The sequence below is a fragment of the Cibotium barometz genome, chromosome 64 (genome assembly GCF_041138505.1).
Source record: "Cibotium barometz isolate CiBa-2024 chromosome 64, ASM4113850v1, whole genome shotgun sequence".
Classification (NCBI taxonomy): Eukaryota; Viridiplantae; Streptophyta; class Polypodiopsida; order Cyatheales; family Cibotiaceae; genus Cibotium; species Cibotium barometz.
The window spans coordinates 9,613,597-9,685,685 of NC_141109.1; the positions used below are offsets into that span (position 1 = coordinate 9,613,597).

Sequence of the window (72,089 nt, forward strand, 5' to 3'; positions counted from 1 at the left end):
TTCCATATTTCTACAAGACCTAGCAAGAAAATTAGAAGATTGGGATAAAGTCCATTAGTGAATGAAAAAGCAACCCAAACCATTAAGCGACTTAGATCAAACCTACCAGGAAAACCATTAGGAGACTTAGATAAGACCTACCAAGAAAATTAGGAAAACCATTAGGAGACTTAGATAAGACCTACCAAGAAAATTAGGAAAACCATTAAGCGACTTAGATCAAACCTACCAGGAAAACCATTAGGAGACTTAGATAAGACCTACCAAGAAAATTAGGAAAACCCATAGAAGATGTATAAAGACATGCCTGCTGTTAACATATAGTGGGTAAGTATTTCAAAGGTGATAAATCCCTTTTGGGAGAAGAAAGAGGACCGTGAAGTTTTAGTACTTTTGTATAATAGTTTGTCAGTCAGATTTTCATTTCGGGGACCGTTCATGCGGTTTTTAGTTTTCTGACATCTTTGGGGTCTGGATTTTCATTTGTTCTTTATCAAATTTTGGAGTAGTTTTTTAGATCGAATACAAACAGTGTCAGTCAGATTTTCATTTCGGGGACCGTTCACACGGTTTTTAGTTTTCTGACATCTTTGGGGTCCGGATTTTCATTTGTTCTTTATCAAATTTTGGAGTAGTTTTTTTAGATCGAATACAAACAGTGTGTAGATACACGAGAAAGCATCTTCAAGCTTCACTTCAGTAGCATTGATCTCTACATCTTATGAGTAAAATTTCTACTCACTATACTCTGCATTTCTTTCATATACCTTGTAGGTCTACATTGTATGACCTTATTAGCAGCCACCTTGGTTACATCAAAGAGCACTCAGCACTTTGCAGGTTGCATGATTACTGGGTCGAGCTCTTCCTCATCGAGTTGGGGATTAACATTCCTACCACGACGACCTTGATCCATGATCCTATCAATACGAAAATTCTTGTTAAGTCCCTTTTTCCCAAATTAACCAAGACACTCAGGTGAAAAGATCACTTTATTTATAATTCAATTCCGATTTTAGATCCAACTGAATTATGGGATTTCTTATAGTCTGGTCAACCCACACAGAATCCTGGGATAAAGATCCCTTCTACAAGAAGAACACACAGAACTCATTATCAGAGATCATTTCATTCAGAACATATCATTCATATCCTTAACACAATAATGGTCCATCATATCGAAAATTTCATCTGAACATTTCTCCACGAGAATTTGAGTTATGCAGATTCTCAATTTGTCATCCCTTAATTAGATTCACTAGGTCAAAGGTTAACACAGCAATCTGTCAGCACAATCCACTAATCTCATAGTGTTTGCTGAAGTCATAATCATCATCCCAATTACTAACATCATCACTGGGATTCGTCCTCATTGTGGCTTTGTTCAACTTATCTTCCTCATTCAATTAGAATCCAAAACAACTCATCAATTCTCAACCAGAATTCTAAAATCATATCAACCAGCATTCGAATTCATCCTCTGGATAGCATTTTTGCTTATAACTTCAAGGTCTTAGATTTACTCGTATATATTGTCAGTTAAAGAGTTGCAGATATACCCACGGTATATGCGGGTAGTCACGGTCCTTGGAGTTATAAGGTAAATACCATCATATCTAGGCCTCAAGCAAGTCAGGGATTCCATAAAATTGCGGTACTTCCATCTGAAGACCCAATTTCCAATTTATGAATCTTCATTCTGAATATCAATTTGTATGAATTTCATCAAACAATTATAATCTTTTACTGTTACTTCATAAATTTTTGACATTTCTGGCTTCTCGGTTGTTCCACTTTAGCCAATTCGCTCTGATACCAGCTAAAAGATCCCTGCTCCCTCTGCGCAACGAAATCCGGGGTGCTAGCACCGGAAGTAGCACTTCTTGCACAAGGCAAAGCCTCTCACTCGTCGGGGCCTCGCCCACCACGGATATCCGGACAAGAGACTAATCCCTCAGTTCTTCCAAAAGCGAACCTGGAAAAACCTCCCGCGCCCAAAAAGCACGGGCGATTCCTCTAGGATATTTTTATTCTAACTTGGTTAAGAGCCTTAACTAACCAAACTGATCTGACCGAACCTGTAAGTCACATGATCAGATCAAGGAAAAGACTTGCACTTGGATCATAGAGACCAACACTTTTTTCCTCATCTCGAGAGGCACAGCCGTTGATTCTTTTCCATAGAACAAAGACTATCCGAGATTTACTTCATCTATCATAAACAGAATTGAGTCTCGTTTTAGGGATCCATCAGTCCAGCCAGTCCCATGGGTTAGTGTTAGATCACCGTAGCACCACTACAGGTGCTACCACAAGAGAGGACAGCGGCCTCTGTCTCACCACCCAACCATAGAGGAAGAATGAGGATTGCCTCTCATCCCCCAGGCTATATAGTGTGTGGCCTGTCGTCCACACTAGCCTAGCCGCCCATGACTCCGCATGGACATCCTCTCCCACTGAACCCCGAATGGCCACGTCCTCGACCATCCCCGAATGGCCACGTCCTCGACCATCCCCAAATGGCCACGTCCTCGACCATCCCCGGTCTGCTGCCGCCGTCGGTCACATGCATTACAGCCTACGTGACATTACCCCCCCACTTAAGAAGAGTTTTCGTCCTCGAAAACAAACTGGGGAAACCTCTTGGAAATTGCATTACGGCATTCCCAAGTAGCTGACTCCTCATCCCTGTCTGTCCATTTAACAAGTACTTCCTGGTACACTTTATATCGGGTTTGTTTGTCACGATACCCTAGAATCTTTTCAGGTTCATGTGGTATCTTTGGTGGCTCTATCAAGTCCACCAAAATCTCTGGAGAAACTGCGTTCTCTAACCCGTGAACTGATTTCTTCAGTTTACTAACATGGAAGACATGATGGACTTAAGAACTCTCCGATAACTCAAGTTTATATGCTACGTTCCCAATCTTCTTAAGGATTTTGAAAGGACCACAATATCTCGGAGAAAGTTTATCACACTTTCCCGTTTTCATGGTTTCTGACCTCGCAGAACCTTGAGGAATACAAAGTCACCTTCTGCAAAGGTCACCTTTCTACATCCTTTATCCGCATAAGTTTTAGCGCGATCCTGAGCGCTACGAATGCTCTCACGTGCGACTCTGAGCATATCATTCATATCTTCAAGGAAATCCTTGACAAATTGAATCTTCTCCTTTTCTAGGCCTACAGCCATCGGAGATCTCGGCTGGAATCCATACATTAACATGAATGGTGTAAATCCAATCTCGCTGAGTGTTTGGAGCTGTTATACACAAACTCCAATAAAGGCGAGTACTCTTCCCAATTAGATTGCTTCTTACTAACATAAGAACGCAACATATCCTCTAGAATTTGGTTAACTCTTTCAGGTTGACCATCAGACTCCGAATGATCTGCCGTACTCATCCTCAGAGTAGTATCCAACTTTTTGAAGACTTTCCTCCAAAAATGACTGTTGAACTTTCTACCTCTATCTCGACACACTCTCTGCGGGCAGGCCATATAGCTTGTAGAGATGTTCAATAAAGAGCTTTGCCAACTCTGGCGTCTTAACAGTTTTCTTCGTGGCGATAAACTTTGCCATTTTAGTTAACCTATCCACTACCACCCACACCGAGTCATTCCCTTGACTCATCTTGGGTAATGAAATCCATATAAATGCTTTCCCATTTCCCCTGAGGAATCTCCAACGAATGGAGTAGTCCTCCAACCTTAAGACGTTTGTGTTTATTGACCTAGCACTTATTGCATTTCAGCACATAAGTCTGGACATCCTTAAACAACAAACTAGGCCAATAAAACTGTCTTTTTACTAGTGCATAGGTCTTCTGAATCCCGGGATGACCCGCACTTGGACTATCATGACTTTCTTTAAGAATTTGGGCCTGAAAGTCACCAATAGTTGGTACACATACTCTGCCCTTGTAGATTAAGTACCCACCATCGTCAATGGAGTAATTGGCATATTTCTCCCCCCGACAAAGTTTATCACCCCCTTTGAAGTCATGGCAGTCAAAGGTGATGAAGGGCCTACGTCAGAGCTCTTCGGCTCCAAACTATACCCAGAAGACACGGCTAGTCTCTCCGGACTAACTCTCGCTTCCCTTTCCATTGCACCTTCAGCCAGTCTCTCCGGACTAACTCTCGCTTCCCTTTCCATTGCACCTTCAGCCAGTCTCTCCGAACTAGTAATCCATGCCAACGAGGGAGGTGGTCGCATCTATGAAGAAGTGCGTATGTGTACAGCGCCCCAGACCTCTGTAAAAGATGGATCGTGCTCACATAAACCACGTAGTGACTCCAAGAAATCAATCTTGAAGACTGTGAAACTAAGTTCATTAATCTATGGCATGTGACTAAGTGCATCTGCCACCACGTTATACTTACCTTTCTGGTAACGTATCTAAAGGTCAAACTCCTATAGAATCTCCGCCCACCAAACTTTTCTACCCTTCAGTTCACTTTGACTTGAAAGCCATTTCAGACTTTCATGGTCCGTCCGGACCTCAAACGAAGCACCATATAAATAGTGTCTCCACTTTTTCAGTGCATGAACTATCGCTAGTAACTCTCGCTCGTAAGCCGAGTAGTTACACTGCGCACGATCTAACTTTTTACTCTCAAATGCAATTGGGCATCCCCTTTGCATAAGTACGGCCCCAACGGCCTCATTACTAGCGTCTTTTTCTAAGACAAACTGCTTATTTGGATCGACAATAGTCAAAACAGGTGCAGCTGCTACGGTCACCTTGAGCTTATTAAATATCTCCCTATAATCTAAGATGTGTACTGAGTCAGAGATTTATTCTCCATCGAGCACTTGTCCCATAACTCCCAGCTTCTCTCCACCTCATTAACAAGCAAAAACTCTTTTCGAAACATCGTTTCAAACTCTGTCCAAGTGGCAAGACGAGTTGTCAAACTCATCCACCACTTGTACGCTTTGCCGGTTAATGAGAGGCTAGCCTCTACGGGCTGCACCCGGTTAGGCTGCTGTCGCAGTGCATGCAAGTCTGACCACTTCACTAGAAACTACGCCTAGTAGACATATTTTAATTCTTGCATAAATAAAAATGCGAGAACTCGGAAATTACAAAAAACGCTAATGAAATGAGCATGGAGAGAGAATAGTCACCCCTCTTACGGTCGCCTGCGACTATCGTCGACTGCCGATTTGTGTTGCGCTGTGAGTCTCTACAAGCGTCGCTACTCCGGGATGCTTCGATCCGAGAGTAAGGTGCCTGCAACTCATAAAAAATTATTCCCCGCGGGAACCTGTGCCTGAACCACCCTGGATTATCCCTCCACTGCCGAGATTATCCCTCCGGGAGAGAGGTGTTCGTTTGTTTTTTTAAATAAAATTAAAAATTAAAAAAATAAAAATAAAAATTCCTAGCGCCTGTGGCACTAGTTTGGCTGGCCCATCGGCTGCGCTTGTGGGCTGGCCGCCGGCGCTGGCCTGTGGGCTGGCCGCCGGCGGCTGCGCTGGCTTGGCTTGCCGCCTGTGGGCTACTGGCCGCCGTCGACAGCACCAGGCAGGCCACCCGTTGGGCAACTGGCTGCGAGATGTGGTTGCACGAGCGAGAACAGGCTCAGGAAAAACGCTTGCATACCTACTTCCTTTGCTTCAGAAGTGTATAAGTAGCTAGAGAGCTCCCCCTGGCTAGTCGTATTCCCCCCCACACACAGTGGGCTTACCCAGTCGACCAGCACGAGAGTATGATGTTGCTGCTGCCAACGCAAGAGAGCTGTGCTTAGTTTTCCTCTCCTCGCCTGTGCACCCGTCTGTTGTGGTTGGTGTTTACTGCAGCCGTCGAGAGAGAGAGAGAGAGAGAGAGAGAGAGAGAGAGAGAGAGAGAGAGAGAGAGAGAGAGAGAGAGAGAGAGAGAGAGAGAGAGAGAGAGCAAGAGAGCCAAAACTTGCTATGCCTGCAAAATTTTCTCTGCTCAGCTATGGCCGCCTCCCTCCACACAGTCAATTGTGTCCTGTAGAGAGATAAGGATAAGATTTTTTATTGAATGGTTGAAAACCATTGAGTGGGCTCCGGTCTTGGGTCACGCACAGACCCTGACCAAATGGAACTGACGCTTTGATACCAATGTTAGATCACCGTAGCACCACTACGGGCGCTACCACAGGAGGGGACGGCCTCTGGCTCACCACCCAGCCACATAGGAAGAATGAGGATTGCCCCTCATCCCCAAGGCTATATAGTGTGTGGCCTGCCATCCACACTAGCCTGGCTGCCCATGACTCCGCATGGGCGTCCTCTCCCACTGAACCCCGGATGGCCACATCCTTGGCCATCCGGTCTTCCGCCGTCGGTCACAGGCGTTATAGCCTACGTGACAACCATTGTAGTGATAGGATCCATTTAGGAATTTGGTTATGTTTTGCCCCGGGTACCAGGGAAAAGAGTTCCCAGGCCCCCTAGTCGGCGCTTCATGCAAACTTCAATATAGTCCCACCATTTACACACCCAATATGAAATTGCCTATTTCACAGATTCAGCTGTGAAATTGCCTATTTCACAGATTCAGCTATCTTTAAAACAATCCTTTAATGAAACCATAGTATCACTGATCATAATCCTCCAAAATATCCGGTTGAATTCTAATTTCCAACAATCATTCTTTCATCGGTGTACCTATGGCATCATTGGCAACCAGAACACTCACCACCTGTTCACTCAAGGGCCTTTTTCAATAGTACCTAGTAGCTCATATTACCTGGAAATATATTCACTTATAAAAATCCATATGGACTCTCCATTGAAGATCAGCAAGATCAACCAACAGATCCATATAAAAGAGCCATGGACTCATCCGTTGAGGACCAGCAAGGCCAATCAACCAGATCCATTCCCAAGTTCAGAAAACAACTCTAACTCCTTGTTCCATTTTCTTCCTTGATGCACGTGTGGGTATATCTTCAGCGACCCAGAGCCCGAGCACCGTATGGTTAGCACCCTCTAGGCTCTTCGCAGGTCACCTAGCACTTCACTCACTCATAGGCCGCTTCCTTAGTCCCTCATCCATCGTACCAGAAGCTCACCATTTAAATCGAACCAAGGCTAGTCAAGACCTCTGTGCCATCCTTGCTACTACACGATACGTCCTGCATTGACTCTCCGTCAGGTGTTGCAACTTTATCACGTAGGTCTCCCCACGACCTCATTCACAAGATGGTCAAAATGCTTTCCCAGCATTCTTAACATAAAACAATCATTAAAAATAGGTCATAAATATAGTTTCTAACGAACTCTCATCTTTCCTCATTGTTCCACATCATTTCTCGTTATTCCACATTCTTCTACATGAATTCACATTGCTTAATCCACATCCAATCATATGTATTCCCATCGTCCTTCATCCATTCTCATCTAGTCACATTATATTACATCTCATTACATCTATCCTCATCACAACTCATCCATTCACATCTACCCATATCCATTCACATCTACCCATATCCATATCACATCGATTCACATTGCATCTCATCCATTCACATCTATCCCGATTCACATCACATCTCATCCATTCACATCTATCCCGATTCACATCACATCTCATTCATTCACATCTATCCCGATTCACATCACATCCATTTCACATCACATCACATCCATTCACATCTATTTACATATCATCACATTCACATCCATTCATATCTATCCCAATTCACATCACATCCATTTCACATCACATCCCATCCTTTCACATCACATCTCATCCATTCACATCTATCCATATCTATATCACATCACATCCATTCACATTGCATCTCATCCATTCACATTGCATCTCATCCATTCACATTTATCCCAATTCACATCACATCTATTTCACATCACATCACATCCATTCACATCACATCTCATCCACATCTCTTTACATCCACATTCACATCTCTTCACATCCACATCCACATACATTTACATCGCATCACATCCTATCCACATCTCATCACATCCACATCCATTTACATCATATCATATCCCATTCACATCTTATCACATCCACTCACATCTTATCACATCCATTCACATCCTATCACATTCACTGACATCCTATCACATATTATTCACATCGTAATCACATTTAGTACCTTTTTCTACTTCGATACTAATGATGGGACTTTTCCTAAATTTCTGCCAATTGCTTGGCCTAGTTAAAGGTACTTTTTCTCGATGGATATTTTCATATTCTTTCTCAAATTTCTCAAGTGAATATATATTCAATATTCTTCTTTTGAGTAAAAGATTCTTGGGATTTACAAAAATGAGTTCTACCCATATTTCCCAATAAAATTAATAATGCTCAAAATACCACTTTTAATAAATACTCATAATTTGAATTATGCCAAAAATTCCTCTTTTTTCATTTAATTTATTGGATCTAAAATATCATGGGAATTCCTCTTTTTGCATTTAATTGATTGAATTCCAAATGTCATGGGAATTCCTCTTTTATCATAAAAAAAATTTATCTAAAATTCCTATTTTCTTTAATAAAAATATCCATTATTTCAAATATGTCAAGAATTCCACTTTTACCATTTAAATGATTGAATTCCAAATGTCATGGGAATTTCTCTTTATCATTTAAAAATTTCTCATGCATCAAATAAATTTATCTAAAATTCCTCTTTAAATTCAAATAAAAATATCCATTAATTCAAATATGTCAAGAATTCCACTTTTACCATTTAAATGATTGAATTCCAAATGTCATGGGAATTCCTCTTTTATCATTTAAAAATTTCTCATGCATAAAATAAATTTATCTAAAATTCCTCTTTAAATTCAAATAAAAATATCCATTAATTCAAATATGCCAAGAATTCCACTTTTACCATTTAAATGATTGAATTTCAAATGTCATGGGAATTCCTCTTTTATCATTTAAAAATTTCTCATGCATAAAATAAATTTATCTAAAATTCCTCTTTAAATTCAAATAAAAATATCCATTAATTCAAATATGCCAAGATTTCCAATTTTACCATTTAAATGATTGAATTTCAAATGTCATGGGAATTCTTCTTTTATCATTTAAACTTTCTCATACATAAAATAAATTTATCTAAAGTTTCTCTTTTCTTTAATTAATTGTTTATGCATAAACACTAAAAATTAGTTTCCCATGAATTTGATGAAAATCATTATTTTAGCATAGGATGTCCAATCCTAGAATATGGTAGGAAGTCCTCTTTTAGCATTATGCATAAAAATGAGTTATGTATTAATTTCTAAAAATTTTACCATAGCTTCGCTCTACTATTATTGATAATTTTTAATATTTCTAGAAAGAATAAGACTTTGTAATACAATTATGATAGAATAACTATCCTTAGACTTAAATCCAATTTATGGAATTAAATCATAAGTTTACCATAATTTTATTATCATAAAAGCATAAAAAGCTATTTTCTTAACCTCTAGCTTAACAAGCTTATAGATTGATTTTGAATTAAGAATTTATCAATGAGTAGCATTTATTTGCTAAAGAATTAGTCATAGGAATGACTATTCTTTTGGGAGAGAGAGAGAGAGATACATAAAAAGCATTCTAATTAAGCATAAAGATTAACTTTTTTGTGATTAATCATTAGAATTCTTATACAAAGCTTGATTTGCATTCAAAACAATTAATTTGAAACTTCTCAAGCTTGAGAGGGGTTGAGAAGTGAAATCTTTTGAGAATATTAATGAAAACCATGAAATTACTTCTTACCTCTTGATTTGGCTTGCTTCTTTATCTTAGAAGCTCCACTCTCTCCAAAAGTAGAGGATTTTTTAGGGATAATAGAAAATATCATTATTTTAATGTAATACTGGCATGGTATAGTTCACAGATGAGAATACAAAATAATGAGGGTCTATTTATAGGTGAGGGAGGTCACTAACTGAGTCCAACGAAGTTCTAAAATTTTCCAGCTTCAGTTTGGTTGAATTTGGACAAGATTTAGACCAGTTTAGCTCTCATTTTGATCCAGTTTGAGGAGAGATAAAAATATCTCAATATTTTTGAATTAAAAACCCTCCCATACATGTGAAGGAGGCGCCTACCTAAAAGGTCTCCCCTTCCTTACCAAGCTGTCAAAAATTCATCATTTCTCTAAAATATCTCATTTTTTTAGTAATATCTCTTAATTTTTATCTAATAAACCTTGTACTCAGTCAACTCTTCATCTTATGTGAGCATTTACTCATTTTTTGGGTATTTTCTTTTATTCTTTAAATTTATCTCATCCCAACACTTAGATTAATCCTATTGGCCCATAAGAACCTTAATTGGACCATAATCTAGAAAATTCTAAAAATCTAGACCCTTAGGCTAAGGTCCCTTATATCATTTTTAATTGATTCCTAATGCACATTGGAAAGTTCATTTTGAACTTCTGTTTCAGGGGAAACTATTTTAGACAGTAGGAGGATTTTTATATCCAAAGATATCTCAATTTTGAATTACCTCTCTCTAGACATTTTTTCTCTCTAAGCCAAAATAGGGTAAAACAAAAGCTTTCCCCTAATTCAGAGAGGGGAATAATTACAAGAACAGAACGGGAGGTTCTTACACTTTACACCTCAAAAGTTGGAGGGAGAAATCTTACAATATGGGTGTCATGACAATAAAAAGGGAACTCGTTGGTGCTGACCATACCTTTATTCATCATCTCAGATAAAGAGTCAATGACCATAGCCACTGATAAGGCCACCCATAGCTTAAGAAAGAAACGTGAGCCTTGAGAGCAACACTCTTTGTCCCTGTGACCATCACTATTGTGGAGTACTAAAAGGAACTCGTTGGTGCTGACCATACCTTTATTCATCATCTCTCAGATAAAGAGTCAATGACCATAGCCACTGATAATGCCACCCATAGCTTGCATATCTGTGCAAACAGTTGGAGTATGAGCACATGAATGAGGGAGACTCAATGGACAACTTCTTGACCAAGATCGAAGATTTTAAGGAGCAGCTTGCTAGTATGGATGAGATATATCCTGATAGTACATTGGTGCCCACAGTTCACAATGCATTGCCGGATTCTTATCAGAGTTTTGCCTCTACCTTTAAACTCATGAGATGAAGGGAAATCCAAATGCCCTTACATTTGATGAGCTGGTTTCAGTACTCTTGCAAGAAGAGCAGTCTAGGAAAAACAGATCTGTTATACGAGTTGGTGACCCAGCTTTTGTTGCCAATCAGAAAGGCAAAGGTAAAGCTTCTTCGCATGGTGGCTATAAGCCAAAATCAGAATCCTCAGGTAAGGATGCAGAGAAAGAAGGTGATAAGCCTAAAAAGAAGGGCAAGTGTCACTATTGTAGGAAACCAGGGCACTACATAGATGAGTGCAAGAAAAGGCTAGAGAAGGAGAAAAAGAAAGAATTGGGCATGGCTGTGGTGTGGCTGATGCATCTGCATCAAGTGCAGAGAAGAAAGAATCTGTAAGTTTTGCTCAAGATGATTGGGCATGGACTGTACATTGCAGTTATGACCCTTCTGTTCATGATGTATGTATGTTAGTAGCAGAATCCGATGCTTGGTACTTTGACAGTGGTACTGGTAAGCACATTACTTCACAAGAAAATTTGTTATCATCTCTGGAATCTGTCCCAAGTGTAAGAACCGTCACATGTGTAAATGGTTTCTCATATCCTGTCAAAGGAGTTGGTAGAGTTGTGCTCACTATTGCAAATGGGGGCGTATTTACTAAAGTTTTATATGTGCCAGGCATTAAGAAGAACTTGCTGTCAATTTCAGCCTCAACCTTGTCAGGCTTGATGGTGAAATTTGTGGATGACAGATGTATAGTTCAGGATATAAATGATGGTTATTCTATCATTGTCTCAGGTACCTTGTTTCATGGCCTATACAAGATGGATGTATTTGAGAAGTTACAGCAACATGATGCTATAGAATTATGGCATGCACGATTTGGCCATCTGAATTATGGCAGTTTGTTACGCCTTCAAAGGTATGATACGGTGTCTGAGTTGCCAACTCTTAAGAACCCTACTAGACATGTATGTGGGGTGTATTCTTGGTAAAATGCATCAGGCATCATTTTCCAAAGGATGGATCTGTGAGAGATGTTAAGAAATTACAGCTTATACATAGTGATGTATGTGGTCCTATGAGGACACCATCTATTGGGGGATATCTCTACTTCATCACTTTTATTGATGATTACTCCAGATATAGCTAGGTGTATCCATTAAAGCTGGATATGTGCTTTAAGCACTTTGTATCCATGGCTGAAAATGCATGTGAATGTAAAGTTAGCACCCTTCGTTCAGATCGAGGGGGGAGTATATGTCCAAGGAATTTCATACATATATGGCTGGAAAAGGCATAAGGCATCAATGTATAGTGCCATACACACCTCAGCAAAATGGTGTGGCTGAGAGGAAGAATGGGTCTCTGATGGAGATGGCATGATGCATGGTGAAAGCCCAAGATTTACCTCATGGTTTTTGGTTATAGGCAACTATGTGTGCAAACTATGTGTGGAACAAATGCCCTACTAAGGCCTTGCAGTCTAAAACTCCTTATGAAGCTTGGCATGGCAGGAAGCCTTATGTGGCTCATTTGTGTGTTTTTGGTTGTCTTCCTTATGCTCTTGTGCTTGAGCAACAATGCAATAAGCTTGATGATAAGGAAGTTAAATGCATATTTGTGGGATATAGTTCAACCCATGCTTTCATGCAAAAAACAACAGAATGTATGCTCACAGGACATGTTTGATTCACTCCTACCTTTGTTTAATGGAGGACAACCATATGTAGAGCAATTCAACCTTTGTAGGTGCAAAATCAACCTGTATATCAGCCTTTTGATGAGGCAATTATTGAGGATGTAGTGGATGAGGAGAGAGCCGCCATAGAAGAATCTAGGCGTATGCCAAAATGGCTTATGCAGACATTGAGGGATAGCAAGTTGGCAGCTCCTTTACCTAGCAGAACTCGTGCAGGTTCTCATCATGCAGATTATTCTCATGTGGATCATGTTCTCATTTCTACTTTATGTAATGAGGAGGAACCTGTTTTCTTTGAGGAAGCACATGATGATGATCATTGGATGCATGCTATGCAGGATGAGTATAACTCTATACTCAAGAATAACACCTAGTATTTGACAGATCTACCTCATGACAAGAAGGCCATTGGTACTAAGTGGGTTTACAAGTTAAAACACAAAGTAGATGGTAGCATTGATCACTACAAGGCCAGACTTGTTGCAAAGGGTTACGCCCATCAAAAGGGCATTAATTAGGATGAGACCTTTGCACCCACATCTCGTATGACTACCATTAGGTGTCTCATTGCTTTAGCAGCACATCATGGTGGAATGTACATCAGTTGGACATTAAGACTGCATTCTTGAATGGTGATTTACATGAGGAGGTGTATGTATGGCAGTCTCCTGGTTTTGATGTGAAAGGAGAAGACTCTAAAGTATGCAGGTTGAAAAAGGCTCTTTATGGCCATGGTATGAAAATATTCATGCATACTTGGTTGCAAATGATTTTTGCAACAGTCCAATAGAGAGTACCCTCTATGTGAAGAGGAGTAAGGACACATTTTTGGTCATCGTTCTATACGTTGATGACATGCTGCTCATCACGGGACCCGATATAGATCAGATTTCAGCCTTCAAGGCTGATTTGCAGTCATCATTTGAGATGTCAGATTTGGGACCCCTGCATTGCTATTTGGGGATTCAGTTTATGCAGCGTAATGATGGCATTGTTATGCTACTGCCTAAATATATACATAAGCTATTAATGAGGTTTAATCTTGAAGAGTGTAAACCTGTGGCTACACGTATGGAGACAGGTACTCGACTTAGTCTTTAAGATGCATGAGACTCTTTTGATGCAGGCTATTGGATCCCTTCTTTATGTATGCAACACGAGGCCAGATATACAGTATGCGGTCTAGTGATTCAGATTGGGCTGGATGTTATGACACACGAGTGTCCACTAGTGGGTTTTGCTTTTGCCTTGGTGATTCATGTATATCATGGCTCAGCAACAACAAGTAGCCTACAGTGGCCACTCCTAGCTGTGAATCTGAGTACATGGCAACTTTTACAGCTACAGTTGAGTGTGTGTGGCTCAGACGTCTTATGGGGCTGATTTGGGCATTGGACAGTCATCTAGCACTACGATTTTCACTGACAGCCAGAGCGCATTAGCCGTTGCTAGGAACCCAGTGTTTCATGCTCACACTAAGCACATTGAGGTGCATTACAACTATGTCAGGGAAAGACTCTCTGCAGTAGAGATCAGCTTGGTCTATGTGCCTACACATGACAACATGGCATATTTATTCACGAAGGCTCTTCCTCATGAAAAGTTCAAAGCTTTTCGTAAAGCTTTGGGCTTATTGCCTTTTCAAGATTGATCGGGCATACCCTATACATGTTCACATCATCACTCCAAGGCGGATTTGTAGCATTATATAGTAGTGATGTGTGTGAACACACTTAGGACTGCCGAGGTACTTTTTCCCTCACTCTAGGAGGTTTTTTCCCCCGTGTGTATGTACACCCTCTTATCTACTCATTTTGGGCTGTGTACTTATCTTTTGTATCTAGCACACATTTGTTCATTTCTAATCTAGTGAGTTTGTGTGCTCTCAAGCTTCTCTATCTTGTGTGTGTGCATTGTTGCAAACCTAACCCTACTTCCAAGGAAGTGGCTTAGAGAACAGTTAGAAGTGTGTAATTCTTTAGTTGGACCTAGAGAAAGCTTATGAGACAAGGTTCACTTGTCCTTTGTAGCGAGGGTCAAATACAACCATCTTATGTTCAAAAAGAAGAAGAAAGAATCACTCTATATAATCAATGTATAGATAGATAGATATAATCACATTAAGAATTAATATATATTTAAAATTGTTACAAACACATTTATTTTTTATTCTTATAACGATTCCTTTAATATTTTGTGAAGATGACTGCTGTCATTTGTAACCTTGATGGGATCAAATGGCTCTTATTGGTGTTCTAGCAGTTTGTTTGTGTACAACAACTGTTGTTCGGTGAGCCCTTTTAAAGGCACACATCCGCCCCAGTGTTCACAGAAAACTCACAAACACAATGAACCTGTTGTGGTTTCACTTGTGAATATTCAAATCGCCTGTCTTTTCTATAATATCTTAGCAACTACTATCTTGACTGGATAATAATGCAATTACTTTGTAGTTTGTAGTGTGATAGTAGTCGGCTCACTCTCTCTCTAGGCTTCTCGACACATAGTGACTGTGAGACAGTAGCCAGTTCGCTCCCTCTCTAGGCTTCTCGACATAGAGTGATTGTGACAGTAGTCGGTTCACTCTCTCTCTAGGCTTCCTAGTTTGTAGTGTGGATAATAATGCAATTGCTTTGTAGTTTGTAGTGTGATAGTAGCTGGCTCACTCTCTCTTTAGGATGATAGTAGTCGGTTCACTCTCTCTCTAGAGTTTGGGCTTCTACAGGCAATATCTCTCTAGGCTAAGGTCTAGACAAACTCTCTCTCTAGGCTTCTCGCGTATTCACTATTGCTCAGCGTTGAACAGACTCTAGTGTGTGTGTATGACAGTATCTGGCTTCCTAGTTTGTAGTGTGGATAATAATGCAATTGCTTTGTAGTTTGTAGTGTGATAGTAGCCGGCTCACTCTCTCTTTAGGATGATAGTAGTCGGTTCACTCTCTCTCTAGAGTTTGGGCTTCTCACAGTTAATCGCTCTACAGGCAATATCTCTATAGGCTAAGGTCTAGACAAACTCTCTCTCTAGGCTTCTTGCTATTCACTGTTGCTCAACGTTGACAGACTCCAGTGTGTGTGTGTATGACAGTATCTAGTTATCGTTTTCTCAGCACACACTCTCTCATCAGGTGAAATTGTGTTTGCGGTGTGCGAGGAAGTGAGGGTTTGAGTTTCGCAAGCTCTTGGGAGGCTGCCACGTGGCCAAGCCAGTGTGATGACTGCCACGTGGCAACCTTTCCCTTAAGATATTATAGATTATAATTTCTTATAGATCCTTTTTTAATAGTGCAAATGCCGGCAGCACCCATGCCTCCCAAGAAGGATTTACGTCTACTTTCTTTCAATAGCCAGTGATGACTGCCACGTGGCAACCTTTCCCTTCTTACTATATAAAAGGAGAAGCTATGTTGACTTTTCTTATTGCCACATGGCGAGTTTTTTAGGCATCTACTAGCAAGACATCTACTAGCTAATAGCAAGAACTTTGTTTCACTTTTCTTGGTTCCGAGTGCAAATGATAAGGAGGGGGAGAAGAAAGGTCATCTTTATATAGAGAGAGAGTTTAAAATTCAAATTAAAGTGCATATGGAGGGGCAAGTCCAAAAGACTAATTCAATTGTTAATGGGTGGAAGTCTCTCTTTCATCACTCCCTCCCTTTCTCTCACACACACACCGATCATCTCTCTCTCATACATTTCTTGCCTGCAACTCCCATAGCCTTTTGCCATATCTCTTTCCTTCTCTCTCCCTCCCCCACACAAGGTAAGTCTCTCTCTCTCTCTCTCTCTCTCTCTCTCTCTCTCTCTCTCTCTCTCTCTCTATTATAGACTTAGTATTTTGTGTGTAGGTGCTTGCGTAGAGCTTATTTTTGGCAAACTGTGGGCATGGAGCTCTATCAGATAGGTATTATCTCTCTCTCTCTCTCTCTCTCTCTCTCTCATGGGCTTATTATTTTGTGTGTTGGTGCTTGCGTAGAGCTTATTTTTTGGTCAAACTGTGCGCATGGAGCTCTCTCTCTCTCTCTCTCTCTCTCTCTCTCATGGGCTTTGTTTGCTTGCAATTTAAAACCACACATAGGGTGCTTCTTCCCTCTCACACAGCTATATTCTTTCTCTCACACAGCTATATTCTTTCTCTCACACAGGATTTATTAACTTGCCTGAAGGTTGAAACGTAGAGGTAGCTTCTTCTCTCATTAGCTCGCTGATGGGGGGTGCTTGAGAGAGAGAGAGAGAGAGAGAGAGAGAGAGAGAGAGAGAGAGAGAGAGAGAGAGAGAGAGAGAGAGAGAGAGAGAGAGAGAGAGAGAGAGTCTATATGTGTGTTTGTTCCGAGTGAGAATGTGACAATGCTGAAGGGGAGAGAGAAAGAGAGAGGGGGGGAGGACTGTAGCACACACACATAGAAAGAGAGAGAGAAAGAGGACTGCATGCCAAAATGCCTTCTTTGTACAGTTGTCTTTTGCATGGTGTACTGTGTGCCGAGCTCCTACCGATTGAAAACGGGCCATTACACTAGTAAGATATTATAGATTATAATTTCTTATAGATCATTTTTTACTAGTGCAAATGCCGGCAGCAGCCATGCCTGCCAAGTAGGATTTGAGTCTACTTTCTTTTAGTAGCCACTTTCACATTAAAAACAAGGCAGAGGCTCGGTTTAGTGAAGGGCACACTTTAAGGTGTGTTCACAGCCACTCACACACAAAATAAAAATTTAAAAAAGAAAAAGAAAAAGGGCAGATGCCGTGAAGGGCACACATTAATGTGTTGTGAAACCTACAAACTTTTGACGAAAGCACAGAAGTCTTGATTACACAGGAAGATGGCGATGAAGGAAGAGCAAGGGGTGTCTCTGCCCTTCAACCCTACCCACCCTCACGACACGCTCCGCGATGGCCTCGCAGCCTTTAAGCAAGACGCTCTCCCCCTGCATTCCGTCCAGATCGTCCAATCCAATGTGAGTCCCTCTGAATCCTATGTTTTTCAAAGAAGAAAGTGCTGCAGAGAAAGTTTGTTTTCTACAACAGAGATCATCTAGGGCTACATGAAACGCTTATATTATAGATTGGGTTAGATTAGGTTTACTAATTAAGCCTAACCCTAATCCTAATATTTGATATTATGAGCACCTTCACAAAGTCGGGTTCTAACAGGCATAAGCTCCATGAACGACATCTCCACTTACGTTGTACATGGAATATCCTAGATATGGGTTATCCGGACTGTGGATAGCAGAGGAGCTCTGGATGTAAGAACACCAAATAGGAGATTGTGGATGAGGTTTGCTTCACGTCAGCCTGCCTCGTGTAGCATAAGATTGCTGAGCAAGAGCTGTGAAGTCCTATGTATATGGTGTGAGGCTTTAAAAGTCGGTAAGAGCCTCCACACACTTTGGAAAGGTGTAGATCTTAGAGCTAGTTGGGTATGGCGACTGTTATGTTAATAGCACATGGCATGTCACAACCCCCTACAAAGAGGAGTCTTAAGCACTAACATAACATGTGGTATCTTGTGGGTTTTAGGGTCCATTTACAAACGCTACTGGCATAGAGTATGAATTGAAATTTGCAAATAGTTCTCTTAGAACACATGAATTGCACATGGGGCGAAACTCTTATGGTTCTATAAAAACCATGGGTAGGCGATTTTTTTACAAATGATGATGACCTTTTGAGGAAGGAAGAATGATCATGCTGCGTTATGTTTTATTTTCTTTCAGTTGAAGGTTGGTATTGGTAGTAGGTCTAGGTAGGGAGCTCCATAGATTTATACCGAGACTTAGGAGCATAGCAGCCAGAAACGCATGAAACGCCTAAGAAATGTTTCTAAAATTTGGGCCAAAATAAGAAATGCATATTTTCATATAGAATTTTAGCTTCAGATCGAAGCATTTTAGCAACACTAAAGTAGTAAGAAGCTAAAACTTGTCATTGTCACTTAGTGGATGGAGTTGCTCAAAACTGCGGCAATTTTGAGAAACGGTTAAAGATTGGGCCTAATTCCATAATTGGGGGAAATTAGGGTTTGCAAATTGGGAGAAATTGGAGATTTCAATTTTCAGCTGAGAATGATATGGGGATGAAGAGGAAGAATAGAAGAGGAGGAGAAGAAGATGAAGAAAGAAAGGAGAAGAAGAAGAAGGAGAAGAGGAAGAGGAAGAAGAAGAGGGAAGAAGAAGAAGAAGAGGGAGGGAAGAAAAAGAAGAAGGAAGAAGAAGAAGAAGAAGAAGAAGGAGAAGAAGAAGAAGGAGCGTGAGAGAGAGAGAGAGAGAGAGAGAGAGAGAGGGAGGGAGGGAGGGAGGGAGGGATCTCATAGAATGCGAGAGAGAGAGAGAGAGAGAGAGAGAGAGAGAGAGGGAGGTAGAACGCGAGAGAGAGAGAGAGAGAGAGCGAGCAGGGGATTGAAAATGTCAAAACCTTTGCTAAGGCTAAAGTCAATAAAAAAAAAAATCCCTTACCTCACGTTTTTTTATGAAAGAAATGTTTCTTATTGTAAGAAACGTCCTATACATTTCTTTTCGAAAGAAACGCGTTTCTTTGCTCCTATGTTTAGGAGTCATGCCATTGTGAGTATGGAAGGTGGTCAGTTCCTTATCCGGAATGGATTGTTGTTCTGGAATGAAGGTTTGTGTACTAGATAACGTTGAGATTATAAAAAGGATCCTATGTGAATGTCATGCTGCTCCTACATCGGGTCATCTAGGGATACAATGGACCTATGGTTTGGTATTCGATGTTTTATTGGCCTAAGATAAAGGTGTATGTTCAAGACTATGTGGTAAAGTGTTGTCAATGTCAAGCGAATAAGGTTGAACGTCTTAGGGTTGAAGGTATGTTACATTCTCTTCCATGGACTTCATTATAGGTTTGCCACTGAGCAGCAGAGAGCATAATGCTAAAAATAGCGCAATAGTTTCTTGAGCAGCTTTTCAGGTTGTATGAACTACCTTTTGATATAGTCATTGATAAAATTTCAAAAGTTTTCTAGACACTTTTGGTAGCTAGTTTTCTAGAGATTGGAGACTACGTTGAGTATGAGTTCCTCCTACGTTGGATGGGCAAATAGAGAGGGTAAACTAGGTTTTGGAGGATTTGTATCTTGCATGTCAGTAAAAAGAGACCATCAGATTGGGAGACGTACATCTTGATGGTTGAATTTGTTGTGTTTGGCTTAACCCTAATGTGCAGGAAAATGAGGACAGAAAACACGGGAGAGAGAGAGAGCTAGTAAGAAAATGTCACACTACAACAACATGCAGCACTACCCGATAGAATGCACAGCGGAAGAAGGAAAGTGGAAACACAGGAGAGAGAGTGAGAGAGAGAGATGGAAAGGAAACATAGGTATAGACCTGCTCTCAATATCACATAGTGGTTGAGTACTTTAGGTGCGGTGCGGTACGGTACGGTATGCATACGAGTACGCAAAGTACGCATCGGGATGAGTACTTTAAGTACGTTCCCTTTAAAAAAAATGTGTAGATAAAAAAAAAACACATTATAAATCATTCATAATTTAGCAACATTGGTAAACAAAGATGTACAAAAAACAATTGAAATGCAAACATGTATGCTATATAAATGTCAAATGAGCTATCAAATGAGTTGCACTGCATACAACATGAAGGATTGTCCTGCCGAAGCTGAAATCCTAGTACATACTACATACTACACAGGAGATTCCCATCAGAATCATATAGTGGCTTCCGCTTCCCCACATCACTAGGTATCTCCTCAACAGTGGTAGAGGTCCCAGGTATCTCCTCTGGAAGAGTCTACATCTGGTGCTCTGGACCACCTCTATTGATCGCTCTGGCGGCTCTCCCTCTAGCATGTGCACCATGAGCATACACCCTGGTGCCTCTAGAGGTGGAAGGACGACTCTGCTGAGCTGAAGAAGTAAGGGAGCTGGTAGTGAGAGCTCGAGACCGAGCTCGAGTGACTCGTCTATCAATAGTCTCGAGCTTTGTGAAGTTGTCTATATATCTTCTCCTGCTCATCACGTATTCTGTCGCTCTTCTTGGCATGTTGCTGGTTGCGGTGCTGGAACTCCTCAACATCAACCTATGGAGCATGTATTCACTAGTAGTTATTAGTGACTAATCACTCTAAGCTTACTATGAACTTTGAAGTGCATCAGTATGTCGTAAATCATGTATCTGTTTTGGTCTATCCATCTTTCGAAGATTCCGAATTAGTCGAAGGTAAAAACTCCAGTTCCTCTCACAGGCTCCAGAGGAACAATCCTTAAATCCACGAAGATTCGAGTCTTAGTTATAACAAATCTTAAAGCCTGGGTCCTTAAAGATTCCAAAGCCGAATAATTTATCAATAATCAATATGTATTTACTATTTTGTATTATTACTTGGGATAATAGCCGAAGTGCAAGGGCTTTAAGTTGAGGCTGATGGTATCCATGTGTCTCCCACCAATCAAGAGACGTCTTACACACCTCTGGTAGCATAGAAACACCGCGACTATAGAATTCTCCAAGGTTATTGGAGTATCCTATCATCTCTTGATCAATGTGTACCTGCTGCTTATCGGTCAGTACATGACTCATTTATTGATCTCTCATGGATAGAAGCGCTGTGTCCATGAAAAGATCTACACTCTTGTAGAGAGGATAACAACCATAAGTATATACTACTATCAGAATGTGCAGTGGAAATGATGACCAAATCTGGGAACACGAGCAAACGCAATGTTGAAAAAAAACAGCACAAGAGAGAGAGAGAGAGAGATAGAGGCGTGTAACTCTACTCTATATACACAAAGAAGATCCCAAATGTGATACAAAGTGGCAAGGGGTTGTGGGGCCATTTTATATGGCCCCCAAACAGCAGTCGGCTTGCTGTAGGGCAGTCGTCAGGGCCTGAACCTCCACGACCAGCCATGATCACCAGTCGGCCAGCAGCCCTCTGTCGGCCAGTACAGATCTGAGGTCGTAGACGTGAAGGTACAGTCGGCCAGCTCATAGGTCCTCCTGCCAACACAGAACTGCCTCCCAAGCCACAGTAAAAATAGGAAAAATATGGGGAGTGAGGAAAAATGAGAAAACACCTACAAGGGCGGGGACACCCACAATAAAGGCCCTGGTGTCAACATAAAAACAAGAGATGACTTCTAACACCCCCTCTCAGCTCCTGGCTGTGAAACCAACCACAGGGAGCTGGCGTGCCGCCTGAGCAAATCTTGAGATAGCGACTTCGTGAAGAGGTCCACCGTACTGTCCTCCGTCGAACAGAATTCTAGCAAGATGTCATCAGCAACGAACTGTTCACGAACAAAGTGCCTCTGGATGACCATGGGTTCTTCTAGTGGAAGCCCAATCCTGCAATGCAACCTCTGCAAGTTACTCTGCCTCTGTCGACGACAAGGCAAAAGATGACTGCCTCTTACTGCTCCTGGGCTTGAAGTAGATCTCCTCGTGTCCGGATCTCCTCCCCAAACTGAGTCACTCCAGCCGTGGAGTCGGACTCCATCAATCAATCCCCCTCTTGTGTAAAAGAGTCCATGATCCTTCGCATGCCGCAGAAACCACAGGATACGCAATCCTGCCTCCCAAAGAGTCATCTGCAACCATGAGCTCAGCTGCCTCATTAGGAAGCTCCCGTCCAATGTGGTGTCCATCAACCAAATCAATGAACCGTTCTGCTTCTGAATCAAAGAGACATCACACTGCTTCACAAGGATCAACTCCTGTTACGGTGGAAAGCCAAGTCCTGGAAACCTGCTGAAGACCACGCAAGGTCTTATGAAACCTGTCAACCACCCACAAGATGATCCGAGATGATCCTCCATCGAGCGCTCACCTCCCGGTCGCTCTCCTGCTTGTTGCCTTGGAATTCTGGGTCCACCACATAAGCTGCTGCATGCAATGGAGAGTAGTAGGAATTCCACCTTCCTAGACACAAGGCATGGATCTCCTCGTATTTGTCTTCGTTAGGCATGAAGTCTTTCAACTTCTCTATCATGCGATCCATGGCCTCTTAGACCTTGCCTATGCATGGTTGCATAGTGTCTACAATCCTCAATAGGTGGAAGGCTCCCGCCGCCCTATTGGAAGGCTCCCCATCTGCAACAAAGCCCACTACATGCTTACAGCCAACGATCTCCATGTTGGTAGCCCACTCCGCCACAAGCACATCCATGCTCTTCCCGGTGCCGGATGCATCATGAGATGAGATGAAGTACATCTCTCCGCGGGAATATGCAACCATGCCGTGAATACTCCTCTTGTGGGTGTCACTCCATCCATCCACAATGAGGGAGACTCCGTTCCTTTCCCATTGCCGCTGTGTGTTGTCGGCCGCTTGCTTTACAATGTGCTTCTCCTTCTCGAGCAATGTAGTGCGCAAGCTCTCGGATGAGGGGGGCGTATAGGTTGAGCCATACTCCCCAATCTTCTTAACCATGACCTTGAAGTATTCTGACCTATTCAAGAAAGTAATTTACTAATGAGAAGGGGACTAGGATGATGAAAACATGAATGATGAATTGGCAATGATCGATTGCACTTACCTAGCTGCTTGAAAGGCAATGTGGTTGTGGAAGAAGAAGCGGCCCACCGCCATATCCACCTCAACTTGGGGTTCCAATTCTCCCCAAGTGTAGATTGTCGTCGTGGGCCATGTAATGGTTGAGAGGCCGTGGAGATGGAGGGTGCCGGCGTTGTGGATGGAGTAATATTCCGACTTGATGGTGAAGGTGATGGTGTGCATGATCCGATCCACCACGACTCCATTGTAGAGGCTTGAGTTCCTCTCCCCATCGTCGCGGGATCCATGGCCACTCGTGGTGTCCTAGCCGCTTCGATCGCCTTGTAGACGCTAAGCTTGTCAAGAAGTTCCTGTCTCTTCTCGGGCGTGACATTCGTGCAAAACCTCACCTCATGCCCCACTCACATGCAAGAGGTGGGCTCGCTGTGACATGTGAGAGGTTAAGACCGTAGTAATCACAACCTTAGTCTAACTAAACTGCACTTAATGATGTTTAAGAGATAGACAAATATGTGTCAATGCAATGCAGCTATATTAGATGAATGAATGCGGTTACAATGAGATCCAAATGGATCTATACTGCTGAATATGCTGCCTATATGCTGAATATACTGAATATGCGGGATGAACTGCTGTCCACTATCTTTCCCTTGTCTCCTGGGAAGGAAACGCTGAAGGGAGGCTTTGGAACAGATGCTGAATGCTGACCTGATGATGAAACGCAGATGCGTTTCAGATCTGAGGGCTGATGATGATGCGTTTGCTGAAAATGATGCTGATGATGATGCGTTTGCTGATTCTGCTGCTCCCAATGCTTCCTGGAGGAGATGCGTTGGAGAACACACTTCTGAATGCTGCTATGATGAGCCTGGAATGCTGAATGATGGACTTGCTATGCTGAATGGAGAGGTGCCTGAATATATATGCAAGCATGCTGCTGGTCGGCCAGCATAAGGGCTGTCGGCCAGATGTCATGTCGACAAATGCTGTCGGCTGCCCCATAAATGCCTGTAAAAATGCCTATAAAATTGCATAAATGCGAGTAAAATACCTAATGACTACTGATGATGCTAACGATGCCATAAAATGATGCCATGTCACTGTACACCTGAATGGTGTGCACGTGACACTCGCACTTTGTCGGCGCCACCCGTTTGCCGGTACGGGCAAAGCTTGCATGCCCATGGCTGAGAACCGCCTCCATGAGTGGATGGGGTGTAGATAACCTCCTCCCACCATGTCCATCCCGTTGTCCTTCTACGGGAAGCCCCGACACGTGAGGAGGATGCCATGGTTGAAGATGGCTTGACTCTTGAGCCTTGAGGAATGAGAGAGAGAGAGAGAGAGAGAGAGAGAGAGAAAGATATATTAAGCGTCTACTAAAGACCCAATGGGCCTATGAGACCAAAGTGGTACAATAATGTCCATGGCATATCTCATCATGGAATTGAAAATAAAAGAGAATGAAAACATAAATATAGCTATCTCACTGGGGTGATACAAAACTGTCCATGGAAACTCATAATGGAAAACTAAACATAAAAACATGGGAGCAACATCAGCTCGGAGTAGATGGTATACCACTCTCCAAAATGTCAAGCATAGGGTTGACGAGTATGGCCGAGAGGTCTCCCTCAGCTATGTCACGTGGAAAAGTAGCTCGATGGCGGTGGAGCATGTCTTGGATCTGGAGCTGATGAGGTGATCGTGGCCGCGGGGGGGGGGGGGGGGGTCGAGGGCGTCGGGCACGTTGGAGTGCAGAGGCTCGGTCCGAGGTAACTCCTCTCGGGCAAGGTAGGCCCTGAGCAGCTTGTGGAGGGTCCACAAGATCCACTATGTCGGTTTCCTCCACCTCCTGGGTCCGGAGAGAGAGAGAGAGAGAGAGAGAGAGAGAGAGAGAGAGAGAGAGTAGGGTGGCGGGCCTTGTGTGAGAGGCTTGGAACTTGGAAGTTGGAAGCTAGAAGAAGCTTGAAAGCTTGAAAGTTGTGTGTGCTTGTAGGCTTGTAGAGGCTTGTTCTTATATAGATAGGCAAGAGAGAGAGAGGCAAGCCTCAAGGGCAAGAGAGAGAGAGAGGGCCAAGCCATCCCCAAACGACCAAGCCAACAACCATAAACGGCTAGAAACGGTGAACGAAACGGCTAGAAACGGGCAGAAAATCGCGCAATGGCTCCTTGCCGTCCCCCCACAGAGCCGTCCCCCACCGGCGTCCCCGTTCCTGAAGGCGTCCCCATCCCCATCCCCGTCCCCTACGAGCGACGAGATTCCTAGAGGACGTCCGTCCATCCCCTGCCGTCCCCGTCGCCGGTCCGTCTCGTTTCGGTGTCCCTCCGTTCCAAGCCCTCGTCCCTTCCGTCCCTTGTGACTATGAGGGGAGGGGCATCCTCATAAGCTTCACAAAGAGAGGCAGAGGTAGACTCCTCACAATGAGGAAGGGAAGCAGGAATATAAGTTGCAATGGGAACAAGGTAGATAGGGCAAATTCTGGAAAAGCAGAAGAGATATGGTACCACCAAGCCTCAGAGCAGCAAACAGAACCAGCAAACCTGAAGGAGAAAAAAAACGCAGCAAAGATGCCGTTGCTGTCCTGCACAGAATAGGCGGCTCACACTACGACGGGGGGGAGATGCTGAAAACTGCTGCAAATCGCTGTAGAAAACCACTTGTAGAAAAATGCAGCACTCTAGGCGCTGCAGCCCTGAAAACAGAGCAGAAAACATGTGCGGGGGAAGTCCCAGGAGGTCAAACCGATTATGGATGACCACGGATTGCAGAGAAAAAACGCGTGGAAGAGGCAGCGACCAGCAGCAACTCTTAGAAAAAAAAAATGTAGGAGGGAGCATCCAACACTGTTCTTCACCGGCGCTCTGATACCATGATAGAATGCACAACGGAAGAAGGGAAAGTGGAAACACAGGAGAGAGAGTGAGAGAGAGAGATGGAGAGGAAACACAGGTATAGACCTGCTCTCAATATCATCAACCAAGAATACATGTGCCGAGCAAGAAGGGAAGAAGACCTCGTATGTGAGGGACTGCAGCAAACAATGCTAATATATATGCCCAGAAGTAGGCAGCTGACCAGCTCATGACTAAAGAAAAAAGTGCCTAAGACTCCATAAAATGGGGATAAAATATGGGTAAAATAAGTGAGGGGTGACCAACCCCTCTAGCTAACATGGTCAGCCCTAGAGGCTAAAATAGGACACCAAACGGAAAGCTAGCAACAAGGAGATGATGTCTAATGCTACTACTACGAGTTTTCTTACAAATCCTCCTTATAGTGATGAATATGTCCAAGGTAGTAGATCACTCTCCAAATGGGAGTAAGCCCAAAGCTTCATGGAAGCTTCAAACCTCCCTCTAGTCGATGCCTTAGTAAACAGATCTACAATGTTCTCATGTGTAGGACAATAAACCAAACTGATCTTCCTTGCATGTAGCCTCTCTCACATAGTGATAATGTATCTCTATTTGCTTGGTGCGAGCATGAAAGAGTGGATTCTGTACTACAGCCATAGCATTCTGATTGTCAGTGAGAATGGGAGTGGGTGTCCACTGTCCGCCGCTGACTCCCACCACAAAGATCTGCCATCAATCTCCTCAACCACACACTCAATTGTAGTAGTGAAAGTTGCCTTGTACCCAGCTTCACATGAAGATGTAGCTGTAGTAGGTTGCTTGTTGCTCAACCATGATATGCACGAGTTCCCAAGGAAAAAGCCAAGTCCCACTTGTAGACTGCCTTGTGTCATAATCACCAGCCCAATCCGAATCACTGTAAGCATGGAGTTGAAAATCACTTCCTTTGGCATAGAACAAACCAAGAGATTGGGTGCCCTAAACGTACCGCTTAACAGCTTGCCAATGCTTTGTACTTGGGCTATGCATAAATTTGCTCAACTAGGACACTCCAAACTGTATGTCCAGCCTTGTGTTACACAAGTATATGAGGCAACCAATAGTTGGCTGTAAAGAGTGGTGTCACAAGGCTCTCCTGCATCATACATACTCAGCATAAGCTTGGGCTCTGCTTGAGTAGAAACAGTCTTTCAATCCTGAAATTTGAACCTTTTTAGTAGCCCCTTTATGTACTTGGATTGCAGCAAAACAATGCCCTATTGTAATTGTATAAACAATTTGTCCAAATAATAGTGTAACAACTCGAGATCTGACATCTTAAACGAGGATTCAAGATGAACCTTGAATGCTACAAGTTTATCTTCATCGGTTCGTGTTAGCAACATATCATCCACATATAGGATGATGACAATTAAATCTGTCACTAGCTCGGACATTTCCCAGTATGAAAAGGGTTAGGTGGATTTTGGGACGTCTAAATATTTGGAAAGCATAAGCTTTGGGAATGGGGGATTATCCAGTACAAAAGATCTAGTCCTTGAAGCTTGGTTCCTAGACACAAAAAGGGGCATTGGGGTTCAAGTGTCAAGTGGAAAGCATGTATGGCGAGCTCCCGAGGAATTGAGAGAGATCTAGTATTGAAACGTGGTTCTACATGGTGCTCACATACATTTCTAATAAGGTGGAATGCAAAGGAACACACTCCTAAAATCTATGAGGATTACTATTTTTGGACAACTCCTAATGGAAATTCTGTTTGCATCATTACGTCCGTAAGCTAAGCAAATGGGGCGGCTTGTTGAAGCACCTTTGACAGAATGTCTACGAGTTGAGATATTTTTAGAAATAAAGTTTATGGGAGGGACCATCTCTTAAATTGGGACATGTCACAGGACTGTGGATCTTTATCTCCACATCATCGCTTACTTCACTCATTTTACCTCATCCCTTACCTTGAAAGAATGGGTACTATGCAATGATACCCACAAAGATGTTGCAAAAATTGAATGGACAGCAAGCATAAGAAGAGAAAAGAAGATCACTGCTGAATATCACCAGAAAAGGTTGTACATGACGTGGAGCAGCACGAGGGAGGTCCCGTAGCTGCTGCCTATCACTGCAGAAGCTGAAAGAAGATCTGGTTAAGCCTAGCCACCTTTATATAGGTGGGAGAGGAGCTGGTCGGCCAGTAGAAAATCAGAGGATTGGCCGAGAATGCATGAAAATGTTGAAATGATGCCTAAAAATAGGCAAAAAATATGTAGTGCCTAGATGCATATGTAGGGCTTCATATGGAGTCAGATACAAGCATGAATGTGCATGGGAAAGTCCATCTGGGGATGAAATAATTTCCAACACTTCAGCTTCAACGCCAGATGGGTGGACCAACTTCGGCACTATGCAAAAAATCCTCCAAAGAGTTTGAAGGAACACCCACCTCATAAAAAGCACAAAGCTCACAAAGAGGTCCCGATACTTGTTTCATATGCAAAGGAGGTACCACATTTTTCGGAGCCATCTATGGTTCCATCTCCTGAGGGCTTCTCTCTCCAAATTGATCCAGGTGTCGATATCTTCTCGTGGCTTCTTCCGGAGACCTTCTCGGTATTCAGATGTACCATAGAAGTAGAATCCTCCTCCTCTGAAGAAGGAAATGAAACAACCACTGGAACAAAAGGATCATCAGTGATAGGGCCGAATTTGCCAGGGTCGAAGTAGGAACAAGCTCCAAGATAGTCGAAGATGCCTCTTGAATATGTGAGGATATTGTCGGAATATGCAACAGATATTAGACAAACTGCTTAGAGCACAACGTAGAAAGACACCAACATGAAGATGAGCAAACATAAGAGGACCAGCAGCTTGAAAAACGCTGAACTGTGTGTGGAAGAGCAAATGCAGAAGAGAGAGAGTGAAGCTGTACGAACTCTGCACTATATACAAGATCCGGTAGAATTCCCAATATAATGAGCTGTGGGGGGAAGCCCCTCTATAGGATTGCTGGTCGGCCAGCCCAAAACAGGTCGATAGTAGTCCCAACTGCTCACTACCAGAAAACAGGAGTCGGCTAGATAAAATCCAAGTCGGCCAGGTCATCACAGTTGGCAAGACCAAAAAAATAGGCGGCCAGCATATACTGATTGAAAACAGGGAAAAAAACATGAAAAGTGGGGAAAAATGGAGGAACATTGAGCAATGCTCCTGGGCGGGCACACCCACAACAAAGGCCCTCTGTGAGATAACGTACAGATAGGAGATGACTGCTAACACCCCCTCAGTTCCTGGATGTGGAACCAACCCCAGTGAGCTGGAGTGCTATCGGAGCATCGCCTGAGGTAGAGCCTTCGTGAAGAGGTCTGTCGCATTGTCCTCCGTCGAACAAAACTCTAGAAAGATGTCATCAGCAAAAAACTTCTCATGAACAAAGTGACTCTTGATGACCATGGGTTCCTCCTGTGGAAACCTAATCTCGCCAAGTAGCCTCGCCAACCGCCTGCAGCACCTCGCAAGCAATAGCACAAGCAGCTCGGTACTCTGCCTCTGTAGATGACAAGGCAATAGTTGGTTGTGTCTTGCTGCTCCATGAAACAGCTCCTGAGCTGAGGGTAAAACAATAGCTTGATGTAAATCTCCTCGTGTTTGGATCTCCTCCCCAATCTGAGTCACTCCAACCATGGAGTCTGACTCCATCCATCGTTCCCCCGCTAGTATCATAGCAGACTCCAAGATCCTTCACACGTTGCAGAAACCGTAGGATCTGCAATCCTACGTCCCAATGAGTCTTCAAAGGCGTCTGCAGAAATGAGCCCAACAGCCCCACCGGAAAGCTCAAGTCCAATCTGGCGTTCAGCAACCAAATCTATGAACCAAACCGCTTCCAAAACAAAGAGGCATCAACCTGCTCACAAGGATCATCAACTGTAACTTTGGTATGCCAAGTCCTGGGAACCTGTTGAAGACCATACAAGGTATGTGTTTAATTCCATAAAGAAACATCGCTTCATTTGTGCATCATTGAGATTCTCCCAATCCTCACATTAGTTGGGTTCCTACTTGGAAAACTTCTCCTGTGAAGACTTCCCTTTGCCCTTATTGTTGGCCAGTCAAGGCCTCAGAACCTCTGCCCTGTGGAGGGTTTGAAAAACGCTCTTCTTGGTCTAAGGCCATAGGCACAAGCTCCTCCCATGTGATGGTGTTGAGCCTGCCATTGGTAATCAAAGAGGAGTAGAAAGTTGAGTACTGAGAGGTCAGATGAGACAGCAAAGTGATGGGCATGTCCTTTGAAGATATCTCCTTCCGAGCCTGAAGAACCTCTTGCTGAAGAGCCTGCAACTTGTTGATGTGCTCCTGCATCGTCGAAGACTTTGCAGGATCCATCACCCGCATCTACACTTCCAAGGTGGGTGATACTGTCATGACCTTGTGAATTTCTGTAGCATAAGTGTGAGCATGGTGGTCGGTGAGCAAGATATATGTTTAAGGTTCATACTTGGGGACAAAAGGGAACTAAGGTTTATAACCCCATGTGTGGACAACCCCATGTGTGGAGGGGACAAAAGGGAACTAAGGTTTATAATCCCATGTGTGGACAACCCCATGTGTGGAGGGGACAAGGGTTTATAACCTTTATAAACCTTCCTTTTTTTTTTGGGGAGCATCGTGGCCCCTAGGCTATTTTGGGGGCCTACGTGTAACATGCAGAAGCTTCGGGGGAGATCGGTAACTGCAATGCTCAGAAAAACAGCACACTTGTTGCGACGAAATTAACGCACAAAACTGAATATAGATGTGCAAAAAATAGAGAGAGAGAGAGAGAAGAGGACATAATATTGGGTCCTGAATACCCTGTGTAGGGCCCCCACCACGAATGGTGTATTTGCTTTTATTAGAATGATGCAAAACTGAAATAAAAGACTGAACTTGAACCTTCTTGGCTGAGATAGATCTTTGCCCTTGACCTTCAATCCTTCACCCCTTCTGCGTTAGCTTGTTCTTGGCTGTCCTAGCCCTTGGTTCAGCTTCAGCACTTGGTGAATGATGAGATAAATGAACTGATTTGTGTCTTGGGTATTTATGCCCTCAACAGTATGCAGTCGGCTGCCTGAAAATAGCTCCATGATTGGAATATTCAGCATTAAATGCTGTAAAAATCTGTGCATGACTTAAATAAGGGCTGGCCATCAGGCACCTCAGATCTGGCTGCTGGGTAGCTTGTGTGGGCTGCCCCACACCTGGTCTACAGTCCCCTAGGGGTTGTGCAACCAGTCGGCCACTTGTCCAAGAGCCCTAGGGCTGTCTACAGCCTCTCCATGGCCATCCCATGGCTGGTGGGTACAGCCAAGGCCTTCCTGGCCCCTATGGGGGTGGTTCTACACCTTCCCCGTGCCCACATCTGTCCTTGGGGTAGCCCTATGGGCTGGCCCCTTTCCTATATGCAAACCTAACTATCTATACAGTGATCTGGCATCCAGTATCATACTAGATACCAAGAACCATTGACATCATTCCAAAGAGAGACTCACAGTGGAGACTGGCACTGTTTCATGTGCAGGACAACGCACACCTGACCTTGGACGCATGTGGAGGACAATGCACACCTGACCTTGGACGACTGGAATGGAACCCTGGATGACTCGTCCCGGACTGGGCTCACATGGGACCAGTTTTCCATGCCAGGTCCTGCACCTTCTGTAGAGATATGTCTATGTGGCACGTGACATCCCTTCTGCTTAACTTGCGCATAGCCTCCAAATAATCCGTCAATAACGCCAGATAGTTGTCGAAAAACTCAGTGCAAAAGGATTTGTTTTGGAACCATAACTTCAGCCTCATCAATAATATTTGGTTTCTGTCAGACTACGTAGCGGAGATGATGACCAGATCTGGGAACACGAGCAAAAAATGCATGCAGAAAAACAGTACAAGAGAGAGAGAGATGTAGGCGTGTAACTCTGCTCTGATATACACAAGAAGATCCCGAATATGATACAATGAGTGGTATGGGGGTGGGGGCCTATTTATATGCCCCTACATGTGCAGTCGGCCTGTTGAAAAAGGCTCCACGATTGCATCTACAGTCAACCAGCAGCATGCAGTCAGTCGGCCAGCTCGAGTACACACATCTGGTGTAGTCGGCCAGCAAATGGATCCTCCTGCCAACTTAGGGCTGCCTCCCAAGCCACAAAAAAATGGAAAAAATAGGGGAAAAATGCGGGGAGTGAGGAAAAATGATAAAACACCTGATAAGGGCGGGCACACCCACAACAAAGGCCCTGGTGTCACCAGCCTGGACATTTCCCTGTATGAAAGGGGTCTGGTGGACTCCGGAATGCCTAAATATTTGGAAAGTACAAGCTTCGGGAATGGGGGATTATCCTAGAATACAAGGACCACACTCCTAAAATTTAGGAGAGTTGCTATTTTTGGCCCGACTCCGATGGAAATTCTGTTCGCGTCATTACATCTGGAATTGAGCAGATACCAAGAGTTGGCAAAGTGCCTATGACAGAATGTCTACCAGTTGGGATATTTTTAGAGGTAAAGATTATGGAAGGACCCATCTCTTAGATTGGGACATGTGGCAAGGAGATGGACCAAAGTGAGACAAGTGGCCTGACACTTGTTAGAAAGTGGATCAAAGTGAGACAAGTGGCCTCACACTTGTCACTTCAGCTATTGTGTGGCTCTCCACTTGTCATTGTAGCCTTCTCTTGCCATTTTAGCTCATGGGAGGCCCAAATCTATAAATTGGAGCCCTCTCTCTTCATTAATGGAGGCTCTCTTGCTGCACACTAGCCTCTACCACCGTTACAGGCTGCCCTAATGATGGCTACTCTCTTTCTCTCTCTTGAAGGCTGCCCATGAAGAATACCGGCTGTTTTGGAGGCTTCCATCGCGAAGAAATACTGAAGGCAAGGGTATTTAATCATTTATTATGATTTCTAGCCATTGTACTTGTTGCACCAGCATTTGTACTTGCTGTACCTGCTGTACCAGCCATCGTACCGACTGTACCAGCCACCGTACCAGCTGTACCAGCCATTGTACTTGCTGTACTAGTCATTGTACTTGTTGTACCTACATTTGTACCAGCTGTACCAGCCACTATACCGGCTGTACCAGCCATTGTACCTGTTGTACCGGCTGAATGAAGAGTTGTACTTGCTGTACCAGCTCTATTGCATGAAGACCCGTGGTTTTTGGGGAAGAATCAGTACCCACACGGAGGTATATGGATTATATTGTTGGCTCAGCATTTCTACAGCCTATGTTCCGGCTTGGTTGCCTTGTGTTAGGCTGTGTTATGGCGTTTGTATAGGGATAATCCGGCATCTCCCGTGGGGAGAGTAAGGCCCTCAAAGCTTGTACGATATTATTCTCCTTGGGTAATAAAATACTCCAAGGGGGGGGTCGGCCCATTCCGGCCTCTATGCGGTCACACGTGCAAGTTCCATTTTCAGCATTTGTGGATGTTTTGTCCAGCTTTATGTTTTATGCAAAGTGATGATGGATATGTGTTAAGGCTGTGGCCATGTTTAAGTGTTTTAACATGCATTGATGGTATCAACAAGTGTGTAAAAGGCCCTAGTCCCCCGGGCACCCGCCGCGAGTTACATTGGTATCAGAGCATAGGCTTTCTTGGAAGCGGAGGCTTCCTTCTATCAATAAGGAAGAGAAAAGATCTGGAGTGGGGACCACACTTACCATCATTGCTATTAAGCATGGCCAGCCACTTCAGAGCATGAGCAGTAGACAGCTTGTTGATCTAAGGATTTATGAATTCACAGAATTTTATCGTGGAAGTGTGAAGTTGGCTTTATGTGCACACGTTTAGCACTCTTTCCATATGGATATTGTGGATTATATTATCAAGCTTACAGGCAAGCTATATGGAGATATATCTCAGGATATCTTAAGGATATGGTGACCAGATATTTCTTTTGGCTTCATGACCAACCTGGCAAAGAAAAGCTAAGTATACTTTGAGTTTGCAAAGTTAGTGCTTTTGCTATGAAGTATTTTTTATGTTCACTAACCCTTGTATAGCTATGCAAGGAGAAAGGTGTTGTTGTTTGCCTTGAGATGGTTTCACGGAAACATTGTTTATGGCTCCCTTTAATGGGATGAATTCTTTTCATGGCTCCCTTTATTGGGATAGATTATATCTATGGCTCCCTTTATTGGGATAGATTATATCTATGGAGATTTCTTTCTTGGACGAGATTTATATAGATATTGGGCTTCACAAGCAATTTCTATGGACGAATCTGTCCGAGTTTATAGAGAAGCAATCTTTGGATATCTCATGGATATGATGCTTTTATGGATAAAGTCCACCTCTACTCCAAGGTGTGTGGTTTGCACGGAGTATGTGGTAAGAGTTATGGTATACAAGGATTATGGTATACAGGTGTATGGATTCTTGGACTTCTTTTCTAGGAATTTGGATCCATCCTCAGGTTTATGGATTATGTTTATGGCTCCCTTTTAGTTGGATGGATTATTCTTTTTGGCTCCCTTTATTTGGGATGCATTGGACTTATGGAACTCATGGTTCACTTACCTTGTGTAGTGTTCTCTTGTCCTACGTGCTCTCTTGAAGATTGTTTCTACCATGTGAGGGTGGAACAATAGAGAGCAGATGGAAGGGAACATGGGCACTTCAAAGGGTAGTGTCGAGCACAACATACCCTGTGTAGTGTTCTCTTGTCCTACGTGCTCTCTTGAAGATTGTTTCTACCATGTGTGGGTGGAACAATAGAGAGCAGATGGAAGGGAACATGGGCACTTGAGAGGGTAGTGTGAGTTGGTGGCCGAAATGCCTATAAACTATGTGTAGCAGAAATGCGTATGGAACACCAAGTTATCTATGCCTGCGAGTGATTGTTTTCAGGACTCCTTGTTTAGCCGCCCTGTGTAGTATTTCTCTTGTCCTAAGTGCTCTTCAAGATGTTGCTACCTTGCTTGGTAGAACATAGAGCCAATGGTAGAGAATATGGGCACTGAAGTCGGGCCGGGCATCAAGGCAGCTCCTTGGTGATCTACATCGACATACCATTGTTTTCTAAATGCTGAATTTCATATGCATTGGCATGGAGGATTTGGCAATGGATGCCCGTGAAGCTATGCATTGAATTTCTCCAATAGTAATACAATTTACTCAAGGGAGGGGTCGGCCGTTCCGGCTCATTGTGTGTCTCTTGTAAGCCCACCTCTCATCCAAGGTGTGTGGTCAGAGTACCAACACGGAGTGCAAGTGGCAAAGTGGACATGATACTTGGTTGGCACGGGACTTATGTCTATGCCAAGGGTCATGTGGACCGATGCCTTATTGGCAGGATACTTATTTTGTCTCGCCCATTTACTTGGGACATGGATTATGATAGACTTATGGGACTGTTTTGTCTCGCCCATTTACTTGGGACATGGATTATGATATCTGGACTTATGGGACTGATTTGTCTCGCCCATTTATCTTGGGACATGATTATGATATCTGGACTTATGGGACTGTTTTTGTCTCGCCCATTTATTTTGGAACATGATTTTGATATTGGTATTATGGAAACTTATTTAGTCTCATTCATTTCTTTGGGACATGGATTCTTCAGTTATATTGGATTTTTGAGACTGTCTTGTCTCGCCCACTCGATGGGACATGATTATATCTTGAATATATGGCTTGAAGCTTAAAGTTGCGGACAACTTTTAAGAAGTTGGGGAGGATGTCACCAGCCTGGACATTTTCCTGAATGAAAGGGGTCTGGTGGACTCCGGAATGCCTAAATATTTGGAAAGTACAAGCTTTGGGAATGGGGGATTATCCTAGAATACAAGGACCACTCTCCTAAAATTTAGGAGAGTTGCTATTTTTGGCCCGACTCCGATGGAAATTCTGTTCGCGTCATTACATCTGGAATTGAGCAGATACCAAGAGTTGGCAAAGTGCCTATGACAGAATGTCTACCAGTTGGGATATTTTTAGAGGTAAAGATTATGGAAGGACCCATCTCTTAGATTGGGACATGTGGCAAGGAGATGGACCAAAGTGAGACAAGTGGCCTGACACTTGTTAGAAAGTGGATCAAAGTGAGACAAGTGGCCTCACACTTGTCACTTCAGCTATTGTGTGGCTCTCCACTTGTCATTGTAGCCTTCTCTTGCCATTTTAGCTCATGGGAGGCCCAAATCTATAAATTGGAGCCCTCTCTCTTCATTAATGGAGGCTCTCTTGCTGCACACTAGCCTCTACCACCGTTACAGGCTGCCCTAATGATGGCTACTCTCTTTCTCTCTCTTGAAGGCTGCCCATGAAGAATACCGGCTGTTTTGGAGGCTTCCATCGCGAAGAAATACTGAAGGCAAGGGTATTTAATCATTTATTATGATTTCTAGCCATTGTACTTGTTGCACCAGCATTTGTACTTGCTGTACCAGCCATCGTACCGACTGTACCAGCCACCGTACCGGCTGTACCAACCATTGTACCTATTGTACTAGTCATTGTACTTGCTGTACTTGCATTTGTACTTGCTGTACCAGCCATTGTACCGGCTGTACCAGCCAATGTACCGGCTGTACCAGCCACTATACTTGTTGTACCAGCCATTGTACCTGCTGTACCGGCTGAATGAAGAGTTGTACTTGCTGTACCAGCTCTATTGCATGAAGACCCGTGGTTTTTGGGGAAGAATCAGTACCCACACGGAGGTATATGGATTATATTGTTGGCTCAGCATTTCTACAGCCTATGTTCCGGCTTGGTTGCCTTGTGTTAGGCTGTGTTATGGCATTTGTATAGGGATAATCCGGCATCTCCCGTGGGGAGAGTAAGGCCCTCAAAGCTTGTACGATATTATTCTCCTTGGGTAATAAAATACTCCAAGGGGGGGGTCGGCCCATTCCGGCCTCTATGCGGTCACACGTGCAAGCTCCATTTTCAGCATTTGTGGATGTTTTGTCCAGCTTTATGTTTTATGCAAAGTGATGATGGATATGTGTTAAGGCTGTGGCCATGTTTAAGTGTTTTAACATGCATTGATGGTATCAACAAGTGTGTAAAAGGCCCTAGTCCCTCGGGCACCCGCCGCGAGTTACACCTGGTGTATAAATCTAGACAGGAGATAACTTCTAACACCCCCTCTCAGCTCCTGGCTGTGAAACCAACAACAGGGAGCTGGGGTGCGGGAAACGCAATCCTGCCTCCAAAAGAGTCATCCGCAACCATGACCTCAACTGCCTCATCAGGAAGCTCTCGTCCAATCTGGTGTCCATCAACAAGATCAATGAACCATACAGCTTCTGAGTCAAAAAGGCATCACACTGCTCACAAGGATCAACACCTGTTACGGTGCAAAAACAAGTCCTGGAAACCTGCTGAAGACCACGCAAGGCCTTCTGACATCTGTCAAGCACCCCCTCTGAATCCGGAACCACAAAGCCTGAAGAAACCACCTCCTGCTGCAAGTAAGCACCTGCCACCTGCCTGGCTTTCCGAAAGGTCTCCGTGGAAAGAACATCCTCATCTACTGGAGGTTCTTTGTCCCGAATACTACGAGACATCAGAGCATAAGTTACTTGTTCAGTTTCCTCTGACTGATGAACACAAGAACTACCAACATCAGTACTGGAAAGTTCCTGCCAACTGCTGCCATCTACTGGCAAGCTATCCACCATCTGGTCCTGGAAAGCCTACACCTGCAGCGTATCCACACTTAAGTGGCCATTACCAGACTGCCACTCATCACAAACCTGAGGACCTGGGAGAGAGAGTGCTGAAAGCCTGTAAACTCCATTCTCCACTCCGCCTTCCCAAACCACTTGGCCTGTTGCTTTGTCCCAGAGAGCAACAAAATGCTCATCAAACTCCACCCGTACGCCAGTCTTGCAAACGTGATGCACTGACAACAGATGAAAACCAAGTGCCGGAACATACAACACCTGGGAGGAATGCTTCCCCCCTCTGCCATCAGGAACTATCTCCATCCTGCCCTCACTGTGAACTGGGATAGTGGATGTATCACCAGTAAGAATATGACTAGAAAGCCTACAGAGATCTTGTAAACCGGAACGGGAAGGAGTCATGTGCCTGGAAGCACCACTATCGAGAATCCACTCCCGGGTATCCGTTGCGGAGAGTCCTCCAATCTCCTCCCTGCCTGAAGAAAATGAAGCATCGGTGTCCATCACCTCCAGGTGCACAAAAGTCGGAGTCTTCATGATTGCTGCTGAGGAATCTTCACCCTTCTCGGTCTTCCGCTTGGGACACTGCCTCCAGTAGTGGCCTTTCTCGCCACAATCATTACAGGTCCTCTCTGCCTTCAGTTTCTCGCGGTCACTAATGGACATCTTCTCGGAAGACTTCTCCGACGAAGCCTTCCCTTTGCCCGTGTTACGGCCTTTCGACCGTTGGCCAGTTAAGGCCTCCGAACCTCCACCCTGAGGAGGGTTCGTGAATCGTTCCTCCTGGTCCAGGACCATGGGCACAAGCTCCTCCCACGTGATGGTGCTGAGCTTCCCACTGGTAATCAACGACGAGTAAAATGCTGAGTACGAAGAGGGCAAGTGTGACAGCAACGTGATGGCCATGTCCTCTGACGATATCTCCTTCCCAGCCTGAAGAACTTCCTGCTGAAGAGCCTGCAGCTTGTTAATATGCTCCCGCATCGTCGACGACTTTGCAGGGTTCATAACCCGCATCTGTACTTCCAAGGAAATCCTCTTCATGGGCGATACCCTATTGTAAAGTGAGGCCAAATGCTGCCACATACCTTTGGCCAGCGTCATATGCTTTACATGATTGATTACCTATGGTGTGCAATTGAGAAAGATAAACAAACGGACCCTGGCGTTGACACGATCCCACGTGTGTGTCTGAGCCTCCCGGTCCTTTCGGGTTGACGGTAACTCCCCTTCCTCAACTTCCAGCCGTGGAACCCCAACAATGACGAAATCAGCGAGGACGAAGGACTCCAGAACAGATTCCATCATAACCTTCCATATGCCGTAGTTGCTCCCGTCCAACTGACGGTCCACCGGGAACGTGGGGAGTGTCGGGATCTTCACATGTCTCTCGGCCATCTCAAACAGATCTGCCATTGTAGGGATGTACTCTGAAAAGGGTGGGCGGGTGGGAACAAAGAAGAACTAAAACCTGCAAGTGGCTGTCCAGCAAATCAGCCCGCCTTCCTCTTGCTTCTCCTCTTCCCGAACAGTCCAAAACAGTCCACCAATCAGCCACAAAACAGTCCCCCTCTTGCTCACACAAATCCCAAGAACTATCTAGAGCCTAGGCTCTGATACCATGTCAGAATACGCAGCGGAGATGATGACCAGATCTGGGAACACAAGAGCAAAAAACGCATGCAGAAAAACAGCACAAGAGAGAGAGAGATGTAGGCGTGTAACTCTGCTCTGATATACACAAGAAGATCCCGAATATGATACAATGAGTGGTATGGGGGTGGGGCCCTATTTATATGCCCCCACATGTGCAGTCGGCCTGCTGAAAAAGGCTCCACGACTGCATCTACAGGCGGCCAGCAGCATGCAGCCAGTCGGCCAGCTCTGAGGGTCCACGACTGCATCAAGTACAGTCGGCCAGCTCCAGTACACACATCTGATGTAGTCGGCCAGCAAATGGATCCTTCTGCCAATTCACGGCTGCCTCCCAAGCCACAAAAAAATGGGAAAAATAGGGGAAAAATGCGGGGCGTGAGGAAAAATGATAAAACACCTGATAAGGACGGGTGCACCCACAACAAAGGCCCTGGTGTATAAATCTAGACAGGAGATGACTTCTAACAGTTTCACCTCATCTATAACTTCTGAAGGGATCGGACGTGCATATGGCTTTAACCAACTGACGTGGAACAGATCGTGCATAGTCCAACTCGGAGGTAGCTTCAACTTCATTGAAACCTCATTATTCTTTCTCTGGATGGGAAAAGGTCTGAAGCTCCTGAAAGACAACTTTGGGCATCGCTTGTCCACTTACTTCAACCTTTGCTTCATAATCCGAAGATAAACCCAATCCCCTTCTGAAAACTTTATATCCCTTTGGTCTTTATTCGCCTGTTGAGTGTAGGCCTCTTGCGCTTTAGCCAACCTGTCTTTTACTGACTCTAAAATCTCATGGTAAGACTCCGTCACTCTGTTCGCTTCAGGTACTGAAGACGAGGTCTTGGTCAATAGTGACTGGAATGGTCTTCCAAACGCTGCCTCATATGGAGTCCTGCCAATAGCTGAAGAAAAAGAATCATTCAAAACAGCTTGAACTAAAGGAAAATATGATTCCCACTTACCTTGCTGATCGTGGACATAACACTTCAGCACATCAAAGGCCAACTGGTTGTAGATCTCTGGCCGTCCATTTGTGGGCGAAATGCACTGGAAAAATTCAATTTAGTACCAAAGTTATCAAACAATGTCCTCCAAAAATGTCTGGTAAACTTGGCATCTCGGTCTGACACTATGGTCCTAGGAATCCCGCCAATTAGGTACCAATGCCGAATGAACAACTGGGCAACATCCTCGGTGGTCACATTGGCCCTGCATGGAATAAGCATAACAAATTTGCTAAATCTATCAACTATAGTTAAGCACTGAGTATTATGCTTACTCAGACTGGGAGGCAGATTCGTGACAAAGTCCATCGAAATATCTTGGAAAGGTCCCTCAAGAATTGGGAAGGGCTGTAACAACCCTATCTTCTTCTCACGAGGAGCTTTCACCTTTTGACAAATATCACAATGTTGACAAACATATGAAAACAAATCTCGCCTCATCTTTGGCCACCATTCCAACTTCTTGAAAGTCGAATTGATGCCCCTATGACCACCAGTAATGGCGTCATGGGCGTCATGGAGAAGAGGTGCCTTCATGACACACAGTCGGCCTTTGTAGAAAAGCCAACCATCGCGTATCAAAAAGTGGCATGTGGTTGATATCTAACTGTATTGGGCAGCCTTCGTTATCAGCGTGGTTCAGAGGTTGTGCTTTGGATGTCTTGTTGTATCACCACAATGCAATCGAGGAGGCTTGCCATTTTTCAAGATGGGGGTATGTCATGACCCTGTGAATTTGTGCAGCATAAGTGTGAGCATGGTGGTCGGGGAGCAAGATATATGTTTAAGGTTCATACTTGGGGACAAAAGGGAACTAAGGTTTATAACCCCATGTGTGGAGGGGACAAAAGGGAACTAAGGTTTATAATCCCATGTGTGGACAACCCCATGTGTGGAGGGGACAAGGGTTTATAACCTTGATAAACCTTCCTTTTTTTTTTGGAGCATCGTGGCTCCTAGGCTATTTTGGGGGCCTATGTTTTTTTTTTGGAGAGAGTCGGGTCAACACTCTTTCTCTTGCTCACTCTCACTCTTGCTTTTTGGGGAGGAAAGGTTGGCTGGCGGGCTGCGCTACAGTACACAGGCGCCGTCTGAATCTCTCTCTCTCTCTCTCTCGCTTGCTTTTGGAGGGCTGGCGTTGTTGTACATACAGGTGTGCAGACCGAATATCTCTCTCTCTCGCTTTTGGTAGTGGCTGGTTGTCGGGCTACGTTGCTGTACATGCAGGCAGAGCTGGACACAGAGACGTGGACTGCAGGAGGGAGTGCAGGGTTGGACAGCAGGTTCACCCACGAGTTTCTCTTTCTCTCTCTCATGTTGAATCAGGTGCTGGACTGCAGGCGGCTGCAAGACAAGAGGGCAGGACAGAACAGAGCTTTTCTCACGCCTTCTCTCTCGTGAAAAGCGACACAAGGACTGTAAGTTTCTCTCTTTGTGAGCAGGTGGGACTGCAGGAAGTGTCAAACTGAGTCTCTCTTTTCATTGGCTCATGATTGTTTCGGAGTTATTTTCTTTGGCCCTTTGTGAGAGGAAGGGTTTGGCAGTTTGGAGGGTGGAAACAGGGCAAGTTTTTGGACTGATTTGGAAGAGTTTGTGGACTGTTTCATGGCTGAGTTTGTGGTTATGTGCATGGGCCAGCTAGATGCATATTCAAGGCCTCATGGATGCACTGTCTTGGCTGATTAGAGGAGATAACAGTGTGGTGTTTTTGGGACACAAGGCTGTGTATAACCTCTTTGCTAAGAGGTCTAGAGGATTGGCAGATTGGACATGCAAACATACAAGCCATGAATGGCCATGATGCACTCATTTAAACTTTTCCATTGAATTTGAATAAAGAAATACCGAAAGGGGCGCCAAGCTTTGGGGCTAATATTTGTCGTTCTTCTTTTCGTGTTGGAGCACTCTAGCTTCCATATATTTGTTTTATTTGTTGGACTACAATTGGTTTGGGTGACTGCCAGTCTACCGCACTTTGGTTTCTACTAGAGGTTGGTTTCAGATACCCTATTATATAGAGAAGCCAAATGTTGCCAAATCCTTCTGGCCAGCGTCATATGCTTTATATGATTAATCACTTGTGGTGTGCAATTAAGGAAGATGAATGAACGCACACGGGCATTGACACGATTCCACAACTGTGCCTGAGCCTCCCGTTCTTTCCGAGTAGAGGGTAACAACTCCCCATTCTCCAACTCCGGCTGTGGAGCACCAATCACAATGAAATCAGCCAAGTCATAAGACTCCAATACAGACTCCATCATTACCTTCCATATGCGGTAGTTGGTCCCGTCCAATTGTTGATCCACGGGGAACGTGGGGAGAGTAGGGATATCACCTAAAAATTCCATGTGTAGGACATATGAAATTAGGGGTCCCCAATTAACCACAGAAGGATGGACGGACAAACCGTGACATCGATTCCATGTGTAGCACATAAGTAATAAATCCATACTTAGTTCCAGCTATCCCTAATTTCATGTCCTACACATGGAATATTTGGAATCACCCAAGTGCCATGCTTTGAACATAGTGGTAATTAGGCGTTCCCAATTAACCACAGAAGGATGGACGGACAAACCGTGACATGGCACGGTTTGTCCGTCCATCCTTCTGTGGTTACATGTCACGGTTTGTCCGTCCATCCTTCTGTGGTTAATTGGGGACGCCTAATTATCACTATGTTCAAAGCATGGCACTTGGGTGATTCCAAATATTCCATGTGTAGGACATATGAAATTAGGGATAGCTGGAACTAAGTATGGATTTATTACTTATGTACTACACATGGAATATTTGGAATCACCCAAGTGTTGGGGTAAAGGCGTTATGCCCACCCTTATAGTGTGTACAAGCCCATAAGTTATAGTACATAGTACACTTAGTACTTTTAATGTACTAAGTGCACTATGTGTACTAGTGCAATATACATGTGTGATAGGGGAGTCACACACTCATGCTTTTCATGAGTTGACTTATCCCCACAACTCTCTCTCTCTCTCTCTCTCTCCCTTGCTTCTCTGTGTATGTCTCACACACATGAACTCTTACTTTAACCCTAATTCTGGTTTTCTCCCCATCAACTGGTATCAGAGCAGGTGTCCTTCGAATCTCTGACGCATGGCAGGCAGCAGCTTGACTCTCCATTAGCCTGTGTGTGTGAAGAGGCGTTAGACAAGTAAGCAAAGACTACTAGACAGCAATCAGGTGGGCGGAAGGGTGGCGGGCAGCCACTTCTGCATCTGAGCGTGGAGCGAAGGAGCATAGGATAGCTGGCCCTTCAGCGTAAGAGGCGAGGCGTGAACGAAAGCAACGAAGCCAGACGGAGCCAAGTGCCGGAGATTCTTGGCCGCATGCGGTCGCTTCCAGGTTCGAGAGGCACATTTAACACGGAAGTCAAAATCGTCACAGAATCGGGCGTCGGAAAACTCCGGCGGCAGCAGCGAGACGTCCATCTTGAGAGAGGCCCCCAGCGTGGTGGCGGTCACGTGGAGGTAGCAGGTGGCTCCGCCGTTCTCCATACACTCCAGGGAGCTTGCCGACACGGGTTCCACCAGAAAGACGTCATAGAGCTTGACGCCTGCAACCGACAGTGTTTTTCCCCTCTTGCCCAGCTTGCTTCCCAGGGCGCAGTTCCTCTGCAGAGACGAGATAGAAGACAGAAATGGAGACTTCACGAGAGACGATCCGCCTTGTGATGATGCAGGCGAGCGCCTCCAGCTAACGGCCAAAGGCCTCCTGCTCAGCTGCAGGAGCATCAGCATCTCTGCTCCACTATCTTGATTGGAGCAGCCATCAAAGCTCTCCAAGGATCACCTCCAAGAATCAGACTGCACAGCAGCATCAGCACGACCCCCTCCTCTTTCCTGCAAATCAGAAATTACAAGGTATTTGCCTTCAATTTTTTTGCGAATTTCTTATCAATTCAAGCAATTGAGCAGGTACAGGTGCCCAATTGCTCAATTTTTGAGCAAAATTGGCAAAATTGGGTGACATTGGTCACAATCAGGATCAATTTGCAGGAAATTGGTCAAATCAGGATCAATTTGCAGGAAATTGGTCAAATCAGGATCAATTTGCAGGAAATTGGATGTCGAAATTTGGGGCTTTTGATGTAATTGTGCAATTAAGCACTCATACATGCTGTATGACGTGAGAAATCGCACATTTGGGCAAAATTGCAGCAAATTGCAGTGCAAATCAAGGGGCTTTTGTGCCGATTGAGTTGATTTGCATGCAGGCAATCGCATTTGATGCTGTCGATAATGTGTTGATGCCTTACAAGCACTCAAAGGGGCTTTCATGTATTGGATGTATATGTGGCCAGGGGGAAGCATCGTGAACACTCTGGATGCCTTTATGTGCGTCAATGTACCATGTATGATCAGAAATTGATCTCAAATCAAGGGGCTTTTCAAGTTTGTATGCTTGTTGAGCTTGGCAAAGCAGCAGGCAAGACATTTATGCCTTGAATCCTCAAAAATCAGCTTGCAGTCAAGGGGCTTTTGCCCAATTTCTGTTCGGGACTGTTGCATGCAGTGTTCGAGACTGTAAAAGTCTGATTTTCACTCATTTGGACAGCCAGGAGAGCATTTATTGCTATTGTACCTGCTGGTACAGATTTGGCACAGCGTTGTGCATGTTTTAGCATGGCTGTACACTGTTTTGAGTGACCAAAAGATTCAATTTCAGCTGCTGAAATTGCCGGTACAGGTTTGGTACATCATTTGTAAGCACTTGGTACTGTTGTACAGTACTTCGGAAGGGCAAAAGAGCACATTTAAGGTGCTGTCCAAAATCTGCAGCAACCAGATTTTGGTGTTTTCATCACAAAAAGTGGGAGAAAAGTTGCATTCTTGCTTCCGCAGTGGGAGATAAAGCTTGGGAGAACATTTGTGAGCACTTTGTGTGCTTAGGGTGCAGTGTTTGCACATCTTTTGGTGCAGTGTTTGCACATTTGCAGGGAGTCAGGCATTACAGGTTGCATATTGCTATGGCAACCACAGGTGAGAGCTCTTCATTGCTTCACATCAAGAAGCTTGAAGGCTCGCATAACTATGATATTTGGCAAACCCAGTGCTACAATGTGTTGCTCCAGAAAAAGCAGCACAAGCCTATCAAAGAAAGGGGTGTGATGCCCGCTTCTCTTACTGCTGAAGAGTGGGAAGATATGGATGAGCTGGCAAGATCTACTATCATGTTGTCTGTGTCAGACTCATTACTTTTCAGCATTCGTGAAGAGAAGACAGCTTGGGGAATGTGGCAGAGATTGCAGGACTTGTATGCCCAACAAAGTGCCTCAAGCAAAGTGTATTGGTTGAAGAAACTCATAGGTCTTCAGATGAAGGAAGGGGCATCTATGACAGCCCATCTAAATGAGTTTAATGGTATTGTCAGCCAGGTTATTAATCAAAAGTTGGCAATGGACGATGAGTTCAAAGCCACTTTTTTGTTATGCACTTTGCCAGAGAGTTGGGACACATTCAGGACAGCCACTAGCAATTCGAATGCTATGCTGTCATATGCAGATGTTGAGGGTGCTCTTCTTCAAGAAGAGATGAACAGGAAAAACAACTCTGTTGGCAAGTCCAATGCAATGAATGCACGTGGGAGATCCCAGCAAAGGGGGAAAAGCCAAGAAAGGGGAAGGAGCAAGTCTCGCTCCAAAAAGGATTTGGAATGCCATTATTGTGGCAAAAAGGGACACATCAAAAAGCAATGCTACAAATGGAAAAATGATCAAAAGGAAAAGGGAAAAGGCAAAGACAAAGAGAAAGACGAAGCCAAAGATGTAAAGCCGAAGGGCAAAAGTGGAGTCAAGATTGAAGAAATCAATGTGTCACATGCAGGTGGCAGTGAGGATGAGGTCCTCTTTACGTCTTCACTTGATGCCCATTCACTTCTTACAGGTGGTCATGGTATGCACTCATGGATCATTGATTCAGGTGCCTCCTTTCATGTCACAGGTTGCAGAGACTTGTTTGTCAGGTATACTGCTGGCAATGAAGGAGTGGTTTATTTGGGTGATAACCATGCATGCAAAATTCTTGGCAGAGGTGATGTGAGGCTTGTATTTTCAGATGGCTCACAGCTTATGCTCCATGATGTCAGGCATGTGCCTGAGATCAAGAAGAACCTGCTTTCTACTGGACAGCTTGATGATGCTGATTATGTTACCACATTTGGTAGTGGAAAGTGGAAAATTAGTAAGGGCTCACTGGTTGTTGCCAGAGGCTCTAAGGTGGACACTCTTTATTTTATGCATGCAGGTGTTTGTCACCATGCTAATGTAAATGCAACCGAGCTGCCGGAAATCATGTGGCATAGCCGGTTGGGACACATGAGTGTCAAAGGAATGGAGCAATTGTCTCGTTTGGGTTACTTGCCTTCTCTAAAGTTTTCAAGTTTTCAATTTTGTGAGCATTGTATATATGGTAGGCAACTACAGTGCCCCCACAAGAAAGCTCTTGGACAGAAAGATGCTCAGTTAGAGCTTGTGCATACAGATGTATGTGAGATGCCTCAGCTTTCTTTGGGAGGGGCAAAATATTTTGTGTCTTTTATAGATGATGCCACACGCAAGGTGTGGGTTTATCCTCTTCGTTTGAAGAGTGATACATTCTCAGTGTTTCAGAAGTTTGTTGCTCATGTTGAGAATCAAACTGGCAAAACACTGAAGGCTTTGCGTTCCGACAATGGTGGAGAGTATACGTCCAAACAGTTTCAGGACTTTTGTGATGCTAAAGGCATCAAGAGGGAGCTCTCTACTCCTTATGATCCTCCACAAAACGGGACAGCAGAGAGGATGAACAGGACCATACAGGAGAAGGTCCGTTCTATGTTGTCGCATGCTGCATTACCTCATGGTTTTTGGGCTGAAGCTGTTATGACAGCCGTTCACCTTATAAACAGGTCACCTAACACGAGGCTTGGTGGGAAAGTGCCAGAAGAAGTATGGACTGGGAAGCCTCCGTCATACAAGCACTTGAGAGTGTTTGGTTGCGTTGCGTACGTGCACATACGCAGGGAAATGCGCACCAAACTTGATCCTAAGTCTCATAAATGCATATTCCTAGGATATGGTGACAGAGGTGAAATGGGGTATAGACTTTGGGATCCCATAAATAGAAAGATCATACGCAGCAATGATGTCATTTTTGATGAAACATGCATGTATAAGGAGCCTGCAAGGCAACAGGAGCCTGGCAGAGTCATCTTTGATGATGATGGACATCATGGACAACAACAAAGGGCTGTAAATCAGCCATTACAGCAGGAAAACCAGCCCTTAAATGGTGCTGAAAATGGTCCAAATGGACAGCCAGAGATGGCAGAAGATATCCCTATGGATATACCACAGTTGGAGGAGATACCGGGCATGATATTTCAGCCTTATGGCATGGAACAGGAGCCACCAATGGGTGATATGCAGGCTGGACAGCAACCTGCAAATGATGGTCATTGGGTACGGAGGTCCACTAGACCCTCCAGAGCCCCTGACAGGTTTGTTCCAGGGGTTGACTATTTGATGCTTACTGACTGTGGGGAGCCCTCATGTTATAAAGAGGCTTTACAGAGGGCAGACAAAGCTCTATGGGAGCGTGCCATGAAGTCAGAGATGGATTCTCTGCATAAAAATGGAACTTGGAAGTTGGTGCCTTTGCCTGCAGGCAAGAAGGTTTTGCCATGCAAATGGGTATACAGGCTCAAAGTTGCACCAGATGCAAAGCCAAGATACAAAGCCAGGTTAGTGGCTAAGGGCTTCAAGCAGGAATATGGTGTGGACTTTGAGGAGATCTTCTCTCCAGTGGTCAAAATGACCACACTTAGAGTTGTGTTAGCTTTGGTTGCACATGATGATCTGGACTTGATTCAGATGGATGTGAAGACTGCTTTTCTTCACGGTGATCTCCATGAGGAGATATATATGCAGCAGCCAGAGGGTTATGCAGTAAGTGGAAAGGAGAAGCTTGTATGCAAGCTGAAAAAGAGTCTTTATGGGCTCAAACAGGCACCAAGAGAATGGTATCATAAATTTGATACATTCATGAAATCACAGAAATTCAGGAGAAGTGACATAGATCACTGCTTGTACACCAAGAAAGCTTTGGATGGCAGTCTCTTGATTCTCATTTTGTATGTTGATGATATGTTGATTGCCGGGAAATCTCGTAAAGAGATGGATGCCTTGAAGCAGAGGCTGCATGAAACCTTTGATATGAAGGATTTGGGTGATGCAAATCACATCTTGGGTATGCGGATACTTCGGGACAGAAATCAGCATGTGTTGTATTTGTCTCAGAAGGAATACATTGGCAAAGTTTTGCAGAGGTTCAATATGGACGGGGGGAAGAAAGCTAGTACTCCTTTGCCTCCATATGTGAAACTCAGTGCTATGGACAGCCCACAGTCAGATACAGACAGGGCTGATATGGCCAAGATTCCGTATGCTTCAGCTTGTGGCAGTCTCATGTATGCCATGGTTGCTACTAGGCCGGACATTGCATTTGCAGTGGGAGTGGTTTCTAGATACATGGCCAACCCTGGCAAGAAGCATTGGGAAGCAGTGAAAGGTGTCATGAGATACCTGAAGGGCACACAGGATTTGTGCATTTGCTTTGGCAAACAGGATGCATTAGTGCATGGTTACACGGATTCGGATTATGCCGGTCATCCAGATAACCGGAAGTCTACTACCGGTTATGTATTTACATTCACAGGAGGTGCTGTGTCATGGATATCCAGGATGCAGAAGTGCACAGCCTTATCTACTACAGAGGCCGAGTATATTGCAGCCACAGAGGCTTGCAAGGAGGCATTATGGCTATCTCGGTTAGTGGTTGATTTGGGCTATACAGGGGATATTCCATTGTTGCATTGTGACAGTCAGAGTGCCATCCAGTTGGCAAAGAACCCTGTCTTTCATGCAAAGACGAAGCATGTGGATGTGAAGTATCACTTCATCAGAGAGGTGATAGAGAACAAGCAAATTCAGCTTGTTAAGATTCACACGGATGACAACCCGGCTGATCTGTTGACAAAGAGTTTGCCTCCGGAGCGGTTTGCTCATTGCAGACACTTGATGGGCATTGGATGAGGCCATTTTCAGCCTTGATATGGCCTTGTATATTATCATGTACATGCTGATTTTTTCTTTTCCTTTACTTAAGGGCACTTTGCCTTTAAGTGGGAGGTTGTTGGGGTAAAGGCGTTATGCCCACCCTTATAGTGTGTACAAGCCCATAAGTTATAGTACATAGTACACTTAGTACTTTTAATGTACTAAGTGCACTATGTGTACTAGTGCAATATACATGTGTGATAGGGGAGTCACACACTCATGCTTTTCATGAGTTGACTTATCCCCACAACTCTCTCTCTCTCTCTCTCTCTCCCTTGCTTCTCTGTGTATGTCTCACACACATGAACTCTTACTTTAACCCTAATTCTGGTTTTCTCCCCATCACCAAGTGCCATGCTTTGAACATAGTGGTAATTAGGCGTCCCCAATTAACCATAGAAGGATGGACGGACAAACCATGACATTTCATGTGCTTCTCAGCCATCTCAAGCAAGTCTGCCATCTCGGGGGGGTTACTTTGGTCTTGTGAAGGGAGGGTGGGTGGGGAAAAAAAATGAAGAAAAGGCTGCAACTAATATGCAAGGTGGCCGTCCAACGGTGATAGTTGCCTTCTACCCAATCTCCAAGTCCCAAACAGCCTAAGAGATCTCCAATCAGCACCAAAAAAACTAGCAATCCCGCAAGCTCTTCAAATCTCCCGTAAGCTCCAAGGTCTTCAAGAAAGAGTCCCACAAGCTCTCCAAAGTCTCCAACCTTCAAGCCACCTAGGGCTCTGATACCATGTCGGAATACGCAGCGGATATGAGACAAGCAGTTGAGAGCACACCGTAGCAAGACACCAACATGAAGATGAGTAAACACGAGAACCACCAGCTTGAAAAACGTTGAACTGTGTGTTTAAGAGCAAACGCAGAAGAGAGAGAGTGAAGCTGTATGAACTCTGCACTATATACAAGATCCGGTAGAATACCCAATACAATGAGGTGTGGGGGGCAGCCCCTCTATATATATGGTCTAGGACTGCTGGTCGACCAGCCCAAAACAGGCCGACAGGAGTTCCAATTGTTTACGATCAGAAAATAGGAGTCGGCCAGATAAAATCCAGGTCGGCCAGGTCATCACAGTCAGCTAGACCAGAAAAATAGGCGGCCAGCATCTACTGCCCCACGACCACTGAAAACAGGGGAAAAAACACGGAACATGGGGGAAAATGGAGGAACACTGAGCAATGCTCTTGGGCGGGCACACCCACAACAAAGGCCCTCTGTGAGATAATGTACAGACAGGAGATGACTGCTAACAGATATGTCATCCACCTGCTTTGTAGAAGAACCACTATCCTTCTTTGAAAGAGAGGAGAGAAAATTTGCAATAATAGCATGACCATGTAACAACACAAGAGAAGGAATATACTCATCCAAAGAGGACACCTATGTACTGTGAGTAGGGGAAGGGAAGAGAATCCCTGAGAGGGGAGAATGGTGATCTTTAGAAGCCATCACCTCCCAAGAGCCCAAACCTCCTTTAGAAAGACTAGAAGAGAGGGTGAGTGGGAGGGAACCAGAAAGAGAAGAGAATAGAATGACTCTCCAGTGGTAAAGGCTGTAAAGCAGTTTTGTAGGAAGAAAAACGCAGCACTTGAGGCAGTCCCGAGTGAAAACGCAGCTCCACAGGAAAAAAACGCAAGTTACTGATGAAAAACACATTAAGTGAACAGCTCCTATATGCTGTAAACAGTCAACAGCAGCATGGGAAAAAGAATGCAGGTCCTTGCAGATGTTTCCCGCTCTGATACCATGTAAGAATGGGTACTATGCAATGATACCCACAAAGAGCTGATGCAAAAACTGAAACATTGTGTATGGACAGCAAGCATAAGAAGAGAAAAAAGGTCACTGCTGAATATCACTAGAAAAGGTTGTACATGACGTGGAGCAGCATGAGGGAGGTCCCGTAGGTGCTGCCTATCACTGCAGAAGTTGAAACAAGATCTAAGAATGAGGCTAAGCCTAGCCACCTTTATATAGGTGGGAGAGGAGCTGGTCGGTCAATAGAAAATCAGAGGACTGGTCGACAATGCATAAAAATGCTGAAATGATGCCTAAAAATAGGCAAAAAAATATGTAGTGCCTAGATGCATATGCAGGGGTTCATATGGAGCGAGCTGCCAGATACAAGCATGAATGTGCATGAGAAAGTCCATCTGGGGATGAAATAATTTCCAACATACCTCGCTCAATTCTAGTCACACTCTATCCTATCGTAGTAGTCACCAACCCAATGAAACTTTTCCTACCTCACACAATCTCAAATTTTTCAAACTCGTACACACTCTCTTGGTGCACAAACACACGCTCCTATTGAGCTTTTTCAACATCTTCCTCATCTCAATTTATTTGAGTCTTTTTGCTTCAAAGAACCGCACTTTTGCACACTTCACCTTGTTAGATTTTTTGGGTTTGTGGTAACTCATGAATACACACGCAAATGATTGTTGAGGGTGAAGACTCAAAGCTGTCAAGACCATAGGAAAAAATGGGCCATGAGAATTTGGGTGGTATGAACCTGAGAGCACAAGAGCTAGCAAGCCGTCAAGGGAAAGCAGATCCACTAGGATTCTTTCTAAGATTGTAAGCATTATTCAATTGAGAACATACAAGAGATTCATTTGACAGAATCATCAAGTCTTTTTGTCATGACTCTTTCTCTCTCTTCCTCATCTCATTGCATTTTAAACTTTTTGAACTCTTGTTTAAAGAACCACGCTTTTGCACATTTCACCTTGTCAAGGTGAGTAGGAGATAATTTTTTGGATTTGTGTTAATACAATTATTATGGCCAATGTTTTCCGTCTCTGTACTCATAAATCTGTGTTGATGTCAAAGTTTGAGAGGCACCAAAATCAAACAAAGCGATCCTTGCTTGAAAAGGCTTATGGTTCAGCTGTTCCTTTACGAATGGATATTGACAGGCAGATTCTTTCAAGGTATGATAATCTGTTGTTTTTGTCTTAACTGTTGGATATTGACAGGCAGATTCTTTCAAGGTATGATAATCTATTGTTTTTGTCTTAACCGTTGTAACTAGAAAGTTTGCTTTTTGTTTGACATTGACCTAAGAAGATCTCGATACTTACAAAGACAGAATTTATCCCTAGCTGACACAGTGTGGGTCGGCAGACAACAGATCTCACTGCCCAAATGGCATGGCTTGTCAGCATCAACGTTTAGTTCCTGCTGCAAGAAGCTGACGTATTAACAATTCCGTCCTCTCCTGTCTGTGTGAGGTCCAGAAAGTTGATTTGTTTGTCCTCCTGTGTCACTGTAAGGGTGAGAAAGCTTGCCCCCCACAGATGTGACATCAAAGAAAGGAGAGGCGGATAACATTTTGGGCTGGAAAGTTGCTCGCGGCTAGCCCATAGTGTTCTCCTCCTGTCTAACACGTCTTTGGGATTTGGGGTTTGGAATGTTCAATGTTCTAGACAATGTGGGGAACTTGAAAGTCTGCATTCTTTTTGATCTTAGGGTCTTGTGGGTTTTTTAAATCCTACTCTAATCATAGTATTAGGAAATGACCGTTTTTTAGTAGCAAAGAATGCGAGTCCCTGTTTCTGTTTCCATTTCTGTTCTCTTAAGAATTCCGGGAAAAATTCCCTTTCTGCATTTCGATTTTTCTCAAATTTTCTCGCCATTACAATCCACTCTATGTTTCTCCTCTATTCCTTTCAACTTTTCCCTCATTTCTATTTAATTTTATAACTTTTTACCTTTCAGTTTCCCTTTCAGTTTCCCTTTCAGTCTTTCCCTCCAGTCAAGGGCTCTGGTTGGAAGTGCCTACAGGAACTTTCATGTATACTATAGATTGTTAAAGAATTGCTGTTTCCTAGCCATTTCCGTTTTCTAGTTTTGGGCCATTTCCATTGCAGAGTCATAAGCTGTTTCCATTTCCGTTTTGGTTTCTGCTTCCACTTCATGCAACTATGACTTTAATACACCTATGCATGCATGTGATGCATGTTTACAGAGAGTCTTGTTTTGTTTTTGTCCAATCTTGGTAGGACCATGTGCTCAGTCCAGTTTTCCTTCGTCAACTAGGAGATCCTTTAAAATTAGGCCTGATGTTTTGCATCAATGCAAAGGTTTTTTGGGGAACTTCGAAGTTTGAAACTTGAGACTGATTTAGTAAGCTGCCTTCTTCTTAATGGGCTGCAGGTGTGCACATGGCCATTCCCACTTATGCTTATTCTTGTGGGCATCATCTATGTTTCAATGTATATGTTATGTGCATCATTGATGCCGCACAAGCAACTTCACCTGGAAATTGGAAAGGGAGAACTTCTCCCTACACTACAGTGTTGCGTGCTCTTAGTTGTGCTACCTCACAGTGATACTTAAGATAGCTCTTAACTTGATGCTCGAGTTATATCAGTGGTTGTTGAGAGATTTGCTGGAGTAAGCTAACTCAAGCAATGCTTGAGTAAGCTACATGAAGCAATGCTCAAGGTAGCTAATTCAAGCATTGCTTGAGTTTTTGCTATGCTAGCTATACGGAGCTTTGTTCGTCTAAACTACTTCAAGAAACCCTAGTTATCTCTCAAGGGATTTCTGAAGCTCAAGTAGCTTTACTCAATTAAGATAACCTAAGCAATGCTAGCTTTTTTAGAGTCCCTTACACAAGCAAGGCTTGAGTTAGTGAAGTCAGATGCATATATATACCTAGTGACAGTTTATTAGAGCTCACATAGCTGAGCTGGAAGGAGGACAAGCTATGCCACATTGAGCGCTCTCCTAAGGCAGGCTTCTAGTGATTTTGTCAATTGTTTCATTAGGATACTTGTTCTTGTTGTTGTTAAGGTCCCAAACCGAAAATGTGTTTCATAGGCAACTTATTCCTGAAATGGCGCGTTTGGGTCATTTTGTTGTTTTTCCTCTCTGGGATTTAGGCTGTTTCCCCAACAAAAACTGGTGTTTTCACTCTGCACTCCCCTTTTCAGGTCATGTTTACGTCAAATGATTTACATTTTCCAGTATCTCTTCTCACCTGCTTTCTTTCTTCTCTTTTCCCATCCTTCCCTCTTCCATTTCCTCTAGAATTCCACCCTTTCCCCTTTCTCTCCTCTCCTCCTTTCTTCTCCCCTTGTTTTGTGTTGCCGTCATCAAATACACCATGACCTCCTCACGGTCCTGTGATGACATGTGCAGCATGTGTCAGTGATGTCCAGCTCCTGTAGTCTGATAGGGTCCTCCAGATCGAGTAGTGGGACCTAAATCTAGTTGCTGTTAACGTTGCCAACACGGTTCTAACTTCTGCTTTGTTGCCGACACAAGTGATTTTGTTTTTTTGTTTGATTGATCGAAAGCCTGTTCTTGCTGTGAAAATCAAGGTTTGATGCTATGTGTCCAGTTAGTAGGTAACCCTGCCCATCAGCTCACCAGGTGAAGGTATTATGTTTACTAACTTAAGTGTCTTTAGGGCAAGCAAATGTCTAGCATGGATTGAGAGGCAAGTTGAAATTTGAAGACTTTCTCTTGGCTCTTCTTCATTGAAAGAGAGGCTCATGTGTCTTGATTTGCATCTGGGTCTGCCAAGTCTGTTACAGTGTGTCAGTCGGGGCTTACATTGCTCTACACCCCAAAATTCCAGGTGTATTTTTCTCTATTTCAGTGGCTATGTGGTTCTTTTATGGAATGTATCCTCACACGTGAACTCGGTGTGCTCTGTTCACATGCTTAGCTGTAGGTTTGAGGATGATTGAGAGCAGTCTAGTTTACGGCTTTGTGTCCATCTTAACTCTAGGTTTTATTTGGTTTTATTGTGCCATGTAAACCTTGCTAATGTTTAAGCTGAGAATGAAAGCATGCTTGCAAAGCAGCTCTGTTTTTGGTGAACTTAAAATGAGAGGTCTTTTCTGTGCACCTGCAGGTTCCAGCGTCCTCCGGGTCTGTTGCCTTCCTCTATGCTGGGTTTGGAGTCTTTGACAGGAGAACTAGACGAATTTGGTTTTGAAGATTTTCTCAGTGGTATGGTGTCATTTAGCACAATACACTCTTGCTCAAAAAAAAAACTGCATACTTCAGGGTTACGATTAGGGTTAGGGCTTGGTACTTTTTTTTTTTTTGGGGGGGGGGGCCGGGGGGGGGGGAAGGCTTATGTTAGCTAAGTATCGTCTGTTCTGCCTTTTGATATGTCAGATCCCCAAGCATCGGAGTCCATGGTTCCTGTGGATATGCATCTTGGTATGGAAGTGCGGCTTGGTCTGTCAAATGGGCCAGCTGCACGAACTTTTCTGTAGATTGTCACCGAGATTCTAAAGACTGTTTTACCACATGCATACAGACAATGATATCTAAACACTTTGTGGATGTTTTTTAGTACATTTTGAGGTCTGCTTTAACCTCACTAAAGTTGATTCTACATACCAGCTGATACAAGTGGTCCTTCAGGGGACTTTTCTGTGTGGCGATAATGGCTTGCAAATCTTGGCTTTAATTCCTGCTGTTTGTTTACATCAACAGGCGATCGTGGGGTCAAGTTTTAATATTTGTGAGGTCATTTATGTTCTTGTCTTGCTCTTGAATTTTGCATGCTGTTTGTGATTTAACATGCATGAATCTATATGGAGATATGGATGAAGTATGATCATAGCTCTCACCATTATGTCAAATAGTACATTCTTTGAGAGCCTAGAGGTGGCTTTTAAGAACATGTTGTGTCCTAATCCATGTGTCATGCGGTATATGCTATGTTTATGTGACACGTGCACAAAGAGAAAACAGACGTGGGTGAGAGACGACGTGCTTTCTCTATGAAATCAGTGATTGCTTTTTGCAAGCAATGACCATTAGTTGCATATTATGCTGTTTGCATATTGTTTTTCACAACCATATCATCCTCATGAGTTATATGTTGTTTGTGCAGTTAGTCACTCTGTTGACTCATACCTTTGATTCGTCTGAGTCACGTGTTCGTATCATTCTTTTGAGTCGTTCGTTCACCATAAACTGGCCAGCTTTGAGTCATATGCCACTATTTTTCTTAGTGTCATTTGTTCCGCTCCACAGGCCAGCCAGCTTTGAAAAGCTTATGAAAGCAGAACCGTCTCTGACATCTTGCAAGGTCATGCGGATGCATCCATGGATCTCTTTCTCTTGGCTGTGCATTTGCAGAGTGATCTGGGCAAACCAGTATGCAGCTTGGGGTCTTTGTGGTATCATCATTTGTACATAGTTTCTGATTCTGAAGAAACACTCTTCTCGAGTATGCAGCATGGGGTCTTTGTGGTATACATAGTTTCTGATTCTGAAGAAACCCAGACATCACCTCACCGTATACCCACACTTTTCTAGTATGGTTATCAATTAAGGAAACATAGCAATGACATCCATTTATGGACGCAACCTTTGTTGGCCCCCCAAACATCCATATATACGACCACCAATTGTCTCTTGCTAATCTTTCAATGCTTAGGAATGCTTAGGAAACAGGAGCCTTGCTTAATTGTGATGCCGCACATACATTATTTAGACCATCGATGTTAAACTTTGGCAAAACCCTTCTGGCCACATCATTTTCAGCCTTGGTATGTTCACATGTCCAATCCTCTTATGCTATTGTCAATGTCTAGAATGTCACATGTACCGATAGAAAACACGGCTGCCTTTATCTCAGGCATGCTTACAGCCAATGTGAAAAGTTTGCTATTTATCTTCACTTTGCTAATTGACATGCAACTATTGTTGAGATCCTTCAATGTGCTTCATAATTTGTGCATGGTTGAAAGATAAATTTGAGCAGCGAAGATTAATTATTTTGATAATTCAATGCTGTTCATCAGTCACATGGAGCTTTCTCCCTTTCATTTGGCTCTTTCGCAAAATCTGAGAGCTATTGCTTGCTGCATACTATACTTTTAAATTTATAGCGTTGCAGTTAATATCTGGCAATTTTATAATACGGAAAAGAAGCAGATAATAAGGGGGACTCTTATGTTATAGGTAAGTATAAGCATAAAGTGAAGCATCTTGAGAAACCATGATAGGCATATGCACACTGGCACTACCTTGCATGCAAGAGTCAATATTGATGGGTATGGCCAAGGTGTCTAAATCATTCTTGCGGCAGCTCCACTTGGGTTGTAGAAATTCCAACTCCAATACTTAGCATTGTAGAGATGTTGTCAATGTTAACATGTGATTAGTGGTCCAAAAATAGACTAATGTAAGCATCATATGGCTAAGGAGAGATGACAAACAATGAGATCCATCGGCCCTTGTTGAGAAACCCTTCTAACATGTAATCAACTTTAGATGTGGGTTGTTAGTCACCATGCTTTAGTTGGGGTTGCTCCTCAAGCATTCCAACCTTTGCTTTTTTGAAAAAGATATCGCTGATGGGTGGAGTGCAAATCTCACAAACTGTAGAGCCTAATTATGCTCTTTTCAGGTTGACTAACTTGTAATGGTGGCCTTTTCATTATTGACTAGAATATTGCTAGGCTTCTCTTTATTCTTTCACTATTTTTTGCATTAAGGGTGGAACTTCCAAAGGTCTACATAAGAAATTGTTTAAAGGGCTTAAATAAGTGATGAGGGGAAGTGCTCCTTAAAAAAAGGGATCCATGGGATGAGTCTTCTTGGTGTTCAAGTTTCTTTTCAAGGACTGGATACCTTTGATTATGTAAATGTGATTGGTTTCCCAATGGTGAATCAGCCTTGCATCTCTCGTGTAAGGCCTTCCGAGAATCATAGTGTATAACCCTCTTCTTTGAAAATCCATTACCATGAATGTGTGGTGGAAGCTTAGCCCTAAAGTCTTAATCTTTGCATCCTAAAGGATTTCCAAAGGTTTTGTTCCCATCGGCAAGCTTGACGAGTGGCAGGATTCCCTAGGTCTCCTAGTAAGCCTTAGTGATTATGTTGACACCAACACCACTATCCGAGATTGTAGAGACCGTCATGTCTTTATAAACGATAAGTAACACGACATTTATTTCATCACTATTGAAATAGTGTCCCAGCTTGTTAATGGGCACTTTTGGCTATCCTTTTGTCTTGGGTATGGAAGAAGATCACTCAATGTAGCACTCCTCTTCAAGGTCAGCACTGTGGACTCTTAAATTCTCAATCATCCAATCAGATAAGTCTCTCCAAGGTTGATAATTTTCTTATAAAACAAAATTTATTCGCGACTTAGACTTCCAAGGATAAGAAGGCCGTGAGGCTTGCTATGTATCTCATGTAATATTTGTGCTTACTTAGCTCGTACTCACTCGGAGGTGGGCTTGGACCTGCCAATGTGTAGGGGATGCGCATTGATCCTTTCCTAGAAGGTGGTGCCTTTGACGGGGTCGAAATGAAGTCGTCACCTATCACATAGAAAATGTTGTGGTGACTATGATGACCCATGGAAGACTAACTTTCACCTCCCATTGAATCCTCCTCCTTTGCATCTAGAAAAATGAAATCTAGTTGGATTGGTTCTAGAGACATAGGCTCTAGAATTAGCTCTTTTTATGGCTTCTTAAGAATAGTCTCACGGGTTCGGACGGTCTTTGGGCTCTGAGGTTCCTTATTGGTTATATGATTGGTATTGGAATGGAGTCAAGGATACACTCAGGTGGGGTTAGTGGTTCGTACTCGACCACCTGCTCAAGTATTGGCTCTAATTCAGCTTGCACCTTCCTTACAAGTTCTTGAGCTTTTTTTATTCGCTCTTTCTCCATAAGATTTCTTTGGATGGTTTGTGTCAATGGGTTTCTTATCTTTGAAAAAAAGAGTTAGTTTAAGCGAGATGATCGCTTGTTGTCTTTGCACAAGGGAGGCATCTTGGGAGCTATTGTCCGAACCACTTTTAATGATCACAACGTCGTCGTCTCTGGCAACTATTCGTGCGCTGGGAGCTATCATCTTAATGGTCACGCCGTAGTCTTTGACAACTGTTCATGCATTGTGTTTTACATACTCTTCAAGGTTTTCTTCTTCTGGACCTCTGGTTTCAGTCGTTTAGCCTTTTTCGAGGCTATTGTAGCCTTTGGGACTTACAACTCAGGCTCGTTTGACTGCTAAATTTGAGGTTGAAGCTTGAGTTTTTTGCTTCTGGACAATTCTTAAAAACATGATTAAATCCACACTTGAAACATGGGCCTCTGTATGGAATGACATTGGGATTTGGCACTAGATTCAGAGATGGAGTTGGGGTACTTGGTGCGACGGTGCTATGAGGACACCTAGCAACATTGTGCAGGCCCTTGCGATGGAATCATTGGAGAGGTGGGGTGGGGCCAATATGACATGTTATTGAAGTCTCTCACTCTTTGCTACACCATAGCTTCAAACAAGGAGGCATAGTTAATGGATGAGGGTTGTTATGGATATCCATATGAATCATACTACTCATATGACTTGTAGCTCTCCTATTCTAGACTCTCAGAGTCTACTGGCAAAGTCACTGAGTACTATTGCTAGTGTGGTTCTAAGAGGAACCACTGGGGGTGGTAATACCGGAGGTGGGTATCACTGGAGGTGGGTATGACATCACTGATGGTTTATACATACCTCTTGGTATAGGTTTTTGATAAATGGGTGTTGGTTTATGTGCCGGTTGAGAAGAATTTGGCATGGATGGTAGGGCTAGTGGTTGGTTTGAACTGGGAGCATATGTTGTGGTGTTAGGTTTCCTTGGTATACCAACTATATGTTGTATCGTGGCTCCCATGGCGTTGTCAATGAAGCACACTATTGTTGTTGTCTAGACCTTGGCAGTTGACACTCCGTATCTCCATGGAAATAAATGCAGGTGTCCCACTTGAGGAACTGGTTGGGCTAGCCTTGGGAGTTTACCTTGGGGCTGGCCCTACCACTGCTCGCCTCAACGGTTGAGAAGATTTTCTACCAACTCATCCATGCTCGTCCTTGACTAGGAATCTAGTTGATTGGGCACCCTTAGACATTGAGGCTTGGAATGATACGTCCCATATCTCTTGGTTTGGGTGGATAACTTCTACATCCTTGTCTTATAGATTGTATTATGTCTATTGCCTCACAACAACACTCATCATCACAGATGTAGTGTCTAGTCTTGTAGAGATGGTCATAAAGCCTCTTACTCTTGAGATTGATCATAAATCAATCAATGATCGCGATAAGTGTAGTCCTTTGTTGTTGGAGGGGCTTCATGGGACAACATCTCATGTGGAGAGAGACTTGGTTCTAGCAATATAGTCCCATATTGTTTCTCCCTCCTCTTGTTTGAGATTATAGATTTGTGTGTGTGATGGGGCTCCATCTGGGTACATTTGGGCAAGAATCCCACAATGATTGTGTGCCTCAAGACCTTATAGTTGGCCTTTTCATGTGTGGGTTTAGAGACCTAAACCACTAGCATGCTTTGCCTTAAGGAAAAGTCCAAATGTGAACACATCTTGGTGGGATCATCTATCCTTTTAACGGCCTTACAAATTTAATCAAACTTCTCTTGATACTGAATGTGATCTCCAATTCCATAAAATTTCTCATCATCCTTGAGATGTGGATTAGTTTTTTTTGCCCAAATCTCATCCTCTAAGTATTACGTTTGTGGTTACCCCCCTTTCCATTTGCAATGCCATCCTGAGCATGTCTTCCACATATTCACATGGCGGTGGAACATAAGGGAGTGGTTGCACAAAACACTATGTTTCAAGATTTGAGATTTCTTGCCCTATTTGTTTGGGCTGTTTGGTTTCCAATGTCCTATGCGAGCATGTGACTTTGAGGCTGCATGCTCACTCTGGAATGAGGACATGTTCTGTGAATGTCCTTGTGGGTCTGTTTGGTTTGAGATTGTCCTAGACATTGGCTCTTTACCCTTTCTCGTGTTCCTTGTTCCTCATCTGAACGGAGAAGAACTAGAACTTAGTCTGAGTTCCTTGTCCAAATGGAGAATTAAACTTTGCTTCATGGTGAAAACACTTCTATAGTGGGTCCCTTAAGAAGGTTAGCACTGTCTATGCTTGTGTTAGGTGTTTTTATGGAAAACTCGTCCTCCCTAATGATACATCAAAGTAGATATGTCTCGATTGTCGTAAATTACAGTTGTTGGGCGCTGCTTGTTGGTCATGGCCAGGTTAGGATAAACTAAACCTAGCTTAGGATTGACACCAAATGTTCGGAACATTGTGGCATTGTGGACCACTTCCTAGGGGATAAGACCTTCAGGTTCATGCTCCTGCTCCCAATCCTTAATTGGAACTTCGTCCAAAGATAGGACGGTTTAGTGTCTTGGCATGAAGTTTATGGAATGTTTACAAAGCGAGTTGGTGAATATGGGGCTCGAAGGACTGTGGTGGCTCTTGTTTCCAGGTGTTCTCTACCCACGTTTGCGTTTCGTTGGCTCTTTTCTTCCCAAAGCACCTTGCTTATTAAGGTGGATCCCAAAGCACCTCGCTTCTCCAAGTGGATCCGAAGGAGTCTAGCCTTTGTTAAATTTGCACTAATGTGATGAGCTATGGTGGATCAAATGCTAGAATCAACATCATTAGAAAAGAGACTAGATGAGAATTAAGACATGATTAATGGGCAATTAACTGATAGCTTAATGTAGGCATGGATAATAAAAAACCAACAAATTCTCATTAGGCCAATGCCTCAATTTATAGAGTTTACATCCAAGCATCTAATCCCACTGATCTCTCCTTGATTCACTCCACCTCTTTTGCTTGATTCTCTCCACCTCTTCCCAGAATATCTCCACACCTCCTAAATCTTCTCATGCTACCCTTTATTCTCTCCCACTAGATACTTCTCACCTTTTCATAGCTTCTCTGACATTTAAAGATTCTCTTTTATAGCCTCTTGCTAAGGGCTTGTTCCTGCACACACCCTATTCACTTGTATATTTCAACACCTCCCCTCAAGTGAATAATCCTAGCACACCTGGACCCTATACCAAGTTTCCCTCTTACTTGGTAGTCCGCGACTAGTGCCTCAAGTCCCTAAACTCATAGTCCTTGACACTCCCTCTCTCTATGTGTCCAAGGCTACTACAAGTGCCCGTGACCTTGACTAAAGTGCTCACACATACATCTACCACATGGCCTAGATCATCGATGGCTCAGAGGTGGTTTTACTCTATTGGGGCAGGTTACATTGGGTTGTGGGGTTTCTCTCTCTCTCTCAGAAAAGATGATATGACTCCACTTCCTTAGGAGCCCCCATGAAGTTTGCCGATGTCGTTCCTTCTCCATTGGGTTTGCTATAGCAGTCTCTTGCCATGTGTCCTGGCTTTCCACAATTGTGGCAAGTGAAGGTCCTTCCTCCTACTCTGCCTCTTCCTCGTCCTCGTCCTCGAGAGAATCCTCCTCGGGTGAAGAATGCTTTTTCTTCTCCAGTTGTGTTGAGTCTAGCCATTTCTTCTCTTTGACTCTCGTCTCTTGCTCTACTAAGAGGTTGGTATAGTAGGTATATGTAAGATCACATTTGTTGGTCCATGTCTCTAGGCTCACGTTTGGAGGTTGTGTCCAGACTCATGTCTTTTTTCATGGGACTACGGGCTCATGTCTCCAACATGAGAGCTGGTTTGGCCTACTTTTTGGAGTTTTTGAGAATTTTCAAACTTGATAGAGATGATTAAGAGTCTTAATCTTATTTAATTATGGTTATACAAGTAATTAAGTGTTTTTAGTTGGATTTGCATGCTTCTAAGCTATCAATTCAAATAATGCATGGGAAAATAATGAAATGCATGAATACAAATTACCTATCCCTCCTAATTATAACTATTAAGCTATTCCTTGGCTCAATGCAACAAGATCAAAGCCTTATGGCCTTCAAAGTCATGCAAACTACCAAGGAGGAGGAGGGTTTTCCCTTTCAAAGATATGAAATTAGAATACCCTAATGCAAATAAACTTCAAAACAAAATTAAAGCAACAAACTAAACACATCCACGAGTCTAAAACTGTATGTTTTTCAGAGTGTGAATTCCTAATCACAATCTTGTGTAATATTGGGTGATCCCAATAGCTTGGAATAGATATATGAATAGAGCAAAGGCCTAGGTGTCCCTGGCACCAAATATGTTCAAGTCAAGAGCTTACTTTAGTCTTACCAAATCATGTGTCATTGGTCTCAAGTTGTCTAGGGTGGTGGTACCACAGTGATATGGGGCATGTGTGGGGGTAGACCAATCATGACTTTAGAGATCTAAAATCTTCATGCTAAGGTGGTGCACATGTCTATAATCTCTTTTGCAAGCTCAGGGATGGATTAGGAAATCTACTGGTATTAGGAGGTGAGTTCGCCACTTTACTTATGACCTATGTGTATATGTGAGTGCTCTAAATGTAGGTTGATTCTGGGATAGCTTCGTGGGAATGTCACAGTCTCAAACCTCAAGTTGCTTTCCTTGTGACCTATGTATGTGCATGTGTGAGTGCTTTGGATGTGGCATTGTGGGGATATTAGAGTTGGTATCAAAAATTAGCTTGCATAAAAAATGGATCTAAGGAAGAAGTTCTCGTGATTAGGTATGTGGTTTCATTGATTTACCAAGGTAAGGATCTCAAGGTAAGCCGCTTTATATGTTCTAGTGCTGTCTTACAAAAGATAAGTGCCGGGTAAGATGGTAAAGCACCTTATGGTAGGTTAGGTAGGTCAAACCATATAAACCTATCGAGTGGTTAACATCATACTTGGAGTTCTATGAGTGGTTAACATCATACTTGGAGTTCTATAGTTCTAAATTTTATTTTCAAGTGGTTAAAATACGTTCGTAATAATCTATAGAGTGGTTAACATCACACTTGAAGTTCTATAACTCTAAATTTTATTTTCAATTGGTTAAAATACGTTCGTAACAATCTATACAGTGGTTAACATCATACTTGAAGTTCTATAACTCTAAATTTTATTTTTAAGTGGTTAAAATACGTTCACAATAATCTAAACTTTTAATGGTGGCAAAAAAGTCAAAAATGGACATTGTAGTGCAAATTATTACAGTTTAGGTGAACCTAAACTTTAGTTGCTTGGATACCAAGAGAATGGGTTGGAAAGAAGCAAAAAATGTGTAACTCAAGGGGAGTCAAAGAGATGCTCACATTTTTTCTCACTTGAATTATCTTTTCACACATTCTATTTTCTCTCACTTGAATTATCTCTTCACACACTCATGTTCACACCATACAATTAAACATTATCTCTAATGACATGTCTAAGTTCGTCCACACCCTCTTATATCACACAGTTTAATGGTGTCCATGACCATTAGTTATTTGCCCGTTATTTGGTCCTAATACATAAACTTTGCTCATGCATGCTATTTGGCATTCGTGTATATCATCGTGGAGTATAAATGCTTGAGCTTGTATTATCCACATCAATTATGACCCTTTAGCGGGCGGCTCAGGGAAAAGCTTCCTAAAGGAGCACCCAACACCATGCTAACACAAGAGCGCACATTAGCACTGGCAAAAGTAGTATTAAGAGACTAAGGTTGAGTAGAAGGGTGAGAGAAGGGTGTGAGTGTGAATGGACTTGAGGTCCACTTGTTCACCTATTTAAAGGTGATGCCATGAGGCATTTTGCATGAGTAGAAGGGTGAGAGAAGGGTGTGAGTGTGAATGGACTTGAGGTCCACTTGTTCACCTATTTAAAGGTGATGCCATGAGGCATTTTGCATGAGAGCAAGGCCTAGTTGTATGTATAAGCAACTTAATAAGCAAGAGTTTTTCTTGTATTTTGTGAGTCCCTCTCCTCCACACACTTGATCTAGCATGAGCACCACGTTTCTTATCATGGTATCTAGAGCCTAGGTGAGTTCAAACTTTGTGGTGTAGAGAATAGGTCAAAAATATCCATTTTTTCCTCATCTTCTTTGTGTGGAGCTCAACCTACAGCCATTGGAGGCCTTCCACAGGCGTGTAGAGAGCTCAATACTCCACGCATTTTTCATGAAAGTTGAAGAGCAGCACCGGGCGCTTCATTTCGTACATGCAATTTTTGAAAACCCTCTTGCTGCGCCGCATCATTTCACCTGCAGTCTCACGGTGCCCTTGTCTGCTTCATGCGACGGCCGTACAGCCATACAAGGGCTGTAGGCCATAATAACCTAAGCCCTCTTAGGGCTTTGGTAGCCCAAGGGTTGAGGACTCCACAGCTGCAATCGCAGCTTATTTTGTCCACGGATGCGCTGGCTGGAGGAGAAAAACCAGGCGCCTCTTTCATTTTTACTCAAGCTTTCCATTAAAGCTTGAGTTTTTGGGTTTTGTTCTCTCTAATCATCTCCCCCTTCCACTAATCACTCAAGTGTGAGAGTGCATTAGTATTGCTGGTACTAATCTTGATTTTGAAGTGTTTTCCATCTACATGAGGTAGCCATAAACCTCATACCCGTCAAGCTTCAACACCGACATCAAGTTTTAAGCTTTCAAAGTGATTAAAGTGTGCTTCTAAGCACTAATTGTGTTGTTTAACACTAATCACTCTATTAATCCAGAAAAAGGAGATTATCTTAAAGTGTTTTTAAACACTAATGGTGAGTTAATCACCAAAATAAGTGTCATTTGACACTAAAAATGTGCTTTTTAGCACTAATTGTGTTTTATACACACAAATGGTGATATTAATCATCAACTAAAGTGTTGCTAAACACTAAGGTGGTCTTAATCATCAAAGAAGGAGGTCATCTACATTACGGAGGCTCTTCTTCATCAACAATGGAGGCCGGGCACACACCATAAGTGCCACATTCAAGTCTTCATCGTCCACCGCTTCTTCCAAAGAGCAATGGTGCAACCATGGACCAATTGTCTTCACCTCATAAGCTAAAGAGGTTGAAGAATTCTGGTTTTTTATCATAAAACTCAGATTTTTGAGTGTTCTTAAAGTTGGGCACATGTACATTAAGTGCTCATCTTCAATGTTTATGTGTGTTACCCTTGAGGCCCTTGTTTGTAAGAGGCATAGGCAAGCCATAAGCCGTATGCTCTCGTTTCCCAAGCCCAAGGCACTTCATTCCGCTGCATATTCTGATTTTTCATCATATAAGATGAGTTGTAAGTTTGAGCATAGAATCCCTAAGTGCTCTACCTTATTGGTTGTCATGATTTTAAGCATTTTTTGGCATTACTTTTGTAAGAGGCATTGGCAACATTATGAGCCATGTCCTCTCCTTGAGCCAAAGATGATAATCCTTATTTGTTTGAGTATTTACCTCAACCAATTACTCATTAAGCTTGTAACTTCAAACCCTAAAGGGTATCTTGTAACTAACATGCATAAAAGCTATTGTAATTGTGGAGTAGACACTGCCCTTGACCAATGCATAAGGCAAGTGGTAAGACCCTCCCTTTCCCTAAGTCTCCATTTAAATCTACCTCACAACCCATGGAGGAGATATGGTATTCAAGGAAGCATAAAGCATGTTGGAGGACCATCTAAAAGCAAACCACTTAAGCAATGGTGGCAGCCTGCTTATGATCATTGTGTGAGAATGGTCAAGGTGGAAAGCATATGGTGGAAGCAATGGCATGTGTCTCCTAAGCATGTCATCTACAAGAAGGCAAGCAAACACAAAGAGTGGGATGCACCGTCATCGAGGTGTACATCTTCATCGACAACAAATTAAAGACTTAGATGGCATCAATGTAATAGCCTCTAAGACTCTAGGAACACTTTTGTAAATCCTAGATTACCACACCTATATTCCAAGCCTTGTACGCCTAATGTTATAAAGGCACCTTATGTCCAATACCACCTATTCCATCCTTCCATAGTTGGTATTGAGGGGGGGTATTAAGAGACTAAGGTTGAGTAGAAGGGTGAGAGAAGGGTGTGAGTGTGAATGGACTTGAGGTCCACTTGTTCACCTATTTAAAGGTGATGCCATGAGGCATTTTGCATGAGAGCAAGGCCTAGTTGTATGTATAAGCAACTTAATAAGCAAGAGTTTTTCTTGTATTTTGTGAGTCCCTCTCCTCCACACACTTGATCTAGCATGAGCACCACATTTCTTATCAAGTAGCTAGTGTCAATGTTGGTGGTATGATGCAAGAGGCTCAAGGAAATGCTACCCAAAGGGAATAATTAAACAGAAAGAAGATAGGGTGTGAACTTGTATGTGCATATCTAAGGTGTGCGATTTGGTTCAAAAAGGTTAGGAGTTTAATGCAACTCATGTAATACTAGTGTTTAATTGTTTATTTTTGTTGTTTCTCTCATGATTTCTCCATGTTATATTCATGAATCTCTAAGAAGAGTATATGTTAAAGTTGTTTGTGTATTAGAAAGTTTGTACAATCAAAGAGGCTCTTTGAAGGTGGGGGGGGGGGGGGTGCAATTGGGAACGAATACACAAATGACTTTTTTTAAAGGAAAAATTCCCAAGTTCTATGTGGATAAGTGACTTGGCTTGCATGGATAGCATATGAATAAGTTGAAGGTGAGTGTAGGGAGTCAATCAAGCAGATGCTAGCTTACGGTGGCATTTATCTTTACATCAAAGTGAGTCAACAATGTAATACATACAAGCAAGGACTCAATTGCCTTATGCTTGAGCAGCAATTGGCAATTTTGACTAGTGGGCCATTATCTTTACATCAAAGTGTGTCAACAATGTAATATACATACCAACAAGGATTCAATTGCCTTATGCTTGAGTAGCAAACAACAGCTCTGGCAATCTTGAGTAGTGGGCCATTAGAAATTAAGGATCATGAAGGTTGATAATTGCTAATGGTAATCTTTAGCGACCATTAGTAGGTTTAAGCACAAGTGAACTTCTTAAAAAAGGTTTAAGCACAATTTACTTTATTGCTCCATCTCTCCTTGTTGCTATCTTGGTCTCAACTCCAACAATTGGTATCAGAGCAGGTTCCCTTGCTCTCACCCTCTTGTCATTTTCTCCTTGAGTTTCTCTTTTGATTGTCTCAGATTAAGCTATCCTCTTAGGTGGAGACATTATACTCCATGTAGTGTGTTTTTAACCATGTTAACAATGTTTTTATACATTTTGGGGTATTAGGTACACTTCGGGGCTTGTTTCCATGCTGTAAGGTTTTGGGGTATTAGGTACACTTCGGGGCTTGTTTGCATGCTGTAAGGTTTTCATAAATATCCCATGGGAGTGTCCGTTTGAATTTTCTTTGTTTGATTTTGGATTTTTTGCATTATAGAGACATCAACATTTGGTGTGCGAATAGGGCCGTCCTCATCTTCAACATCGCATCTTCGAGCTTATTATCATCAACAACTTCAACATCATTATCAACATTATCATCAATTTTTGCATCCCTGCAAAGTAACATTTCCATACTCTACACTCTCCCATTTTGAATACACTTTATAGGTTTCCTTCATCATCAATGATCTATTGGCAACTATCTCGGTTGCATTTAGTGGGCATTGACAATACTTGTAGGTAGTTGGGATATTTGTATTTTATATAAAAAATTTGTTATTTGTAGATTGAAATGGCAAGATACATAAACCTATACATAGACACATATACTTATACATATATACATGTATTTAAAAATATAAATACAAACATCGACATAATTTAATTAATTTTGATTAAATTTTAATGTGCGGAGATGGGTGATTAGTTAGATGGGTGATTAGTTGTGGTCACTTTTAAATATATAGATAGATATATCATACACATCTAAACACACACACACACATACACACACATATACATATACATACATACATACATATGTATGTATGTATATATAAATGTAAATAAACACACACACACACACACACACACACACACATGTATACACACATATACATATATGTTTTCTATTTAATTTATATTTTATTAAAAGCTACTTTTTATTCTCTATCTCTCACTCTCTCTCGCTCTCTCTCTCTCCAGGTCTGCCCCATCTCACTCTCTCTCAAGCACATTCTACACATAGATGCAGATGTACGCACATGCATGCATATACTCTCTCTCTCTCTCTCTCTCTCTCTCACACACACACACACACACACACACACACACACACACACACACACACACATGTACACACCGCACATACACTAATCTAAACGCACACTCTCTCCTCCCACACAAACTATCTCCTACGTAGAAATTATCTGCCTCTCTCTCTCTCTCTCTATGTTGCACGTGTGTCCATGCGTGCGAGTGTGTGTATGTGTGTTTATATGCGTGTGTGCACGTATCATGTGCTACTGTCTGTGTGTGCATGAACATACATGTGTGTGCGTCGATATACATATAAATCTATTTATATATACACGCTTACATACCTATAGATACACATACATACATAATATATACACGTGTGTGTATCTATAAGTATGTAAGCATATATACAAAGATTTCATTGAAAGATGTGAGATGAGATCTTCTTAGATTCAAATTCAAAATTGCATTGGAAGATGTGAGATTTGGCTCCTCCTCACGCTTGCAAGAGGAGTGGTTATTTTGAATTAGCCCCACCTCCTTTGCCCATGTGGAGGGAGGTGGGATTGTGGTTAATCTTGTATAGATAGCCTTGTGCAGTAGTAGCAATGGGCTGAAATTCTTGGAAAATAAGATGCATGTGGTTTCTATGTTAGCTATCTTGATATAGATTATTCTTTCAAGCCATGCCTACTACACTTAAAAATTAGATGCATGTCATTTCCATGTTGGCTGGCTTAATATAGATTATTCTGTCAAGCCATGCCTACTACACTTAAAAATTAGATGCATGCCATTTCCATGTTGGCTGGCTTAATATAGATTATTCTGTCAAGCCATGCTAACTATAACTTTGCATGCTTATATATTTTTCCCTCGTAATGTAGAAATTATCACTAAAACATTCATCTTTGTCATGGTAAACTGTGACCAAGTTGTACAAACAATGGGTTTGTTAATGTAAGTCCATCTTCTTAGTACTCTCAAGATGTGTATATATCTAATGCACCTTTTGGAAATCTTTTTGAATTTCTGTTTTAGGGGAACTTATTTTAATACGATGAGATATTTTTCTATCCAAAAATATTTAAAAACTGAATTACCACTCTCTAGGCCAAAACTGATAGAAACAAGATCTTTTATATTTCTGAAGAGGGATTTGATTACAGGGGAAGATGCTGGCATTGTGTGATTGATTTTTTGCAATATGACTTCTTGTGGAATGGAGAGAAGGGATTTGAGCCCTTCATATGCACGTACATCGCCTTTTATTTTGGAAGCGTCTAGTATCAAACAAAATATGACTTTTTAACTAAAACAATTGTGCATGTGGTGTTTCATGTTGTGCATTTCAATTCTACATTATGAGGGAAACAATGTCGTATGTTAACTCAATTTGCGATAGAGGACGTTCCACGTATTATTTGCCTACTAAGGGATGTAAGGCTCAACATCCCTAATCAAAGTGGTAGATGGCAAGCTCATCATAGAGCAACCCAGAGCAATGAGGCTAGCTAGATCTATAGAGACAATCTCATCATGGAGCACTCCCAGAGCATGAAGCTAGCTAGATCTCTAGAGACGACATCACTCAAGCCTCAAATCACATGCAATTAGAGCCCACTATCCATTGTCCAAGTGCAAAGTTAAGGAGCTTGGTGATGGGCTCATGAGTGGAGGACACTAAAAAAATGCAAAAACAGTGTTGTTGATGCCCCATTGCCACTCCAGTCCTTGGCAGCAGTAGCTTGGAATCAGGAATGCGCGATCGAGCAGACCCAGATCGGGAGCGCAGCAATGCAATCTCATCGTAGAAACCCTAGATTTGGCAGAAGATGGAGAGCTATGTCGTCCTCTCTGTCATCGAGCTCTGGCTATGGCTTCCATAAGCTTCTTCGCCTTCCACAGCTGGGCTTCCTTCTCCTTCTTGTTCTTCTGCCTTTCTCTTCTGCAGCAGCAGGAGAAGAAAGCAGCGATGGCGATCTTCAGCTTTGCCAAACCCCATCTACGAAGAAGACCGTCATCAACTATCTCGCTCTCCATGCCTGCGTTTTCCGCCATATCCACGCGCTCTCCGTCCCTGCTCTCTTCGCCATGGTGGTGCTGGCGTTCTACATTCTAGCGCAGGCCGCGCAGCACCATTTCTCCCCAGTGGTGGCTAGGATGGCAGAAATGCTGAATCTGTCGCCGAGCACAGGGGGAGTGACTCTGCTAGCACTCGGAAACGGCGCCCCGGATGTGTTTGCCTCCATCGCTGCAGTGTGGGGAGGAAATCCTCGCATCGGCCTGGGGGCCATCGTCAGCGCAGGCCTCTTTGTCACCGCCTTCGTGGTAGGGTTTGTGGCGCTGGTTGCTTCCCCTTTCTCTCTCAATCCCATATCCTTCCTCCGAGATGTCTGCTTCTACCTCCTCGCAGCTACCCTCATGTTCTTCCTGTATATGAGCGGTGAGGTTTTTGCCTGGCAGGCTGCTGGCCTTGTTGCCCTCTACATCCTTTTTGTCGCTGTGGTCTTCGGCATGGATCAAGCAAAAGGAAAGACTAAAGCTCTCAAATCCTCTGTATCAGATTTGGATACTTCAACAACAGATGCCTTATCGGAAGATGAATGCAATGCTGCAACGCGG

At 43.2% G+C, this 72,089-nt stretch overlaps 3 protein-coding genes across 4 annotated transcripts in view; 2 read left to right on the forward strand and 1 right to left on the reverse strand.

Annotated features, from left to right (window-relative positions):
- The first annotated feature begins 17,501 nt into the window (after nt 1–17,501).
- On the forward strand, nt 17,502–56,056 carry LOC147603289 (cyclin-B1-2-like). Its single transcript, XM_086796578.1, has 4 exons — nt 17,502–17,719; nt 52,436–52,536; nt 55,473–55,570; nt 55,742–56,056. The coding sequence occupies exons 1-4, from the start codon at nt 17,585–17,587 to the stop codon at nt 55,840–55,842; spliced, it is 435 nt and encodes a 144-aa protein (XP_086652704.1). The 5' UTR covers nt 17,502–17,584; the 3' UTR covers nt 55,843–56,056.
- LOC147603290 (uncharacterized) lies at nt 43,666–44,674 on the reverse strand. Its single transcript, XM_086796874.1, has one exon. It carries the CDS (start codon nt 44,230–44,232, stop codon nt 43,672–43,674), a length of 561 nt encoding a protein of 186 aa, XP_086653000.1. The 5' UTR covers nt 44,233–44,674; the 3' UTR covers nt 43,666–43,671.
- A 14,951-nt stretch (nt 56,057–71,007) lies between the features above and the next one.
- Nucleotides 71,008–72,089, forward strand: part of CAX11 (cation exchanger 11) — a 2,441-nt gene continuing 1,359 nt past the window's right edge. The window contains exons 1-2 of one of the 2 annotated variants that reach the window (XM_086796774.1): nt 71,008–71,795; nt 71,931–72,089. The exon at nt 71,931–72,089 is cut by the window's right edge and continues 270 nt beyond it. In XM_086796774.1, coding sequence (XP_086652900.1) covers nt 71,262–71,795; nt 71,931–72,089 — 693 coding nt within the window. In that variant the 5' untranslated portion in view covers nt 71,008–71,261. The other variant, XM_086796773.1, reaches the window with a different exon arrangement.

What these genes read in the sequence shown, in the direction of transcription:
- LOC147603289 (XM_086796578.1), top strand. Translation starts at nt 17,585, where the DNA reads ATGGCGATGAAGGAAGAGCAAGGGGTGTCTCTGCCCTTCAACCCTACC. An exon ending in TCCAGATCGTCCAATCCAAT is followed by an intron (nt 17,720 to 52,435) that starts GTGAGTCCCTCT and finishes TTGATGTCAAAG; the next exon opens with TTTGAGAGGCACCAAAATCA. An exon ending in TTTTGAAGATTTTCTCAGTG is followed by an intron (nt 55,571 to 55,741) that starts GTATGGTGTCAT and finishes TTGATATGTCAG; the next exon opens with ATCCCCAAGCATCGGAGTCC.
- LOC147603290 (XM_086796874.1), bottom strand. Translation starts at nt 44,232, where the DNA reads ATGCTGATGCTCCTGCAGCTGAGCAGGAGGCCTTTGGCCGTTAGCTGG.